General features: G+C 34.3%; 2 protein-coding genes across 3 annotated transcripts; one reads left to right on the forward strand and one right to left on the reverse strand.

The window, feature by feature from the left end:
* Positions 1-8,697: 8,697 nt before the first annotated feature.
* On the forward strand, positions 8,698-59,174 carry TRAPPC3L (trafficking protein particle complex 3 like). Of its 2 annotated transcripts, XM_023503183.2 has the most exons (6): positions 8,699-9,061; positions 11,548-11,595; positions 13,667-13,764; positions 16,825-16,924; positions 56,912-57,097; positions 58,601-59,174. In XM_023503183.2, the coding sequence occupies exons 1-6, from the start codon at positions 9,020-9,022 to the stop codon at positions 58,718-58,720; spliced, it is 594 nt and encodes a 197-aa protein (XP_023358951.1). In that variant the 5' UTR covers positions 8,699-9,019; the 3' UTR covers positions 58,721-59,174. The 2 variants fall into 2 exon arrangements, with proteins under 2 accessions (XP_012404758.1, XP_023358951.1); XM_012549304.2 differs by lacking the exon at positions 11,548-11,595 and having other exon boundaries at positions 8,698-9,061.
* On the reverse strand, positions 41,794-52,247 carry CALHM5 (calcium homeostasis modulator family member 5). Its single transcript, XM_012549303.3, has 2 exons — positions 51,574-52,247; positions 41,794-42,970 (listed from the first exon to the last, which is right to left on the reverse strand). Exons 1-2 carry the CDS (start codon positions 52,111-52,113, stop codon positions 42,581-42,583), a joined length of 930 nt encoding a protein of 309 aa, XP_012404757.1. The 5' UTR covers positions 52,114-52,247; the 3' UTR covers positions 41,794-42,580.
* Positions 59,175-60,948: the final 1,774 nt, after the last annotated feature.

Consider the following 60,948-nt stretch of genomic DNA (forward strand, 5'->3'; position numbering starts at 1 on the left):
ATAAAAATTGCTAGAATATTGGAAACTAATATGGCAGAAACTAGGCATTGATCCACACTTCACTACACCAAGATAAAGGTCAAAATGGGTTCATGACCTAGGCATAAAGAATGAAATTATTAATAAATTAAGGAACACGGATAGTTTACCTCCTCAGACCTGTAAGGGGAAGGACTTTTATGACCAAAGAGAACTAGAGATCATTACTGATCACAAAATAGAAAATTTCGATTATACAAACTGAAAAGTTTTGTACAAACAAAACTAATGCAGACAAAGATTAGAAGGAAGCAATAAACTGGGAAAAATATTTTTACAGTCAAAGGTTCTGATAAAGGCCTCATTTAAATATATAGAGAAATTAACTCTAATTTATAAAAATAAGCCCATTCTCCAATTGAAAAATGGTCAAAGGATATAAAAGACAATTCTCAGATGAAGAAATTGAAACTATTTCTAGTCATATGAAAAGATGCTCCAAGTCATTATTAATCAGAAATGCAAATTAAGACAACTCTAAGATACCACTACACACCTGTCAGATTGCTGAGATGACAGGAAAAAATTGATGATTGTTGGAGGGATGGGAAAACTGGGACATTGATGCATTGTTGGTGGAGTTGTGAAACGAATCCAACCATTCTGGAGAGTAGTTTGGAACTATGTTCAAAAAGTTATCAAACTGTGTATACCCCTTTGATCCACAGTGTTACTACTGGGATTATATCCCAAAGAGATTATAAAGAAGGGAAAGGGACCTGTATGTGACACGAATGTTTGTGGCAGCCTTTTTGTAGTGGCTAGAAACTGGAAACTGAATGATGTCCATCAGTTGGAGAATTGAATAAATTTGGTATATGAATTTATGGAATATTACTGTTCGTGAAATGACCAACAGGATGATTTCAGAAAGGCCTGGAGAGACTTACACGAACTGATGCTGAGTGAAATAGAGGGACCAGGAGATCATTATATACTTCAACAAAATACTATATGATGACCAGTTCTGATGGACCTGGCCATCCTCAGCAACAGATCAACCAAATCATTTCCAATGGAGCAGTAATAACTGAACCAATGCCCAGAGAAAGAACTCTGGGAGATGACTAAAACCATTACATTGAATTCCAATCCCTATATTTATCCCACCTGCATTTTGATTTCCTTCACAAGCTTAATTGTACAAATATTTCAAGTCTGATTCTTTTATACAGCAAAATAATGTTTTGGTCATGTATACTTATTGTGTATCTAATTTATATTTTAATGTATTTAACATCTACTGGTCATCCTGCCATCTAGGGAGGGGTGGGGGTAAGAGGTGAAAATTGGAACAAGAGGTTTGGAATCTACACCTGTAAGTTACCATGCATATAACCTGTAAATAAAAGGCTATTAAATTAAAAAAAAAAAGAAAAAGAAAACCTCTTTTCTTGATCTTGATGCATTACCTTGATGCAAATCTTCATTATCTCAGGCCTGGGCTACTTCAGTAGTCTGGGAGTTGGTCTCAAGTCTTTTTCCATTTCAATTTTTCCTCTACTTATTTGTCAGACTGATCTTTTTTTTTTTTTTTTTTTAATAATAGCTTTTTATTTTCAAAATATATGCAGTGATAGTTTTCACCCTAGGAAAAACCTTGTGTACCAATTTTTTCTTCCTCCCTTACCTTTTCCCCTCTTCTAGATAGCAAGTAATTCAATGTAGGTTAAACATGTGGAATTATTTTAAATATATTCCCACGTTTATCATGATGCACAAGAAAAATCAAATCAAAAAGGAAAAAAATGAGAAAGAAAAAAAGGCAAGCAAACAACAACAAAAAGATAAAAGTACTATGCTGTGATTCACATTTAGTTCCCTCTCTGGATACAGATAGCTCTTTCCATCACAAATTATTAGAATTGGCCTGAGTCATCATTGGTGAAAAGAGCCAAGTCCATCACAGTTGATCATCACATAATCTTGTTGCTTTGTTACAATGTTCTCTTAGTTCTATTTACTTCACTTAGCTTCAATTCATGAAAGTCTCTCCAGGTTTTTCTGAAATCATTCTGCTGATCGTTTCTTATAGAACAAAGTGAGATTGTATAGTGGATAGGGTACTGGGCCTGGAGTCAGGAAGACCTGAATTTAAATCTGGAATCAGACTCTATTAGCTGTGTGACCCTGAGCAAATCATTTAATCCTATTTGCATCAGTTTCCTCATTTGTAGGATGAGTTGGAGAAGGAAATAGCAAACCATTTTAGTTTAGTATCTTTGCCAAGAAAACACCAAAAAGCGGTCATAAATAATCAAACATGACTGAAAATGACTCAACAACAATTTTTACTGAAAAAATTCATTTTTCCATTAAAAGTTATGTTGGAAATTAAAAGTTGTTTAGAGATGTGAAAAGGCATAAGGTCCAATGCATGTCAATAAACTTAATTATTTTACTTTGTCCCAAATAATTTATACAATAATATACATTCTGACTTACATTTCAACACCACTTTATCTTCTGAAAATATTGAAAATATTGCCAAGCTACCTCATTTCCTTATGAAAGATGAGGAGAATTGGAGGGTGGCATAGTAAGCCATCAAAACAGTGGGAATGAAATCCTGCCAAATGTACATGTATAATGAGCAAATAACATGGTTGCCTAACCTTCCTACTTTTACACAAACACAAAATCAATGGGTTCTGGGCAACCTGAGAAATAATAGCATTTATGGAAAGACAAGAACTTTCAATCCTGAGTAGACAAAGTAGATTCTACAATTGCCTGGTCAAACTTTTAACCTCTGTGTTTCTTTCATAGATGTGTGGCACTCATGGATGTATTTCTAAAATGAATACGAAAGAGACAAAGAATGGCAGAGGTGGTTCACATGACTTCTTAACCATGGATTCAGGGGTTAGAACCTGCAGCTGTCCAACTACATTCAATATCACCATTCTACCATCTTTTATCATACAGTTGCCCTTTTCTTCCTGGTTTCCTGATTGTTTTTGCTATTGTAAAAGACCTACAGAATGCAGAATTATTCCCAAACTGAGTGCAGGCTATGATGTCACCTTGCTTTGGTTTTTCTTTTTTTTTTTTATTTGCCTCCTAAGAATTATTGCTTCCTTTCTTTATCCCTGGAGAGTCCCTTAACACCCACTCACATTTATTTCTCTAGGTCAACAAATCTTCTGAGACTATAGAAAATGATGGTTATACATTAATTACTCTAAAATTCTATATGTTGCTGTCTTTTGGCTTTTAAATCTCATCTATAATAAAATCTCTGGTAATGGGACTTTGAAGTGGTCACTAATTTCTTACTTTAGAGTTAGATATTTGCCAAATTGAACAGGGCTAATGGACTTAAGCAATGAAGAGTCTGGAGTTACTTTCAAACTGAACTTTAGGTTGCTATTTCTGGAAAAGCTTTGATCATATGAACCTTAAAGTTGTTGGGATAACAGGGTTTGTTGTTTGAACTTTAAATGTCTGTAATGTTGCATGAATAATCTTTGATATCTGAGAATTTTGGGGACTAATTAAAAGAAAGTTAAGAGCCTTTGCCTTTCCATCAGCATCATTATAGATTATTAAACTCAGAGCATCCATTTGCCTATCAGTCTGATTATCCAATGTCATCAAAGATCTACTACTCATTATAATATCAGGGACTGTCTTGATTGTTTTTCTCTCTGTGAGTCAGCTAGCCACCACAGACATTATCCAGGGAAACAATTTCAATGGGAAAGGTTATAACTCTCTTCTCCAACTACCATCCAATTTCCATACATACAACAGGAACCCAACCTAGCTGACAGCAAAATACCTTGAGTAAGAGAAAGGAGGCAGTATATATGATTCAAATTAAACCACCATCACTTCCTCTGTTACCACTGCCACTACCACTGCCAATTTGACCATTCTTTCTCCTCAGTCTTGATAGAAAATAGCCTCAGATTCTGAACATAAGAGCCTTAGAAACAGCAGCATTGCCATTTCCCCTCCATCCCCCCCAACCATCAAGTTGCTTTCATCCCAGTCTCTACAGTGGAGAAATTATTGTGCAGGGGAAGTATATCTTTCTCAACACCATTAGTATTGATTGTTGACCAAATGATACCAAGAGATAGACAAACACAAGAGCCCTAAAAGTGGTAGTGCTTCTAGTTCTTGCTTCTAGCCCAGTTATCATAGCCATCATCTAAGAAGAAAATCCTATGGAGAAGGTTCCAGGCATCTTCACCATAGTGTGGCAGGTCAGGAACTTGTCACTCAGAGGGTGAGCAAATAGATATGAAGCAGCAAGGCATTGAGTGAGGAGATGGGAGTGCAGAGAGAGGAGGGAGGAAGGGAAAGAGGAAGAGGGAGGGAGAAGAAAGGAAAGGAAAGAAGAGAGGGGAGGGAGAGAGGGAGGGAAGGAGAGAAAGGAAAGGGAGAGGGAAGAAATGGAGGAGAGGGGGAGGAAGAGTGAGAAGCAAGGGGGAGTAGAGGAAAAAAGAGGGAGAGAGAGGGAAAGGAAGAGAGAGTGAGATATACAGAAAGAGAAACAAAAACAGAGGGAGGAGGGGAAAATAGGAAGGGAGGGAGGGAGAGGTTGGCAGCATATGGCAAACACATGAAATCACCATCTTGACTACCATCTCTCCTTAGACCAGAGATCTACTGAGATAGATCAGGTCTCTGAGTCTTAGAATAATAACAATGTTTCCAGTGCTCTCAATCATTATTTTGGGAAGCAACTCTCAGAGTTACATTTTGACTACTGTTTCTGTAAAAGCTATGATTGTAGCTGTTTTAAGATCCTGAAAAGAAAGTTTTTGCCACCATAATTCTTGGCAGTATGAAAATGACTTTTACAAAAAGATGTCACTATCTGCTTTGCCTCTCTATCCCAAGGACAATGAGACTTTTTCATTTGACTCGAAGTCAAAATCTTCCACATCTTGTCTCTTCCTTTAGAATTTGAACTGCTGGAGAGTAGGAATTGCCTTATTATTCTCATTGTATTTCCCCTGTTTTACACTTAGGAAATGGTTAGTAAATGCTAATTTTCAATAAGGGAATTTATTCTTTTATAACATTATATTGTGAAAGGAATTCATCTCATCCCAAAACATTTCTTTTTGAAAACACATTGGGGAAGCTAAGTGACATTATAGATAGAATACCAGTGTCAGGAGAACCTGAATTCATATCCAGCCTTAAACACTTACTAGATATGTGATCTTGGGCAAATCACTTAACCCTGATTGCTTTCCCCCAAAATGAAAGCACATTATATTTGTGGACAAATTAATTTTTTGTCTTTTATTCAATATCTTTCACAACTCCACTAGCTTTACTAGTCAACTAGATGGAACTGGCCTCTAACTTGTGAGTTGTTGGAACTGAACAGCAAGTTAGAGACAGGAGACTCAGAAATTCAACAAGTTTAATTTCAAAGTGAGAGAAATGACTTTCAAACAAGGAGGCAGATTAAATAGGTGTTGGAGCCCTACCCCCTAATGAAGGTACCCAAACAATTGTGGAGAAATCTCAAAACTTATACCAATGGCTATGCAGTGAGATGTAGCTTTAACAATGAGGAGTAACAGCAACAATGAAACAAGATTGATTCATTTTCATAACTGAAATATGGCTACTTTTCTGAGGTTGTCCAAACTTAGAGAACAACTGGTGCTGGTCAAAGCAATACAATAATTATGTAATTTTTTTAGACTGTGAGACCATCTAGAAGGTCAGTGCAAAGGAATTTTATGTCAGGCTCAATACAAAGCTTCTTACTGAGCTTTCACTGTAAAAAACAGGGTATTTCCTGGTTGCATTGGTTTTGTTTGTACAAAATCTTTGTAATTTAAAATAATCAAAATTACCTATTTTGCATTTTGTAATATTCTCAATCTCTTGTTTGATCATGAATTTTCCCCTTTTCCCAGTAGGGAAAAAAATAAACTATTCTGATAAGTAGACTATTGTTTGTCTTCCAATTTGCTAGTTCTTTGAGGGGACTTAATGGGGAAATGTGTTCCAGGTATCATTGCTAATCATTGTTTGCTTGCAAGTAGAAAAGGGGAGGAGAAAGAATGTAGGAGGAGAAAATGCCAACACACACTTGAATCAGGGCCTTGGTGGTTGAACACATAACACAAAGAAAGAGGAAAATAGGATACTCAGTCTTTTTCCAGAATCTTGGGATAGCTGTCTCATCTGGATATTTGCTGTTTCCTGGGTCCATTCTAGACAAAACTTGGGGTCTCTGGAAGATTCTGCCATCTACTCAGAAGTAAGGGCTTTCTTTAGATGATCCAGGAGTATATACCCACATGTTTGACAGATGTGGGAATATTTAGAAGGATCTGGTAGGGGTTCTTAGAAACAATGATTAATTGATCAGCCAATTTTCATATAATTCATACAGGTAGAAAATCCCATGTGTCAAATCTTTAGATTTGTGTTTTTGGTTAGCATAACATAGGTCCTTCGTTAAAAGTCTTTAAATAGCATACCATTTTTTCACTATAAAACTCAATGAAGAGTTTTTATTTAAAACTTTACATGGAGAGAAAGCTTAGAATGAAGATGGACACTTTCACATTGAGTGTATGTTATTTAACAACTTTTCCCTAGTTTACCTTGACTTTGAGGAAATAAAATGAAAATTGCAGAATTCTTAATTGGAAAAGACCCCCAATATGAAAAGAACTGTGGCTCTTTTGGGAAGGCCTCCTCAGGACCATAAATCAAGTCCAGATTATCTGAAAGATTGGTATCCAACTCAGTAGATTTGGGGATGGGGGAAAAGAGGGGAAATAGGGAAAGAAGTCATTGAAACTTATGGAAGTTTCAGGGAAACAGGGAAGAAGCACAAATTTTTAAAGTCATCCATTCCTACCCTCATGAGAGAACCTGGGGATTTAAATGTTCATGTATTCTGTGTGGGCATGCACACGTCTGTATATCTCTCTTAGTATTCAAGAGACATTCTCTCAAAAACCAGGGAAGAAATCCCCACCCATTTCAATCCAGCTTCTGAGACATCTATCTGTAACATTTGCCCCATTACTTTCAAACAATAACAAAGCATTCTGTGTGCTAACAACATAACTTAAAAAAAACAAAAAAACAAAACAAAATTCTGCATTCTTATAAGACTTGTTAAAATAGTATTTCAAATTGTATAGTCACTTAGACACACAATTATTAAGAATTCACACAATTCACTTGGCATCTTCAGTACTTTCAGGTTTCTATGCCTATTTTGGCATTTCGGTTCTCAGCAGTGTTATTCCCATTCTCAACAGAATCAGCCTTTCCCTTCCCCCCTCCCTTTGGGTAACTTCTTTTCCTTCTTGTCAGGTGCCTTCTTGGGTTTCATTTCTGGTTTTGGAGGGAAAGGTTTAGAAGATAATTGTGTTGGTCTCTATAGTTTATCCTTAAGCTTGGTCTTGTCTTCCTTAGAATCTCCTTCAGGCTAGGACAGGGAAAGGATATTAATGGAAGGGCCTTCCAGAGATTTCACTGCAGGGAGGACAGGGGAGGCTGCTTCCTTCCTTGCTCTTCCATTTCAAAAGAAATTTTTTTACATCGTTGTATTATTACTTTATTTCATCATTTCCCCATTAGGATGATATCATCCCTATATTATAATTTCACCATCAATAAAAGTTTAAATTGTACTTGTGTTCTATTATCACAACTCAGAGATATTCTAATATCAATTTATTATTTAATATGTTTAATATTATATTTACAAAACTTCTTGATTACAGAAATTTGCTACAAAAGGAAAAATCGGGGCATAGTTATATTAATGTTATATATAATAACAGGAGAAAAAACTCTTTTAGCTCTGTTGGTTCCTGGCATAATTCATATTGACAGCCACTTATATAATCACAGGGTCACCCCACTAAGGGTGGGGCTCTGGCACATATGTTCTTGCTTGCAAGCTATTTTCCTCACTTTGAAATTAAACTTTTGATTTATTCTTGACTCTCCTGTTTCTAGCTTTCTCTGTTTGGCTCTGGCCGTCCACAGATTAGAGGCCAGTTTAGTCTGGTTGACCAGGGCAGGCCTTTTCCTCCAAATATCCTTCGGACATGATTTGACCAACTGATTCTTTCCTTCACTTCGGGCTAAACTCAGATTAAGGGAAGAATTAGAAGTTAAAGAAAAAGGTGCTTTATCCTTCCCAACCAGTCAATATTTATTCCCCATTATTAAAGAGAGATGCTAGCTTGAAATATTTATTTATTTTTTAAGTAAGCATTTCTCAACCAAATTTCCTCAGGGAGGAGAGACAGAACCTTCCAGGTAATTAAAATTCTTCAAAAGTTTAAGACAGAGAGAAGTGACCAGAATGTAAAAAATGACTACAAACTCTAATGGGCCATTATCAGATTTCTTAGCCCTCCCTCTTTATCCCCTAATTGAAAATATTTTAAGGATGTCTGTTTTATATTCTGAAATTATGAATTAAAAATATCTTTATTATAAAAACAGCATTTTTTTCAGTTTTAAAACCAGGACCTGGAACCTATAAATTGATGATAGTGTCTATCTAATTTATAGAATAATCAATGCAAGGAGTTTATAATGCCAGCCCTGAGATTTCTTTTGGACTGTGAAAGTTTATTTGTGATTAAAAAAAAAAATCTTGGCTTGAGAACAGAACACCACTCACATATTCCCTAGGGCAAAAGAATTCTCAGTAACTCTGAGCTGAGCTGCACAGCTGGTTCTAACTTCACACAGAGATATTCAGCTATTATGTCTGTAGATCTATGCTTGTGGGTGGAGCAGTTATTTGATCTGTATTAAGTTATTGGGGCTAGAAGTTGATTCTCTTAGCTGCAAAAATTCACCTCCACAACTGAACAAAGAGCAACAAGAGTGTGGAGAGTTTGGAAGCAGCCTTTTTTGAATGCTGAAACACTTTAGAGTGAGGGAAGACTGAAAGGCCTCTGACTCTGTAGGTAAAAGAAAAGAAATTGATCATCCCATTCTTCATTGTTCAAGTACCATGTCTCGTCCAGGAAACAGAAGACCAGAATATCATAAAATAGTAAGAATTTTTAAACATATCAATATTTTTAACTTAATGTTTTCTATTTCTAAGAATAAGGTTTCTTGAACTCTACATCAGTTTGCAGGGATGATTAAAAAAAAGTTGCTTCATGGAGTAGTAGTAATTGAAATTGCTTATCTATCAACAGATAGCTTAGTGAAACCTATATGTATGACATCTCTGGGGATATTTATAATTGTGATAAAGTATTAAAAGTACTCCAAGGTAATGATAGATTTCATAAAACATTTTGAGGATGTATATTTCTGTCAAATTAGAGCCTTTCTAAGAGGGACTATGAAATTAACACTAAGGCAAGTTTATTTTACTTGTAACTCTATAATATGATTAATGACTTGTTTGATAATGCTATATGAATGAAGTAATAAATATGTGTGTATATTATATATACATAATCTATAATGTTATATGGAATGTACATTACATATATATTCAGTTGTGCTAAATTCAACTAGAGATGGCATAAAAAAGCCAAGCATTGAAATCCATGAATTAGGAATATTAATATACTTCAATTTAGTGATCATTTCTATAATTCAGCTTGTGGTGAATTCAGTCACTTAAAAAAAATCGTAGGCTTTTTTAATGGGGTGTGGTGGTGTTGGTAGAAGAGTTCACATTCTTACTCTGGTACTACAATTTTAGGCATAGGAAAACCAGAGATTTGAAAACTTATTTTAGATTAATAATCCTCAAACTCACACTGCTAGGGACCACTGGACATTGAATCAGATGGTAGCACTTGAATTAGTTTTAACAGGTGGCACTTAAGATTGCTGTTGAAAAGATGGTTGTTGAAAATATTTGAAGAGCCTCTTGTAACACTAAATGATGCTCATAGCTCTATTTTGTAGCATTCTAAAGTTTTTTTTTAATAAAATGATACTTATAGTTATTAATATTATTAAGTTCCTTAAGGATATTTATTAATTGAATTTAACTTAAAATAATTTTTCCTAAGATGCCCAAAGCATCAGAGAACCATCAATAATGATGATGATATGTAGTCTTCTTTTTGTGAAGATAATAACCATCATTTATATGGTTTACAAACTGCTTTATAAATATTTTCTCATTTTATCCTCACAACAATCTGGAGAGTTAGGTGCTAATATTATTCCCCATTTTACATATGAGACAGAAAGAAGTTAAATGACTTCCCCTGTGTCACACAGCTGATGACTGAAGGTCAGTTTGAATTCAGGTTTTCCTGAATTCAAGTCCAACTCTCTTATTCAGTATGCCACACAACTGCTGAAGACAGAGCTACTGTCCAGTGGGAATGGTTTTGAGATATTTACGAAGTAATATTTGAATTTGTTGTTTACCAGTCCACATGTCTCTCTTCTGATTTCTGTTATGTCCAACAGTGTTCATTTGTCAAAAAAGGCCATAACTCAGGATGTAGTCATGATCAAGGAACAGAATGAAAACCAAGAAAATTTAGATATCATTGCTATTATTTTCTAATCAACTGATAATTTAAAACTGCTTATAAAATATAGTTACATTCTACTTCAGACTGATCTAATTTACTGAATTTGTTCCTTATTACTGGTTCTTTCTTTTTGACTGCATTTGAAATAAAATGAGAATTACCAGTCTAGAATCACTGTCATTCATTCTTTATATGAAGCATTAGTTCCGAGCTAAATTGAAGCTATCTATCCTTGAACTCTGCTCATCACAAGTTAACCTCCACAAATTTTTATAAGGAGCTTCCTTTCTTCAACTCACTGTCTCTTAAATACCCTTAGAAGGTATCCATTTATGGTTCCCAAGCCCTGCATGGGCTATTTAGGCAGTAGTGACGTTATAAGAAATAGCAGAGAAAAAGCCAGTATAACAGCTAAGTAGAGTATGGAACTCTGTCTACATCAGGTAACAAAGCTATTTCTAAAGATCTTCTCTAAAAGATGAAAAGTTTGATTAAAATATAGTTAGCTCACTAGTTTGGTTCCATAAACAATCTTTCCTTTTGCCAGAAAGAGTTAAAACCCAACTTTGTGCTTTTATTTATTCATTTTTAAAAAGTAATGCATAGCTAAAAGGTCAAACTATATTTGTATATGTGCACACACATATGTATACAATATAATGTGTATACATATGCATATAATACTTATATAAAATATATTTGCATTTATTTTATATATTCACATATATGTATATATTTTATATACATATACACACACACATATATATATATATATGTACATATAATTAGCCACAATAAAACCAAACTCTAATTGTTAATTAAGATTTGAGAAAATGTTTCAACGATATAAATTATATATTGACAAAAAGCTAAAGCCAGGGTATGTTGGTGTGAAATGAATATTTGTCCAACCCCTTTCCTTGCATATTGTTATCATTTTTCCTTGGCTGTTAGCAGCAACAAAAAGCTATGCAGCACTTGGTCATTTTTTACTCCTTCACTTTTGCTTCTTTTTATGTTGTAGGATTGGCATTTACCAGCAATTTCATCCTCTGCTTCAGCACATTCCATGGTAGGCAGAACATTTTGTTTCCAGTTTAAAACCATTTCTTGTCTTATGATGGGTTGAATTGCAGGCCTTAGTGGCCAGAACCCACTCCCTGTTATGGCTTGGCAGAACCTCAGGCTCACCCATTTGTTTTAGTTGGAATTTCTTGATTATTACATCTTGATCAAGGCTACTCTGCATGTTAAGTATTTAAGCATATTCATTGTAATGAATTGCCTCATTAATGAGGAAGCATAATGTAGTGAGTAGAGGGCTGACCTCAAATCCAGGAAAACTTGGGTTCCTAGTCCTGCCTCTGACATCTGCTAACTGTTTGACCCTGGATAAGTCATTTAAAATTCAATGTGCTCAAGGTAGTTCTTTAAAATGATGAGATGCAGACAAAAAGTAGATTTACATGAGCAGAAGGGGATTTCCTCACACGGGAATTTTGTTCAATCTTAACTCTGTGTCATAGAAGAAAATAATAACAACTCATCATTTATATGGTGTTAGATGGTTTACAAAGTACTCTTCCTCACAACTGGGTTAGAACTCTAGTTGTTATTAGTAGTATTCCTATTTTATGAAGAAGGAAATTGAGGCTCAGAGAGGCTAGGTGCTTTGCCTCATTTAGTAGCTGATCCATATGGCTTCTTTCCCTTTATATCATGCCAATGGCAGAACCAAAACAGAGAAATGATTTTTTTTTTTTGGCTGGGGCAATTGGGGTTAAGTGATTTGCCCAGAGTTACATAACTAGGAAGTGTTAAATGTTTGAGGTCAGATTTGAACCCAGGTGCTCTCGACTTTAGGGCTGGTGCTCTATCCATTTCACCAACTAGCGGCCCCAAGAAATTACTTTTGATGGTGGATTGAGCTTCCATATCATATATTCTGAGCATTGTCTCTACTAATAGTAGTTCACATTTGCACAATATTTGGAGGTTTACAAAATTCTTCCCTCAATCAATTTTGTGAGGTTATTATGTTAATACATTAAAAAATCTGTGATTTTACCAGTTTGGGAATTTCCTCTACCAATACAGATAGCAGTTCTTAGAAGGATTCTAATTTGGAACAATGTAGAAGCCTTAGGAAGTTTTCCAAGGCTCAGAGAAATTAAGTGACTTGCCTATAGTCATATGACTATTTACTGGCAGAGATGGAATTTGAAACCAGGTGTTCTTGCCTACAGGGTCATTAAAAATTCTGATACCTGGGGTAAATTCACTAGAGATAAAGGAGTTCTAAAATTGAATTCTTATTGTGTGTCTGGATAAGGTCAATTGGAAACAAGTTATGGGAGATAAGGAAATTGAGGAAAGGTAAGATTATGATATTTAAAGGCAAATAGGGATTGAGGTGGAAAAAACAGTGAGTTAATTACAACTTACTCCAGAGGTGAGAATGTATTTAAGGTTCATAGATAACTGTAATGAAAATCTGAATAAGGAGTAAATAATAAAGGAAATATAGTTGTTGAGTGATAATGGCAGAGGGAAAATCTGAAAGATGTCATAAAAATCAAGGAACATGATAATTCCTCCTCCTGATTGTTTGTTAGGGATATGGAAAAAGGAGCAGCCATCTCTGGAGAGGGAACAAAGTGATGTGGCATCCTGGGGAGAAAGCTAGATTTTGGTAGGCACTGGAAAATGGAAAAAAAAATCTAGAATTAGTTAACAATAGGAAAAGATTCCAGAGAGCACAGTGGAAAAGGAAGGAGAAAGGAGTGAGCCTATGGCTCAATGGAGATTTAGTGCTGAATTTATGATGTTGAAAGAGGCAGGCAGCTTTGGATATCTGATAATCCCATGCTAAATTCAGATCTCCCATATGGCATTAGTGCCCAAGCTAACTAGCTCTACAGGGATAATTAATCCATGTGGGAGTTGCTCATAACTAGTAAATGTCAGAAGTGAGATTTAAACACAAGCCTGCTTGACTTTAAGCCCAGACCTCTATGAACTACACCACATTGATTCTGAAAATTAAACAATTTTGCATTGCTAAGTCGGAAACAGGGCAAATTTTAAAATATTTTGTTCTTAGTTTTTCATTATAACATAAATGTCATTTCTTTTTCTGACAGAACAGAGATCTCTTTGTTCTAACTTATGGAGCTTTGGTGGCCCAGTTGTGCAAAGACTATGAAAAGGATGAAGATGTGAATAACTATCTAGATAAAATGTAAGTAGAAGACTCTTCTGCATTGTATATCAATTATCAGTTTTTCTTTCCTTTAAAAATTAATTTTCTGGTTCTTTTATAAGACTTTCATTTCTATAATCCTTTTCTTAAAGTAGGAAAAGCAAGATTTCTAAAGCCTTCATTTGCCTTGCTGGCATACATCATTAATGGGGATGATTGTTTGCAAATTTAATGCAAAAAAAAAAAACAAAGCATGAAACACTTTTCCCCATTGAGTAGAAATCAAATAAATCTCTTTGTCATTCGGTTCTAATCAAAAGTGATATGGTTATATTAGAGATATGTGGATTCATCATATATTCTTATTTACAGAAAGCTCCTTGTTTTTCAGCTAGTTTTGCATAGTGGGTAAAGAGCTAAGAAGACTTGAGTTCAAATACTGCCTCTCTTACATATTGGTTGTGTGATCCTAAATAAGTCAAAAGTCTCAATGCTGTAGCAGCTCTTTATAACTGTAAGTTATAGGAGAAGTGGTGATAAATATTGGTAGAAATTTTCTTACCAGGAACATCCCTATATCAGTAAAATCACAGTTCCAAGCTTTGTGCTTAATTCTTGTTTTCGTATAATTTTCTACAATTGTATTAAAGCTCTCTTAAAAACAAGGGTCATCATACAAGGTTTTGCAAGAATTGTCACAGAATTATCCACACATATGTTTCAAAAAATAAAAAGCTTTAATAAAAATAATAAAAAATATGATAGAGAGTTACCGTTTCTCAGAAGATATCATCAAAGATACAGGATAGAGAATACAGGAAAGAGATAATGATCATAATGATATATCTGGAGTTCAAAGACTTAGATTCACATCCTACCATCCTACCTCTTCCGTGTTACCTGAAATGCTCTCAATAAAGTTTTTCTGTCATTGACTTACAAAAAAAACCCCAACAACAAACCTCATTCACAAGAAAGTTCTTTCACAGTATTTATTTTCCCTAAATCATTTCATTAGTAGTTAAATGGAACTCATATAAAGATTGTTGTTGTATGCCTTTTGTTCTTGAAAACAATTATGACTTCAGGGAAGTGATGCCATGATATGCAAGTGAAGTGGATTTAAATGAGAGAGGGCTATTCGAGGTTACCTGTCTCACTTTCTCTGGGAGAAAGCCACCTGGGTTTAGAGGCAAGATTTAAATCAGAATATTGATATGGCCCTGGATGCAGTGGAAGATCTAGACTTTTTAAAGCTAAGGTCTTTAATAGATTGCTCAATGTGACTAAGGCAGTGCCCAATCAGTGATTAAACTTAAGTAAGAAATGAGACAGAGAATTTTACCTAATAAAAACATCAATTTAGGAGGGGAAGAATCTCAGGGTTTTTGACCAGGGCCCAAGCAATGACTAAGTTTGGCTTAACCTGAGACCTATTGTTGGTCAATAAATGAGAGCCAGAATGATCTGGTTTTAAGGCTGAAAAAAGAAATTTATCACATAAACCCCAAGATATCTTGAGAAGTTTCAGTGGTCAAAATTTACCTACCTTTGGGCAGAGCATCCTCAGGTGAGGGTATGATATCCTGTGTGAACAAAGGGAAGGAAACATTGGTTTTGAACAGTCACAAGTAATCAGGGAATGAAATAGCAGTCAATGGGTTTTGAACTTCTTATGTGTAGAACAATATCAAGAAGATTAACAGATTAGGAGAGCTTGGTGTTAGACCAAGGTAAGTTCTTAGGTAAGTTAAGTGGCCTAGAATTTTAGCAATTCAATAGACTGCTGGGATACTTTGAATCCAAAAGTAGATTTATCTATATAAGGGTGTATATCTTTTTTTTTTTTGCTGAGGTAATTGGGGTTAAGTGACTTATCCAGGGTCATACAGCAAGGAAGTGTTAAGTGTCTGAAACCAGATTTGAACTCAGGTCCTCCTGACTTCAGAGCTGGTCCTCTATCTACTGCACCAACTAGCTGCCCCGAGTATATATCTATTTAAGAACTGAGAGTGAAAAGGGCTCAAAATGATATCACTATATTAGAGTTGCTAATCAGACCAATAAGAGCCTGGAATGCTCTGCCACAGGGCAGACACAAATAGTCCCTATGAACATTTGGGGTAGCTTCTCAAATTTTGCACATCTCACATTTCTTTTGAGTTAATTCAATTCTACTTTGTTCATAGAGCACAGCACCTTCTCTGATGAGGGCACACCATGCTGGGCAGTTCTATGGCCTATGTGTCCCATGTCGTACAATCAATTCTAAAGTTGTTTAGAGAAATTTTGAGAGTCCTTGTATTGTTTTTTTTTTTTTTTTTTGATCACCTTGTGAGGGCTTGCCCTGTATGAGTTCTCCATAAAATAATTTTTTTTTTTTGGCAAGTGTACAATTGGCATTTAAATATTGTGGTCAGCCCAACAGAGTTGTGCTCTCTGCAGTAGAGTTAGAAGGCTTAGCAGTTTAGCTCAAGAAAGTACCTCAGTATGCATTTGACATGCAAACAATTCATATGAGGAGAGGATTTTTTTACTTTTTGTTTTCTTTATTTGTCTTGTAATACTTCCTCCTTTTATACATTTGTTAGGCAATAGGGTAGTAATAATACTGAGATTATTCTATTTCTGGACTTCCTGATGAATTCATGCAGTCTTGCTCTTGAAATACAAATATTTGTTATGTGCTTTGAATTAACTTAATCCAGGAAAGGGCCAGTTAGGTGATGCAATGGGTTGAGTATTCAGTTTGGAATCAAAAAGATACTCCTGAGTTCAAATTCAGCCTCAATACTTACTTCCTATATGACTAAAGTCAAGTTACCTAACTCTGGCACACTCTCCCCATCTGTAAAATGAGCTGGAGAAGAAAATGGCCAACCACTCAAGTGCCAACAAAATCCCAAATAGGACTATAAAGAGTCGGATACGTGTGAAACAACTAAGCAATAGCAATCTAGGAAAATGTGCATTTGCACAATATGTAATACAGCAGGCACAACTAGATGACCACATTTCTCAGACACAAATTTACCAACATTCTAAATGACTAGATACTGCTTTTGATATTCATCCATTTTTCTTTCATCTCATCTCCAGGGGTTATGGCATTGGAATACGGCTAGTGGAAGACTTTTTGGCTCGTTCTTGCGTGAAAAAATGCCATAGCTACTCAGAAATTGCTGACCTAATTGCACAGGTAAATACTCTTTAGTTCCCTCACATCTATTTTCATAGTTTTTAATTCTGTGATTACATTTGGTTGCTTTGAAAAATCACATAAATGGTGTTTGGAAGGGACTATTCCAACTATATTTCTTTAAGCATCCTAGTCATCCAACTTTCATGTGAAAATTTCCATTGATGAAGAATGGTACTTTCTTAGAAGTTGCCTTATGAAAAAAAAATAAGCTTATTATAATTACATGTGCTTAGAAAAATTTATACTAACTGAAAAGGTCTCCCAATCTGAATTGCCTTTAAATTAAACACTTGTAATAACCCTTTAAGTGTGGAATGTTTATAAACAAGCCAGAAATGATGATTGTCCAAAAAAGCCATGATATTGAGGTTCTGGCTGTTAACAAGATAAATCAATTTATTTTCTAAATACTCCATCTCTACAGCCCTGTACCATTACTACCTTGATTCAAGATATTAACATCATAAACAAATACATTTTGTATATGGTTGGAAAAAGTAGAAGTAATTTTATTCCTTTTCCCTGGTATCTCTGTGCCATAGTTAAAAAACAAACAAAGCCAATTGTTTTAGAAATAACACATTTATACAATTATATGTACATACAGTATGCCAAAAGTCTTAGTGTCATTTTAATCTATTAAAATTTATTGATATAGATAAGTGTGTGCATAATACCTGATGTTTATAACATTGCGAAATTTGCAAAGTGCTTTGTATTATCTCAGATTCACAATAATCCTCTGAGGTAAATTATATGGCTATTATCTCTTTTACAGATAAGGAAAATGAGTTTCAAGTTAATAAGTTTCATATTGTTACATAATTATCATCAAAAGTAGGTATTCCTGACTATGGGCTAAGTACACTATTCACTATCTTGATATTGACTGAACATTTTATTCCAGAATTGGAAGCATAGTGAGTCTTGCATAAGATTAAAAAAAAGAAAATTTTTATGATATAATGGACCAGAAATTGCTGATTACTGATGTAGCAATCATTTCCAAATCAGCTGCTATGTACATTCTGTTCAAAAACTTGTTAGAGAAATCAAAGCCAATTTAAAAGAAAGGATAAAAGTGAGGAGATACAGTATGCAACTGAAGTAATTCCAACCTAACTTATTTAAACTAGGTGTTGTTGCTAGAAAAAAGGGAAATGTATAAAAGAAAAAATTTCGATAGATTACTGCTATTTTCTAAGGAAGTTTAACCAAAGTAAATCAATTGTTACAACAGGAAGTCTAGAAACTGCCTCAGACAGCAAACATTTGATTTAATTTAGCCGGAAATGTAAGCTTATCAGAGGAGTTAGTACTCTCACTGAGTATGTCCAGGACAGAGTTCAAGTGAAGGAGGAATTTCCTACAGATGATGAGGTTCTCTAGTTGCCTTTTCTTGCAGATCACATTGTGCTTATCATAAAGACTACAAAGATCCATAATTACTCAAAAAAGTTCAACTAGTAAAAATGTAAAGCAAAACAAAAAGATGAAGAATGATTGTTATCAGACTATGATATTTTAGTTTATAATATGATAGTTTATGATATTATATAAATATATATTTAGTTTATAGTACATTGGCATTTCTACCTTGGACAGACATTTACCATGGACATTAAATTAGGAATCCACTGGGCTGGATTGCATTTAGAAAATTGTGCAATACTTTTAATTACCCCAAGCATCTCCCTGAAGTAAAAGCTGAGAAGTATTCTTCTTCTGCTACTATATAACCATGAGTCATAGAATACCACAGTTTGTAAAGAATTCTCTTTGCAGGTCATTCAAAGGGCAATGGGTAGTGTAGGTAAGCCATAAGAAATTAATAAAACATTGCCTCAGAAAAGTAATGTAAAGGCCAAAATTGTTTATGTTGTTACATAAAACAAATGTTGTAATTGAACAAATAAGTGAGGTGGGCAGATCATATAGTGAGAGTGAAGAATAACTTAATTAATCTGCTAAATTAATATTATATATAATATATGTAAATTAATATGAAATCAAAACCAAAGGAAGTCCTCTGATGTATTGGGTAGCCCACCTGTGGTAGATATATAGGAGGACATATATAAGCATTACTCAGGATAAAAAGGTAAGATTGGGATATCTGTCACTTGAGAGAGTACCCACATCTATGGGAGTATAGATCCATCAACTACAAGAGTATAGTGATCATAGCTCAGCTATTTTTCAACGTATATTGAATACAGTAGATATGTTGGCTCTCTTAGTAGATAACATTATTGATATCATCCAGGAAATCATTCTGGTTCATTCCATTTTCAAGTGGTACTCAATGTGTTTGATTTACCACAGAGGCACTCACTGTTATTAGCCATATCCATAAGTCATAAACACTTTGAGCTTAAGAGCCAATCACTCAATGACTGATCAAAATTAAGTTCAAAACAATCCTGTTCATTGTCTTATTTACTGAGTCAGGTAAATAGTAATAGCTAGCATAGCATTAAATTAAAAATAATGCAACTGAAGAACAAAACAGGTTTATAGATCTTTGTGCCAGTGTCATTTTAAATTTCAATTTATAGGTCATAGAATTTAGACCTAAAAGCAATTTTAGAGATCATCTAATGCACTTCTTTCTTTGTTCCAAACTTCAGGAAGGTGAAGTTACCTAACTGAATTAAATCATATAATAAGTAGCAGTGATTTTTATTTTTTGTTATTCCAAATTTGAAAGATATTACCATGAACATTTCTGTATAAAAAAAACAGAAAGAGGGCTACGCACATGAAACCATGAATCTCTTATTTAAACGAACTTTCTTTTAAAAAACATACAATAAATTTAACATATTAGTTTCAAAGCCATCCTGATTGTCCAAACTTCTTTCTGCTTTTTTCAATGTATACTTTTCCCCCAAATGAGTAATAACTTTTTTTCTTATTTTGATATGACAATCAATTTCTCATTTACCAAAGTTAAAATTAGAAACCAAAAAACTTCAAGCATAAAATATTATATGTATATCTCACATATATATGCATACATAGATACACACATATTATACACATATGTGATTGATGAGCATGCAATATAGTATATTTCATCATTTGCAGCTCATACTTTCTTGAAATTTAAGATTCTTAAGGACAATTATTCCGTATACTATCTAACACTCTGGGAACTGAGTGAAATACTACCCAAAGGTTGTTTTTTTTGGGGGGGAGAGGGGAGAAGGGGAGACAAAGGTAACTAGGCTAAACAAGAGAAACCTGATGATGGATTTAGTATTCCTTTTTATGAAGAAATAATTTATAGAAAGTGATCAGAAATTTTTTTTCATTGAGTGCAAGAGAAATGTACTTCAATTTCAGTATGAAGGATACATATAAATTATTCAACAGCAGTTACTAATTTGGTATATCCTGCTTGAATTAAACAAGTCCTTATTAGACACCTACTATTTAACAGGGCACTGTGTCAGGATCTGGCGTTATAAAGACGATCCTTGTCCTCAAGGAGCTTACATACAATTGAATGGAAGTGAGAGTTGAAGAATTGTATATAGAAAGCACTTAATAAATGTTTGCTAATTGATTGATTAATAGATATGTGTGAATACTAACTGCATACAAAATTATTTTTGAGAGTGGAGGAAAATACTTATGATTAAGAGAGAAATGAATCGGGAAAATTCTCTTGTAGGAGAGTGAGGCTTTGTGAGAACTGGGGATTCTAAAAAAAAAAAAAAACAGAAATAGGGATGTAGTTATTTTCCTGCTCTAAGGGACTGACTATGAAAAGACACAGTCAGAACACAGAATATTTTTTACATCCACATTCATTAGATATATAAGACTGAGGTTTTCCTTTTCCTCCTCCACCTCTGGTTTGGACAATAGGACTATATTTGGAAGAAACGTGTAGATTCTCTCTATTGGCAGTTTGTTTCTGGTATTTGTAGGTTCTAGGCAATTTTCCTATATTTTTGCATATTGGTATTCAGGCTCTTTAAATTGCATTTTCATGTTCTTCTGAGAAACTTGTAGTCTTTTTAAGTTGTTTCATTGCATCCTATCTTTGATATTTTATATTTTGCTCATATAATGATCATGTTTTCTTTAAATATAATTGCTTTTTGTTTCTTTCAGTTCTGTGCTGATGTATATTTATATTTACAATTCTCTCTCACACATCTCTGTAGAGACTTAACACTGTGGATTCAAGCTTTCCTCTCCTATTTCCCACCCCTATTCTGCCAGTCATTTCTACAGGACTTAAATTTTGCTTTCATGATTCTTTTTCTCCCTTGAGTGATTAAGGAACATTGTGTTACTATGCCATGACTTTTTTGGAATCTTGGGTACTTTTTGTATCAATATCATTAGCTGTTGAATCAATTTCTTTTGTCCTGCAATATTTATTTAGAGATATTTAGATGAATTGCTCAGCATCTTCTCTTCTGTTTTAATACCTTCTCTGTTGATTTATCTGATTGTGTTTAAGGTTTATAACTGAGTTTTCTTCCTTCAAACATCTCTGGCAAATTTTTCTTTTTTTCCTTCTATTCCTTTATCACTTACTTTTTGACTCTCCTGATCTGATAGTCGATTTCCTAAGGACTATACCTCAGAATTTCCTTTATTGGGAAATTCACTTTTCATTGACTTAAGACCCTTCCCTAAGTGACTTCTGGGGTGGTTATGAGTGGACAGAACTGGTTCCAGGTTAGATGCAAATTTCATTTCCTTTAAACCTGGTCTCTTTGTTTCCTAATTTTCTGGATAAGTGCTGCTGTAGCTTACTGCCACCTCCAGGAAAAGCACATTTTTTCTATACTTCCCTACTTTTCTAAACTTCCCTTTCTCCACTTAAGAAGGAGATAGGCAGAGTTGAGGTCTACTGCTAATTACCACAAAATGATAAAGTGAAGGTAGGGACAGAATATATAGAAACTATAGCCTGTTGTAATAGCAAGGAGATTGCTGAGTAAATCCTAACAAACACAACCATATGGATTACTTTTGGGCTGTTCTGACAGAACAGGGTTTGTGGAAGAAAGGGTGCTGGCTGGATTAGTATTACAAACTAGCTCTCTGATGTTGATTCAGTCTTTATCTTATTAGGATTTGTGGTGTCTTAGGCTGCAAACAGCTCTAATTATTTTATCTCTTGTGTATAATTTTTATTTTAGGAAGTTTGGGGAGTTCCTGAGATTTAGAGAAAATGTTTAGCCCTCTGTCTTGGTTTTCATGCAGTGTATAATAGGACCATTCTTATATATTTCAATTTGTTGAAGTTTTTGTACTCCAGGATACTCCTTAATACTTCTATAGTCTGAAAGAGATATTGCAACTTCAAAAAGTTCCTGAGTTTTAAATAATGAATAATTTGGCCCTATCAGAATATTCAACATTATTCAATGTTAAGTTAGAAATTCCTCAATCTCTGCTTTTAACATGGCTTCATATTTGAAAATTCTGATCACTGGGACATTCTTCCAAATAGCTCATTTATAGCCTTCCAGCTGTATCCATTCGTACTTCATTTTTAGAACAAAACAAAACAATTATTTAGAAATAACATGGAAAAAACACTGACCTTAGAATTAGAAGACTCCAAGTCTGAACAGTGGCTTTGGACTGTCCTTATATGTAACCTTGAACAAATCACTTAATTTTTTTCAGACTTATGATATACCTATATACGTACATGTTGTGTCCCCATGATAGAATTATGAGCTTCTCGGGGACACAGACTGTTTGATTTTTCTCTTTGTATCCCCAGTGGTGAGCACTGTGCATGGCACATAAGAAATGCTTGTTAATGATAGATCAAGAGTCTCAGTGTTCTCATAAATTCATAGATTGAGAGTTGGAAAGGATTTTGAAGGTCATGAAGTCTAACTTCCACATTTTACAAGTGAAGATTGGAGAATTTCAGCCCAAGACAACAAACTGTTGCAATCATAATTTGAATACTTGTTCTCTGACTTCAAATTTAATGCTCTTTCTCTTGAATTATATTGCCTCTGTAAAACAGTTGTGATAATGTTTGCCTTATTTTCCCCAGAATGTTGTTATGAAGAAAAAAATAAAACAATAAAATAATGGTAACTCTGTGCCAGGGGTCCTCAAACTTTTTAAATAGGGGGGCAGTTTACTGTCCTTCAGACTGTTGGAGGGCTGGACTATAGTAAAAACAAAAACTTTGTTTTGTGGGCCTTTAAATAAAGAAACTTCATAGCCCTGGGTGAGGGGGATAAACGTCCTCAGCTGCTGCATCTGGCCCGCGGGCCGTAGTTTGAGGATCCCTGCGATATGTCATGATATTAAAGCTAATATAGTAGTGTCTCTGAACTCATTATTCCAGAAGCAGGCCAGCTATACCTCTATTTCCATCTTGCAGTTTTCAACTCCATGAAGGATTAAGATTATTTTCCTTTAAGTTATCAACTCCAGCCTCCATTCTGTTATGATTCATTCTCTCTCTCTCTCTCTCTCTCTCTCCTGTCTTCTTCCTCCTCCCCATCTCCTTTCTGTCTTTCCTCTCATCCTTTCCTTCTTCCCTTCTCTCTACCTCTCTACCTCTCTTCCTCCTTCCCTCACTATTTCACTATTAACCACCAGAATAAGTACCTTTGTTCCATTTAATCAATTAACATTGATTTGCTTTTACAAAGGGATAATTTACTGGGAAGATATTGCAAGAACAGAAATGCAAAGATTTCTTTATAACACGTAGATGTACACACTCCTATATACCACTTTGGTCCTTACATAGAATGGGTCCAGATTTAACACACTTTCCACCCAGTACTCACTCACCTCACTAAATACTCCAAATACAGTCTAGCCAGTGGCTTTATGATTGCTGGATTAGTCTAGATGCGTGGGGTACACAGGACTTTACTCCTCACCATCTGACTTCCAGAAAATCCTGACACGGAATCTAATTCCAAGACTTTGGGGAGCTCACTCTCCAAATTTTTCAAAGTTCTTAAGGTCATGCCTATTCTGACTCTCTTTCACCTAAGACAGGGAAGGACAAAAGAGAGAGACCCTATTTGTTGGGTTTAGATAAGGAGATTCCTAGGTCTTTTCCTTTACAGCATTCTCTTTCTCTCTAGAAAGCGGTAAAGCAGGAAAGAGCCAGACCAAGAATATGACTGTGAATGCCTAGTTACTATCAACCATTCACTTCTTTGTTATATAGCTAGCTGAATGGAACATCTATTTATGCTCCAAATGAAGGACGACAAGGATATTTCCATTCTACATCATCATGCCTTTCCAGAGACAGGTTCCCCAGCATTTTCCACTGTGGAAGTGATTGCATCAGACCACCTGGAGCACAATATGCTTCTAAATCTCTCTCATAGTCAGAGTGATTAATTCCTATCCTTTTAGCCTTTCTTCAAAGCAAAATTTTTCAAGCCTTTAATCTTTTTACATTCTCATCCTCCAGTGTGATGACACCTGTTGCATAGATCCTTCTTTTGACACTGATAAAAGGTTAGACTTTAGTTACACACCCAATGATTAATACTTTTTTTTAATAGAATGCCTAGCATCAAAATGAACTTAACCAGTAATGTCTCATTAATTCTCATATTGCCCCCTATGAAGTGGGCAGCTACTTGTTTTACAGAAGGGGAGATCAAAGTCAGAGGAAGTTTTCTTGTGACTATAGTTGTATGCTATTAACAGAGTCACTTGCAAGGTCAAGAATAGAGTGATTACCAGACCCATTGTGCATCAGGCCATGCTGATACAAATTGTATTGCACAGAGTCACTAATCAGCTAAAATCTTACCTTCTACAGGAAGCCTTTCCTGATCCCCTCGAATCCCATTGCCTTCCCTCCAATGATTATCTTCACTTTAAGACCCTGTATTTAATTTGCTTATATATACTTGTTTACATGTTGTTTCCCTCATTAGCCTATAAGATTCTTGAGAATATGGACAAACTTTTATTTTTCTTTGTGTTCCTAGCACTTAGCACAGTGCCTGGCACACTGTATGTAGGTGGTTAATCCTTATTGACTGACAGTATTCCAAAATATTAAGAAACTGTCATTCCCTCTGTGTTCCTAATGTTCTAGTAACTAACTGAATGAAAGTTCTCTCTCTACTCAATAACCTAAGAGATTTAAAATAATAATAGTATCTCATAACATAAGATATGGTTTCATGAGGTAATTTATACAAGATGTAGCTTGGAGTCAAAGAGATCAGGCCTCAGAATGTGTATATGGGCAAGATACCTCATCTTTCTGAATCTTAGAAAATGAAGATAATCACACCCATTTTACTTCCCTCACAGGATTATAGAGAGGGAAATGTTTTATATTAAAGCATTATGTATATGAAAGCAATTACTAATATCACAGAATCATAGGATTGAAAAGAACTCAAAAGATCATCTGGTCCAACCAACAGCTGAAAAAAACTTCAATTTACTGATGAGAAAGCTAAAGCTTAGAGACTTAAAGTCACTATGGCTAGTAAGTGCCCAAGGTGAGATCTAAATCCAGATGCTTCTGATTTATTTTTTCTCTAAATATAATATCTTATTTTCCACTCAACTACATGTTAAAACACCTTAAGGTTGAAAAAAAAGTTTTGAGTGCCAAATTCTATCCCTCCCTTCCTTTCCCCCCTCCCTTCACCTGAGATGATAAACAATCATATATAGGTTATATATGTACAATCATGTGGAACATTTCCATATTAATCATTTTGTGCAAGAAGACTTAAATGAAAAAAGAAAAAAGTGAAAAAAAATAGCATGTTTCAGTATATATTCAGAAAATATCACTTTTTTTCTCTGATGGTAGATAGTCCACTTCATCTTTGTCCTTTGGGATTGTCTTGGATCACTGTATTGTTGAGAATAGCTAAGTCATTCCTACTTCTTCATTGTACAATGCTGTTGGTATGGTGTACAACATTCTCTTAGTTCTACTTACTTCACTTTGCATCAGTCTTTCCAGGTTTATCTGAAAATATCCTGCTTGTCATTTCTTATAGCACAATAATATCCCCTCATAATTATATAGCACAGCTTATTTAGTCATTTTTCAATTAGTTGTCATCCCTTCAATTTCCAATTCTTTTTTTTTTAATTTCCAATTTTAACTACCACAAAAAAAGCTGCTATAAATATTTTTGTACAAATAAGTCCCCTACCGATTTGGATGTTTTTGGGATATAAACATTGCAGGGTATTGCTGTATCCAAGGGTATACACAGTTTTATAGCTCTTTGGGCATAGTTCCAAATGGCTTTCCAGAATGATTGGATCCATTTACAATCCTACCATTAGTGTTCCAATTTTCTCACATCTTCTCCAACATTTATCATTTTACCTTTTTTTTTTGTCATATTAGCTAATCTAATAGGTATCTTAGAGTTATTTTAATTTTCATTTCTTTAAAAATTAGGGATTTAGAGCATTTTTTCATATAATAATGGATAAGGTGCTCCTGATTCTACATTATATCTGAATACAACCTGGAGATCATCTGGGTCAACCCCTCCCTCTTCACAAAAGAAGAAATGATGCCCATGGAAATTAAGGGATGATATAAAAGCTGGATCTAGAATACAGAATTGTCTCTATGAGACAAGTCAGGAAATAAGGATAAAGCAATGCTTTTTTTTCTTTCCTTCCCTCCCTCATTGTTCATATTATGTAGATGAGGAATTTGGGAAATAGGGGAAACCTTCTAAGAGTTCATTCTAAGAAGTCTTAAACCCCAAATAAGGACATCTTGTAGCCCAAAAGAAAAATCTAAGACAGAGCTTGGGCTAACAAATGAGTAGGGGGACTACCTTATACTTTTAACAAAGGGAAAATGGCAGAGGAAAAATTTCCATGCCCCTTCTGTGGTCTGCGTTTACTATATAACTTTCTTAATATGTAAGATCATGAGTTAAGTGTATATGTGTTAGTGTGTGTGTGTGTGTGTGTGTGTGTGTGTGTGGTAGTTACCTAAGGGTACTAATTCAAATATTTAATAAGATACACAAATATACCTACATATGTACATATATATATATATAATCAATAGCATTATAATATAATTTTAAAACATTTTAATAGAATAGTCTTTTTTAAGTTTAGAGTGCTTTACTCTATTTATTATCTCATTTGTCCTTACAAATAGGATAGAGAAGTTGTTATTATTATTTCCTTTTTTTTTTTACAAATAGGAAAACTGAGGCTCAGAGGAATTAAGTGCTGTGCTTAAGGTCAGAGAGCAAGTCAGTTATAGAACCAATATAAAATTTTCACATCCAATTTTCTCAAAATTATGTTCTACCAGAGACTCCAATACTTTTTTATAACTGTTCATCTCATTAATGTGGTATTTTCCTCCCAATAATATGGATGACAGACCACCCATGCCTTCTTAACCTCTGTGACTTTACTCTGCATTGTAATATAAAAAATACTGGATGGAAAAGTTCAAATCTTAGCTCTTTCATCTTCCATCTATTACCTTGGATAAATCATTTAATTTCTCTCACCCTCAGTTTTCTCATATGTAAAATGAGCAGGTTAGATCAGATGGTCTCTGAGGTCCTCTCCAAATTTGTATCTATGACACAAAGTTGTAAGGGGGCATGTCCATGCCCTTCTATGGTAGTTGATGACTTATTATCATTTTAATAGTCCAAGCAAAACAAAATAATGGACCATTGGAGATCAGATGAAGGACAATCAAATTTGCTTTATCTGTTTTGTTGGACTCTGTCTCCATACCAGAGACAAGTAGACATAAGGCTTCCAGGACTTATTGTACTAATCAGCTGAACCAACTGACTGAATTTAACAATGTGAACTTAGTCAGCAATGTCTGCATAAACATCTAGTGCTTAGCACAGCACCTGATACATAGTAGGCACTTAAATGCTTGTTGATTGACTGATAGACATGACCACATTCTTGGAAAGATGAAGATTCTGGAAAATACTAAAATGGTTTCATGAAAAAAATCTTACTGACATTTACATTTCTTTATGTTGGTAGTTAAAGACTGTACCTTTAAGTTCTTTCTAAAATAGCCACCACTTAGAATTCCTTTAAATGTTTTGTTTTGGGTGATTTAATTTATATTACAACCTATAAGCATTTGCATTCAATTATATCATTGATTTTTATATCACTCAACAGAAAATCGTTGCTTGCATTATTTAATTAAGGTAAAATTTCAACTTCAAATTCATCATTAGATTTAGAAGGCTTCCTTTTTTGCTTTCAAGAGTAAAGACATGCATGACCCACAGATTCAGTGTATTACATCCCAGTGCTGTATACAAATAGTCTGAGAGTGAGGCACCATTAGACTTCCTGTGCTGGCATTTTCCTCAGTCTTTTCATTCAATCTACTGGGAGTAACAATAATATATGATGCTAACAGAACAAGGCAATCAGTCTCTGTCACTGTGGTCTAAGTAGTCCACATTCAGTATTGATCTCACTCAGGAAAAAGCCCATCCTGCTTTTATGTACTAGTTTATGCAAAGAAAACTGTCATAAATAAGCTGTCAGTTAAAAGACAAGCTGCTCAGAGGGAAGCTTTATGGAAGATTTGCCTATAAAATTTAAACATACCTCCGTGACATTTTAAATCCTGTTCCACATCTTGGGGCTTTCCACATTCACCATGTTCACCAAAATCCTATTATAAAAAATCCTTGTGAATAGGGTTTATTTAATTCTTTGTCTTTTATTCCCTAACATATCCAACATACTACCTCACACATAGTAGATGTGTAGTAGAATGCTTATTGATTGATTGATACCTATATAATTAAATTATGATGTGATTAAGCAATGTCTGATATTCCAAGTCAGTGATTCCATCTCTGGGCAAAGTAAAGCAAATTTATATTTGAAAATGTTTGTGGTGGCACAAACCTATAATCTCTGCTGCTGAGGAGCTGAGGCTGGCGGATCACATGAGTTCTGAGCCATCATAAGCTGATCAGATATATACACTATGTTTGGCACCATTATAGCTAACTTCTAATTGCTAATGGCCACATATTGCTTAAGATGGTATGATTGGATAATGTCAGATATAGAGTAAGTCAAAGCAGTGGGTTCCTTAAGTGGCAGCTGCAAATCCAGCCTGGGTGAGATAGGAAATGATATATAGTGTGACAGGAAGGAAATGAGGAAGGAAAGAAGGAAATAAGGAAGAAAAAAAGAAAGGAAAGAAAGGAGGGAAGGAGGAAAGTATGAAGAGAAGAAGAAGAAAAAGAAGAAGAAGGAGGAGGAGGAGGAGGAGGGAGAGTGGAAGGAAGGAAGAAAAGAAAGGAAAAAAGGAGGAAAGAAACAAAAAGAAAGAAACAAAGAAAGAAAGAAAAAGAAGGAAGGAAGAAAAGAAAAGAAAGAAAGAAGTTTTAATTCCTTTTGAATTTTAAACTGTATTTTTTCTTTTCCTTTTGATTTCCTAGTCTGGCATCTTCCCTACTGTTGACAGCCTATGTCTTCCATTGGTATAGACACAAAGCAAAGAAAAAATCCTCAATGAATTAACAAGATTATATGGATCATAGGGTTAGAGACTGGGCACTGACAAAATCTTGAAGTCAGGCTTTGGTTTCACTGATTGATTACCTCATTATAGAGAAACCATTATTACAAATAAAGGCAAATCTATTTTTCTTGATTTTTTTTTTGTCCAGGCCTATAATTTTATCTGTGAAGTGAGCTTCTGGCATAAAAATACTACTCCTTCCCTACACACCGATCAACAATGCTTCTATATCTTAACCTTAGAAAATTGTCAAATACTCAGAGGTTTTCCTTGTCCTTGATTCATCCAACCAAGATATGTCAAAGACAAGGCATGAATACAAGTCTTCTAGGAACTAGAAGGGAACTTTGCAGTCATTTAATGTAATCCATAGAAATGAGGAAACTAAGGTACAGGAATGGAGAAATTTTGAATTCAGGCCTTCCTGACTCCAGGTCCAGCACCTTGTCTTATACTACCTAAAGGAACCTGATTTTAAGTGAATAGTTTCTAGAATATGAATATAAAACTGGTAAATATCTGGATAACTGTCATAGAAATTTAGGAATTATATCTATTTGTTTATGTAATACATAATAATAGAATAAAAGGCTAATTTTACAAAAAGATATCTGAATAACTAGCTAATTAATAATGCTCATTGGGTTGTAAAGAAGTACCCATTAGAGTAGCTCATAACATGAATCTGGGGAATGTTTCCTCCCAAGATTCTCTAAAGCATACATTTTGGTACCAGAATATTTTTAGATCACTCATCGTGATTTTAACCATGGGAATAAGTTACTGGTGTTTTCTTGAATTAACAAATAACATTACCACAGAAGCCCTTGCCAGTGATTTCTGGGTGCCTGCCCCCTTTCATAACAACCCAGTAATTTTCCTACATGTTTCTAAGTAAAATGGAAGAACCAAGATTGCTTCCTTAAGCAACAATATATCACAGTGCACCTCAGCAGAGACTCATTCTGCAAATCATCTTGTCCTTCTTAAGGCATAAGCTAAAATTCTTAAATGACTCACTCCATCTCTCCTCCCCAGTGAAAATACCAGCATCAGCCTTTGTTCCCAAGATGCTCATTTCTTCATCTATAAAACAAGTTGGATTCAATAACCTCTAAATTTTGTTCTCTTCTAAATTCAAGTCTGGGTCCCACTTCATTCAATCTTAGTTTTATTCCTGAATCTCTAAGATTTGGTGTCAGCCTACTTCCTACTCAGTTCTTTCCTTTTGAGGGAATTAATTTCCATTTAGAGTGTATTTTTCTGATACATACATAGCTGTTTGTATGTTTTCTCCTCTATTAGCAAGTGAACATCTTGATATTGCAAATTGTAATTTTGCTTTTCCATATCCCAAGCACTTAACACACATGGCCTGCCACATAGGCAAGGCTTAATAAAAAGGAAATCATGGAACTGTATCTACTGCACTGACTACACACTGAAACTCTTCAACTTGAATAGGTCCTTAACCACTGTAGAGTGATCATTTATTTATCAATGATTGTATGCCAGTAATATTTCTCCTGACTATTCGAGTCCTCAATGCAACTCTCCCTTCTTTGTCAGTCAGTAGAAAACCTCATCTTCCACTATACTGAAATTAAAATCTCTTGGCATTCTTAACTCCAATTCTTTACTCTTAACAAACCCCTTTTTATTTCTTTATTCGTCCTCTTCTACTTTGTTGCCTTAATTTCCAAAGATGTGTAACATCCTTTGCTGATCAAGCTACTTGTGCCTCTGATATCATTTCCTTTAAGTGTTCAGGACCTTTCTCCATATACTATTATTATTTCTTTTTCTCAACAATGTTAACATTCCCAACATTCCCCTATATGACATTGAATTTGACATGGTCTGATCTAGACCTACCCCTCTTTCCTAGTTCTTTTTTGGCATCCTTATCTCCAGACTTGAAAACTAACAATCAGACTTAGCATTTTCCAGCACACATAAAAAATCAGTTGCCCAAATCTCACAATGTCTCAGTTTCCTTATCTGTAAAATAAAAAAAGATTAAACGTGGCCTGTAAGATCCCTTCCAGTTTGAAATCCACGATTTTATGATTGGGTGAGTTCTTCAAAATACTACAAAAATAATTATCATTGTATTTTCATCTGTGTTGCTCTTTTTTCTACTCCCCTATTCAAAAACTTTATTTGGTTCTGCGTTGCCCATGGAATAAAAAAGTCCTTAGTCTAGTCTGTCATTTTAAGGTTCTGGTTCCAGTTCATGTTTTTCAGCTTTATTTAATTTTATTTCCATGTACCCTACATTTAAACCTCTCATTCTGTGCTTTATTATCTCTGGATTTAGTTTTATACTCTATTCTCTGTGCTTTATTATCTCTGGATTTATGAAGTCTGAACCTTATACCTAAATCTATTCCTCTTTATCTCTATCTTTGTTGAAATCCTCCTCTTCCTTCAAGACTCAGTTCAGATGCTTTTCATCGTCTAACCTCATTTCCCTAACTGAAAGTGATCAATTTTTTTCCTCAATTTCCCCCGGAAGTAACATGTCAAATTCTCTGCTATCAATTTTACCACAAATAGCTAACTAGTATTTATCTATAAATTTGCAAAGATCTTAGCAAACACTGTCTCACATTATTCTTCCAATAATGGTGAGGCACACTCTTTCTAGAAGGAATAGCACTATTTTTATTTGTTTTCTGTGCCTAGACCAAGAGGTAGAAAGTGGGAAATACAAATGGCTGCAAACATCAGGCAAAATGGCTGGGGTGGATAGCTAAATGAGATGTGAAGATAAAATAAGCTCTGGAATCTATGGCCAGCTAGATACTGTGTGCTAGCCTTGGTAGCAGATTGACAGTTTGAAGTCAATCACTTGTCAAGTCAACTAGAATTAACTAAGTGCTTACTATGTGCCAGACATTGTGCTAAGAACTGGGAATACAAATACAAGGAGAAAGAAAGTTTCTCCCCTCAAAGAGCTTACATTCTAATAAGTGAAGACAATACATAAAAAGCTGAAAGGGTTGGGGATAGAAGGTACCCATGCATAGATATGAAAGAAAGTTTAGAAAGTCTAGGAAGTCAGGAATGAAATCTGGAGAGGAATGAAGACATTGGATGGCCTAGGCCATCCTTAAAATGATGGTTTTGGGAAAAACCATAGAAGAAGCAGTAGCAGAATTAGAATATACCACCATCATAAGAAGTTCAAGGATAGAGTAAATTTCCTAAATGAGAAGATTGTTATGGAATGGTAGAAGAAATCTGGAGAAGCAACTGAAACTAGGAGAAGAATATATTCCAAATTTAATTGGCATATTTCTCCAATGACTAGGGTATAGGTTCTGAAGGTCTGGAAGTTTGAAGATCCAGTGTGGAGGGTGCTTGTCCAGGTAGAACAAAGTAGGGTTTCATTAATAGACAGATGATCTGGGGGCATGTTATATGAAGATAGTCTCAAATTCTTCATCTTCTACAACAAGTGCTAATGCCTTAAGCTAGGTGGTATAATGGATAAAATGTGGAACTTAAAATGACTGAAAGACCCGAGTTCAAATCTCTGCCTCACCTATTTAATAGCTATATGACTCTGGACAGGATATTTAACTGTTTTTTGGCTCAATATTTTCATTTGTAAAATGCAGGTGATAATAGCATTTTTCTCCATAGAATTGTTGTGAGGACTAAATGATATGCAAATCACTTTGTGATTATATAGATTCTAACTATTGTTATTTTAATGATTTTATTGCAAGTACTTGTGATGAACACTGCAATAATAAGATGACTAAATAGCCTTGAAATGATGTTTCCTTCTTGACTTTGGGCTTACAGTAACAATGCACCCTTGCCAATTCCTTTATTTGTATTTTCTAGGAAAACCTTCCTTCCACTTAGCTATTATTTACTTCTTTGTTCTGCTTTCATTTATAGTGAGAATGTCAAAATAAATACCAGAAAAAATGGTTCCTCTAGTAAAAAACATATCCATTAGCTGCACGTCTCATTTAAAGTACTAATAGTTGCTAGTTTAAACTATATTATTCTTAGAATTCTATGCCCTTTCTCTATTTGGCATGCAGATATAGGCTGACCATATAAGATTAAGGGTAATTTTGTATTTTTCATTGTTTCATGGTCTTATGTGACCAAATATTTCATATTACCACTTACTGATAATAAACCTCTCCAAAATTAGCTTAGCTACACTGGTCCCAGAAAAAGGAGGCATAGAATGCTTTTTGGACTATACAAAAAACCTTTCTAGACTAATAGAACTTGTGTTTTCCTGCTTCAGCTTTCAAGAACTGCTGGTCAACTTTCCACCATTTCAAGGTTTTGGACTTTGTTGTAGTTCTAGATATTTTGTTTCTATAAAAACAGTAAGATAATTCTCAGTGTTTTGGCTGCCATATCACTTTTGCTGACTCATAGTGAGCTTGTGGTCCAATAAAACTCCTAGTTCTTTTTCACGTGAACCATTGTCTAGACATATTTCCACCATCATCATAACAAGATTTGAGCTGTAATAGAATCCTTGGCAGAACATATACAAATCTAATTCAATAATAAATGGTGAAATCATTCTGATAATTTGATCAGAATTTTTTTCTATTTTTAAAAGAGTGCTATCTTTAAGAAGAATTGATAGGATTTATTCCTCTGATTTTAGAATCAAATGAGAATATTAAATTTGTTATTCCATAGGCTTTAACATAACCAAATCATTATGACATTTTAGAAGACTGTAGACTTCTAAAAATTGCATTTACACTGCAATTTTTTTTATAAAGCTTTGTTCATCCATGGATAATGTGCTTTTTTCATCCTACATGAAAAGAAAGCAAAGTTTCTCTCTTTCCCCTCCTAATGATTATTTCTTTCCTTGCTTTTTTTTTCTTCTTCCAAAGAAACAATAGAGTAGAATTTATGGTGATGAAACCACTATATAGCAGAGTGGGTATTTTTCTGTCATGTGGTTGTCAGAAAGAATGTTGGGGCATAGAGACTTTTGGTTGATATCCAATTCAAAAATTTATGAGATTCTATATTCTTTCATTCCCCTCACCCCTCAAGCATGTTATAGTTAAGTAAAGATATATTTATATATACATATATATGTATATATATATATGTATATATATATATTCATGCCCAACTTATTCATACATATACATATATCTAAATATATAGCCAATATATACTAAGACACACACATATAACATATTTACCCATATGTAAAGATGCATCTATAACAATATTACTATGGCTGATGTATGATATAGATTTCTTTCTTGATTGAACCTTTAAGTTTGACCTTGTCTAAGATTAGTGATTACTAGCACTGCTTTTTTTCTAATAAATTCTACTCCTGTTCCTTGTTGTAGTGTTCATGTATATTTCTTATTTCCTATTCCTGCTAACTCTTCTACTTTAATTCAGCTTCTTAACTTGCCTTTCTATATCACTTCACCTCCCCCCATTCATGGATCCATCCCATATCTTGTTAGACCCTTATTGTGAGTGTGGATACAGCAGTGGAAAGAGTTGTTTGAAGTTAGAGGGCTTACATACAAATCCTGTCCTTTTGCTTATTACCTGTGTGTTGTTGGACAAGTCATTTACCTGCTATAGGGCTCAATTTCTTCAAATGTAAAATGAGATCCAGATCATAGAGTTCCCAGGTTTAATCAAATTATGTATTCAATTAAAAATATGGACCAGTTGTTCTTGAAGACAAACTTTGGGATAAATTCATAAGATCATAGATTTAGAAATAAAAAGATTCTTAGAAATCTTATAGTCTAACCTTTTCATTTTATTTTATTTTAAAAATTTATTTCCATTTATCTTGAACCTAAGAAATAAAACAAAGCACTTCCATAATGTACTAGAATAGAAAAAGAATAATTGCACATGAAACTACAAACTTGTTATGTATAGCTTGCTATTCCTATTAAATATGTAATATAAACCACTTAATACATATTTCTATTTATTAGTTCTTGCTCTGGCTACAGATAGTTTCTTCTGTGATGTCACACAATAGCAGAACCGGAATTTGAACCCAGATCCTTTGACTGCAAATCTAGCATCTTTTTACCTGCACTATGTATCTTCTCTTTCTCAAAACCTTTTGTTATTTCCATGGAAACTCTATATGTAATGACTACAACAATATAAGTGGAAAAACTACAACAAAAGAACTGAAACAAATCTATGGAATTATAATGACTAGACTTGGCCCTAAAAAATAAATTCTTCCATTTGGAGTGAGAAATGGGGATTGTGTATGAAAGTGTGCATACAAATGTTAAGTTGTTTTGATATATTAGTTACAGTTATTCTTGTTTAATTGTTTATTCTTTAAAAAATTTTTTCTAAATTTATTTTTGTTGTTATATTTTTAAGCTTCAAACTGTGCCTCGTTTCCCTTGTGGTATCACAGTACAGAATACTACTCTCTTTCTCTCTTTCTCTCTCTCTCTCTCTCTCTCTCTCTCTCTCTCTCTCTATCTCTCGATTTTTCTCTCAAACATACACACACATATACAATATATACATATTCATATACATCTACAATATTTGTAAAACCGTATTATGTATAATTCTGTTTATTAGTTCTTTCTCTGGAGTTGATAGCATCTTTCATAGGTACTTTGTAATTTATTTGAATATTGATAATACTCAGAACAGCTTAGTCATTTCCTGTTATTCTTTGAACAATATTTCCATTACAAGCTGGGCCTGAACTCATTAAAGAAGGATGTCCTGGAACTTCATAGATGAGAGCCACCCAAATCTCTGCTCTATTCGGACAGCTAAGTGGAGCAGTGAATAGAGCACACTTACTAGCTGTGTGACACTGGGAAAGGCACTTAACCCTATTTGCTTCAGTTTCCTCATCTGCAAAATAAGCTGGAGAAGGAAATGGGACAATGCTCCAGTATCTTTGCCAAGAAAATCCCAAATGGGTACATATAGAGTTGGTTATGACTGAAAAAGGATTGAACAACTTTGCTCTATCACTTACCACTATTGGTGACCCCAGATCGTTTGTTCTTCAGTTTTTTATCTATAAAATGAGGTGGGATAAGTTTGCTGTTTTTGTTTTATATTCAACTATTCATGACCCACATGGGGTTTTCTTGGCAAAGATATTGGAGTGGCTTGACATTTCTTTCTCTAGTTCATTTTACAGATGAGGAAACTGAGTCAAATGGGATTAAGTGATTTACCCAGGGTCACACAGTTAGTGAGTGTCTGACAATAAATGTTAACTTAGTAAAATGAATTTTCCTGATCTGAGGGCCAGTGATTTATTCACTGAATCTCTAAATAACTTCTAAGGCTTTTCTTCCATCTCTGACATTCTATATCAAAGGAAATATAGTCTCTTACTTTAGAATATTCAGAAAACAGAATGTTATTATATCGTAAATAGTTATAGATACAACCTACTGGTTTTTAATTCATAGGCCATTTAACAAAGAAAGTATTTGGAAGCTTTGCTCTTTAGCACAATTTTTAAAATTTGATCAAATCCCCTTTTGGTTTAGTTATTTTTGAACTGTTCTGTCTTTAACTTTTGCCATGGTGAAAACATTGAAAGCTTTTTTTTTTTTTCATAATTTCCATCTGTGTGCCTCTGGGCTGCAGAAATCTGAAAAGAATTTGGAAAGTTACCATAAGAATATAATGTAAAAAACAGATCATTTTGGACAATAAGCTTTTGGTTCAATAATAGAAGTATAGAAGATATATGAATGTATATACATAAAAAGCCACATACAAATTGATTTTCTTTGATAAGGAATAATAAATTAATCTTTTCAATAAAAAGGAAAGAACACTGGATAATGAGTGAGAAGAGATCAGAATTCAAAGTGCTTTGAAAAATCATATATCAACTGGGTGATGATTTAACAAGTTATATAGGAATATATTGTATATTATTCTACTGTAGGAATCAGGACTATGAAGAATATAGAAAAGTGTGGGGAGATTTGAAAACTTATGCAAAGTAAACAGAAATAGAAAATATTATATACATAAACACTGCAATAACTAAATATAGTGAATTAATATGAATCAAGCTTGGCCCCAGAGGAGAAATATGAAAATATACCTTCCATGGTGAGGCATTTTCTGATCTCCTTAGTTATTAGTGTTCCTTTCCTCCTGAATTTACTTTGGAAGAACAAGGAAGAGGAGGAGGGGTAGAAAAAGGACAAAGAGGAGGAGAAGAATAAAGAGAGGGAGATGAAGGAGGAGGAAAGGGAAGGAGAGGGAAAGAGGAATAAGAAAAGAAACAAGAGGAAAAAGAAGGAACATATTAACTAATGGCTAACTAATAATAATTAGAATTGGCATTAACTAATAGCTAGTAATTACACATAGTGCTTTAAAGGTATCAGAGTATTATTTATATATATTTTATGATTTAAACCTCACAATAACCATGGGAGATAGATGCTGTAATTATCCCCACTTTACAGTTGAGGAGAGTAAGGCAAATAGAGGATAAATGATTCAACCAGGATCACACAGTTTGGCAGTCTGATGCCACATTTGAAATCAGGTCTTTTTGACAAGTCCAGAAATCTAACCAGTAGACCCTCATTTATCTGTATACATGCTGTATACCCCCTTCCCCCAGTAGATGTAAGCTCTTAGAAGACAAGTCTAATTTCATTTTTATCTTATACAAAATGGTTACCTATATTTGTGAAACTTTAGATATGAATTATATTGTGATATTCCCAAGGAATCCTAAAATGAGCCAAAGAGATAAGGGGCTGGGGAGAACTACCCAAGAACTAGCAAATAGGTCAGATCTGTAACTAAAGAATATTTAAAATATCTAAATTTGCTTGGCCTCCATGTATAAACCATGGGCTATTAATCAAGATTGTCCCTCTCATGCTTTCCCTGACTTTTGTCATTTCCCTCAAGGCAAGAGATCATGAACAGAAGGCAAGAGATTTGAACAGAAAAGGGAGAGATCTAAAAAAAAATTTCCAGAGGAACTGAACAGTGAAAATATTAAATACAGCACTTATCTAAGAGTTCAAGTCTAAGTGGAAGAAACAGACATCTTGCAAACATGATGTTTTCTGTGTACCTAATTCTCTCTCCCCCAAAAGAAGCTGACAGTTCTTCACTACCCTATGACTACTTGTTTGTTCCACAGACATTCTGTGAAATGTTAGGGCTTGGAATTTTCAGAATGTCCAGATGGAGCCAGTTCTTTCCCTCGTGTAATTATATCAGAGAGTACATATTTCTTGATTCTGTGGTTGTATAAAGGAGTAAAACACATTTTTAACACATAACCTTTGGCATTTGTTTTATTAAAATATGATACTAGACAGTTTGTCACATGATTCAAGGCAATTTAAATAGACTTGTGATGGAAAGTTCCATCCACATCCAGAAAGAGAATTATAGAGACTGAATATGGATTAAAATATAGAATTTTCACCTTTTTTGTTGTTTGTTTTTTCTTTCTCATGTTTTTTTTTCCTCTTTTGATCCAATTTTTCTTGCATAGCATGACAAATATGGAACTATGTTTAGAATTGTACATCTTTAACTTATATTGGATTACTTGGCTGTCTATGAGAGGGAAGAGAAAAATTTGGAACACAAAGTTTTGCAAAGGTAAATTTAAAAACTATTTTTGCATATATTTTGAAAAATAAAATACTATTTAAAAGTTAAAAAAGAAAGTACTTCACACATTTATGTGATGTAATGACCAGGGAATAACTTTAAAAGTATTTTTCTTTTTTTCCCCTATAAAAAAGTCATAAGGGAGAAGAAATATAAATGATAATAATGATGATAATAATGGTTTTTTAGAATAGATTTGCTATTTCCCAAATGGATGGAACTCCTGATAAGGAAACTTTCTCTACCAAAGTTGATTGATACCTGTTCTGCACAGGGTTTTAACCTATGGCCCCAAACTTCATCCATGGTCACATAGCCAGAGTAATCCAGCTCTTTCTGATTTGAAATCAGATCTCTATGATCCTTACACTATCTCTCAATAGTAATAGTAATAACAATGACACTTTCATCAACAACTGATATCTCCATAGATTTTTTTAATGAAAGCTTTTTATTTACAAGACATATGAATGAGTAATTTTTCAACATTGACCCTTGCAAAACCTTTTGTTCCAAAATTTTCCCCTCCTTTCATTCCCTAGATGGCAGGTAGTCCAATACATGTTAAAAATGTTAAAATATATGTTAAATCCAATATGTGCATCCATACTTATACAGTTATCTTGCTGCATAAGAAAAATTGGATCAAGAAGGGAAAAAAAAAACCTGAGAAAGAAAACAAAATGCAAGCAAACAACAACAGAAAGAGTGAAAATGGTATGTTGTGGTTCATACTTAGTTCTACAGTCCTCTCTCTAAGTATAGATAGCTCTCTTCATCACTGAACAATTGGAACTGGTTTGAATCATCTCATTGTTGACAATTGGAACTGGTTTGAATCATCTCATTGTTGAAGAGAGCCATGTCCGTCAGAATTGATCATTGTATAGTCTTGTTGTTGCTGTGTATAATGATCTCCTAGTTCTGCTCATTTCACTTAGCTTCAGTTCATGTAAATCTCTCCATGCCTCTCTGAAATCATCCTGTTGATCTTTTCTTACAGAACAATAATATTCCATAATATTAATATATCATAATTTATTCAATCATTCTCCAATTGATGGGTATCCATTCAGTTTCCAGTTTTACTCCACTACAAAAAGGACTGTCACGAATATTTTTGCACATGTGGGTCCCTTTCCCTCCTTTAAGATCTCTTTGGGATATAAGCCCAGTAGAAACACTGCTGGGTCAAAGGGTATGCCCAATTTGATAACTTTTTGAGCATAATTCCAAATTGCTCTCACAGAATGGTTGTATCTATTTACAACTCCACCAACAATGTATCAGTGCTCCAGTTTTCCCACACCCGCTCCAACATTTGTCATTATCTTTTCCTGTCATCTTAACCAATCTGACAGGTGTATTAATGGTATCTCAGAGTTGTCTTAATTTGCATTTCTCTGATCAATAGTGATTTGGAGCACCTTTTCATATGATTAAAAATAGTTTCAATTTCTTCATCTGAAAATTGTATATTCATATCCTTTGACCATTTATCAATTGGAGAATAGCTTGATTTCTTATAAATCTGAGTCAATTCTCTATATATTTTAGAAATGAGGCATTTATCAGAATCTTTGAATAGAAAAATGTTTTCCCAGCTTATTGCTTTCCTTCTAATCTTGTCCGCATTAGTTTTGTTTGTACAAAAACTTTTTAACTTAATATAATCAAAGTTATCTATTTTGTGATCAATAATGATCTCTGGCTCTTCTTTGGTCACAAATTCCTTCTTCCTCCATAGGTCTGAGAGGTAAACTATCCTATGTTCTTCTAATTTCTTTGTAATATCATTCTTTATGTCTTATTCATGAACCCATTTCAACCTTATCTTGGTTATACAGTGTTATGTGTGGGTCAGTGCCTAATTTCTACCATACTAATTTCCAATTTTCCCAGCAATTTTTGTCAAATAATGAATTCTTATCCCAAAAGTTGGGATCTTTGGGTTTGTCAACCACTAGATTGCTACAGTTATTGCCTATTTTGTCCTGTGAACCTAACCTATTTCACTGATCAACTAGTCTATTTCTTAGTCAGTACCAAATGGTTTTGATGACTGTTGTTTATTATATAGTTTTAGATCTGGTACAGCTAGGCCACTTTCATTTACTTTTTGCCCCCCATTAATTCCCTTGAAATTCTTGACCTTTTGTTCTTCCAGATGAATTTTGCTGTTATTTTTTTCTAGTTCAGTAAAATAGTTTCTTGGGAGTTTGATTGATATATTACTAAGTAAGTAGATTATTTTAGATAGTATTGTCATCTTTATTATTATGTTCACACCTCCATAGACATTTAAGGTTTGTAAATACACATTTTTTCATACAGATGAGGTGGGTATTACAGGTTTTATTTTCATTTTACATATTAAATGATTTGCCCATGGTTAGAAAGCCACTATGGCAGCATCAAATCAATCAATTAGCACTTATTTTGTTGTTGTCATTAGCTATTTTAATTGTGCCTGATTCTTTATGATCTCATTTGGGGTTTTCTTGGCAAAGATACTAGCATGGTTTGCTACTCCAGCTCATTTTAGATGAGGAAATTGAAGCAAACAGAGTTAAGTGATTTTCTCAGGGTAATACAGCTAGTAAGTAACTGAGGTTAGATTTGAACTCAGGTCTTTTTGACTCCAGGTTCAGTGCTCACTGTGCCATCTAGCTATTCCCTACATTATATAATAATAATAATAATAATAATAATAATAATAGTAATAACAACATTGATACTAACAACTGATTCCCACATAATTTTTTATATTTTACAAATATATACACTTATTGTGATAGTAATACAAGTTCTATTATTTTCATTTTGCAGATAAGGAAACTGAGGTTCAAAGTGATAAATGAATTGTCCATGCTCAGAAAGCTACTATAGCAAGTGCTAAGTCAATCAATTAGCACATATTTGTTTCATGACAATGATTTATGTGTCAGGCACTCTGCTAGGGTCTAAGGAACATAAAAAGACAAAAATAAAATGGTCTCTGCTCTCACAGAGCTTGCATTCTATTAGGGAGAAACATATACATATAAGCAAATACTAAATATATGCAAAGTAAATACAAGGTATTTTGGGAGGATGGAAAGTTCTAGCAATAAGACCTTCTTGAAAAGGTAGCATTTCAACTGAGCTTTGAAGGATATAAAGATTCTAAGATATGGCCATATGGAATATGGATATATTCCAAGATAAACATTTTGGGAAGGAGGGACAGCCTATATAGATGTGGGAGATGGGATGAAATCCACACAGGACATCAAGCAGGCCATTTTGGAGGCAGGAGTTCAACCCAGATCTTTCTAATCACAAGCTGATCTTTGTGCCGCTCTAACCATTATACAAAACTGCTTTAAGAGCCTTTTTGGTTAATGAAATGTGAAGATTTCCCCAAATGTAGGATATAGAGCATTTAAAAAAATGTCAGAAGGGTAGACATGATCCTTTTCTACATGCTAGACAACAGCTCGGTTGTCTACAAAGTCCAAAGATGTCTCTGTATCTTCAGAATTGATTCCTTGTCCATCTTCCACCACCCGGTGCAGGGTGCTATAGTGTTGTTGAGTTCGGTTGAAGGAGTACAGCTCTGAAGCAGCCTCCCAGGCTTCAAAGGTGGGCATGGGGAAAGCATCTGGCTTTTTGTTTTCAAAAAAACATTTTAGGTTCCTTTCACTCAGCCTGGCTGCATACTGCTGGAAGGTTTGCTCAAACTGCTCTTTCTCCTGCTCGGCATAGGTCTTCCAGAACTTCATTTGAAGGTGGCTGATCTTAGAACGGCACCTGACATAGCAGGTGGTGATCAGAGAGAAGAAGGCAGCCATGGAAATCACACACCACCCTAGAATCTTGGAAAGAAAATGGAGAAACAATGAATTTTCAATTATTCAAAATGACGAATCAGCACATCAGAGATTTAGAACTAGAAAGAATCTCCAAAGTTGTTTTGTCCAACTCTATCCCTTTGGAATGTGTGGCTAAATCACACAGAGTAAGCCCTTAATAAATGCTTATTGATTAAACAAATGATTGAAAATGATTTATCACCAGAGACTACAATAATATAATTTCTTATTTCTCATCAGAATTGCTATTTTATATTCTAGACTCAAAGTTCTTACCTTTTTTGGTAACATAGACCCTTGTCAGACAGATGAAGCTTCTAGATCCCTTCTCAGAACCATATTTTTAAGCAGTGGCAGGTATTTCCAAATGGGAATTCTCCATACTAATGAAACCTCATTTGCAGAATTCTGCCTCACTTAAATCCAATTCAGGATAGAGTGTTATCACTTGGATGCCCTTGGTCCTCTTTGAAAATGAGGAACTCATTCAGAATACACAAGAAAAACCTCAAAAGTCATCTAGCACATCTTGAACATTTTACGGACAAGGAAACTGAATCCTAGAGAAATTAAATAACTTGTTCCACAGGTATTGAGTATAATAAAGCCAACAACTGAACATAGACCCTACTGACTCGTTACACTACCAAGAATAGGCAATCTGAGGAGAAAGGAACTTCATACTCATAACCTGAAACCTGAATATTCACTCAGATCTTGGATAATTAATAGTTGACTACTTAGAGAATCAGCCACAAGTGAAAGAAACCAAGATGAAATTTATTTTGGGGAAGGCAACACTCCTTCTCACTGATACCAAAACAAGTCATTGTACAGGTACAGATGTTGCTGAAAAGAAGACTGTGTACCACTACCATCAAGCAGTTCAATTTTGCTGATAAAAATATATATTGTTGCATTAACAGAACATAGAAAAGGCTATGTACAGCCCACAACTGACCTAATTATCAGTTGAAATGCTCATTGCATACTATTACTATGTAGCAGTTGTGGTTTAAGGTTGTTCAGACAATGTAATAATGTTTTCTTTAAAAAAAACTGTTATTTTCACATAGACAAAGGGGCTTTGATTCAGTGATTACTCAAGAAAGGTTTTATTGAAACTGATACCTTTAATCTTCATAGCATATAAACTCTGTATATACTTTGTGTTTAATTTTCATTAAAAGTATAGTATTAAGAGGTAGTCAGATAGCACAGTAGATAGAGTATTTAGCTTAAAATCAGGAAGACTCATCTTTATGAGTTCAAATCTGTCCTCAGATACTAATTGCTTGTGATTCTGGGCAAGTCACTTAACCCTGTTTGCTTCAGTTCCGTATCTGCAAAATAAGCTGGAGCAAACCACTCCAATATGTTTGCTAAGAAAAACCTCAAATGGAATCATAAAGAATCAGATATGATTTAACAACAAAAACTAGGAATGAGATGGGTGTTATTTTCATATATATATATATATAAAACTTTTTTTTATATGGTCAATATTTTGAAGTCAATAAATTACATATATGTTGCCTGACATTACACAATCTGCAACCCCTTCACTGCCTCCCATTCACTTACCAAGCATAAAGAATACAGTGTTTTTTTCTTTGGTAGAGACTGGCATGTGGTAATGACCTTTTTCAGTAAATCCAATTACATTTTAGTCTCTTGATTATCTTTTAGCATGCAGTTCTCTTGGATCTCTGCATAAGATACACATGATAGACAGATATGATGACTACTAGAATGGTTCATAGTTGATTTTTTTTTAATATTCTTATGAATCACTGATTGTTGTGCAAAAATATTTTAAAGGCACATCTAGAACTTCTGAGTATAGATTTTAATGTATCAAAAAAAAAACCCTCACTTCTAATTAATGTACATAGCTTCTCCCTCTTTATCCCCTTCATAGTATGTCAGCAGAGTAGCCTTTTGGAATGATAATTTTGAATGTGAATGACCGACTATCTTGTTTTTGTCTTAAAAGTTTGTTTTAAGCACAGTGCCTCACAAAAAGTAGGCCCTTAATAAATTCTTCTTGATTGAACAAATAATTAAAAAGTAAACATAAAGAAAGTACAATAATATAATTTCTAGTTTCTCATCAGAATTTCTATTTTATATTCTAGACTCAAGATTTTTTTGGGGGGGGTAGATAAAATTCTTAACATTTTTTTTTTCAATATATACTCTATTGGTCTGGTGAAGCCTCTAGATACTTGGATATTTTTAAATATAAAAAGTACATAGAATTTCCACGAAAACCAGATATTGGTGAAAAAAAATGTAATTTTCCCCATCTAAGTTCACAAGATTCCCTAAAATTTATTCATAGACTTCAGATTAAGAATCTGCATGTAGACCAACTCATTGCCTCTCCTACATGTATTGGTATATGTGATCCTTAGTAGTGTATTTTAGGTAATGGGCTGGGGGCAGTCCTATAATCAAGAAGTTCTGAATTTAAGTCTTATTTCTAATCTATACTAGCTATAGGTATATTAGGGAAAGTGATATTTTCATTGTGCCAAGTAATTTTCCAGGACTTTTAAGTTACAAATGTGTGAATAATTATCATTGGAAGACATTTCCACAAGGGAATTTTACCTATCAATGAAACCACATTTGCAGAGTTCCACCTCACTTAAATCCAATTCATGATCAAATCATGATATCACCTGGATATTATTGATCCTCTTTGAAAATGAAAAACTTACAACAACAACTAAACCCTACCATTTCCACTGTCCTTCAAAAATGAATCTTAAGGTGAGGAGGCATCAGGTATTGATGAATTTTCTTAGTAATAATTTTATTTCCTAAAAATATCTTATTTCCCATATTATTCTCACTTAAGAAATAACTTAAAAATCAACCTTTAAAATGTCATTATATGCTTCTTATTCTGTGAAGAAATAGGTAATAATAATAATATGTGCAAAATATAGTATTCCAAGAGTTAGGAAATTAGAGCAACTTTTCAACAATGCTCTGATTCAGACCAATTCCAATAGACTTGTGATGGAGAGAATTATCTGCATCCAGAAAGAAAACTATGGAAACTGAATATGGCTCACAACAGTATTTTCATCTTTGTTTGCTTGTTTTTTTTTTCTGATTTTTTTCCCTTTTTTAATCTGATTTTTCTTGTGCAGCATGATAAATTTGCTTGTTTTTTTTTTCTGATTTTTTTCCCTTTTATTCTTTTTCTTAAAAAAAGAAAGAAATTAGAGCAATTATGTGGTACAGTGGATAGAATGCTGGGCCTGGAGTCAGGAATACTCATCTTGCTGAGATCAAATCTAACTCAGATTTGTGACTCTACCTGTGTGATCCTGGGCAAGTCACTTAACTCTGCCTCAGTTTCTCATCTATAAAATGAGCTGGAGAAGGAAATGGGAAATGATTTCAATGTTTTTATCAAGAAAACTCCAAATGGAGTTATAGAGTCAGATACAACTGAAAAATGGCTGAATAACAACAAAGGAGCTAAGGAAATCTGGGCAGAGAAAACAGTTTTTAAGCAGATTTCTTCTGATATTGGTGACTTTTTAGTTGTTTCCCAGATAATGTGCATGTCTTGCTAAGGGACTGAAATCTCTATAATGCTATTACGGTTCTAATGCTGGTATGGAATGATCATAGGATCTTGACAACTATTCTAATGGAGCACAAGGAGATGATCAAGTAAAAATAAGAGATTTAGAAAGTGCTTTATGTTCTGTTTTACCTCTGTTATCTCATTTGAATTTCATAACAACTCTGTGGAATAGGTTCTATTATTATGCTCATCTTATAGATGAAGAAAGTGATCCTCAAAGCAATTATGTGACTTATCCAAACTCATGTAGGTAGCAAGTACCTGAGGTAGAATTTGAACCTGGACTTTTCTGGCTTGAGCCCAATGCTTTATCTACTAAACAATTTTGCCTCCTTAAATATAGTCTTAGTAACAGACTATATTTGTCTTATGAAATCTAGAGTTTCTAGAGACTCATAACCAAAGAGTTGGTCATCAAATGATAAGATAACTAAGGCATAGGGGGATAACAAACTGTGTCAACAGAAGTACACACTCTAATGAAATCATTGGCCCTTGAAGTCCTAAATAAGCACTTTGTAAGTGATCCATTTAAGTAAGTTATTATTAGAAAGAAATAAGATGAGCTCAAACATGTATATATTTACAGATTCTTTGAGGAAAATTGACTCATTTGAAGATAAAGCTTTTAGCTCTTTCTGATTGCTTTAAAATGTTTAAGGTTATTTGGAATCATTTGTGTGCATTATAATTTTGACTTTAGCCAGAAAATTTGGCTTTCTTCCAACTCTTTAGTTTTTGTTTGTTTTTTAATGCTTATCTCAGGAGCTTAATTTATATCTGCTTAGCTAATACACCTCTTTTTTAACATCTCTAATGCTAACTTTAATGCTAATTCTCTATCTAGCAAATCCCTTATTTTAATCCATTTTTCTATCAGACTTGTAACCCCTATCCAGGGGTGGGCATGAGAGAACTGATTCTTAAATTTTTACTATAAGCATCTACACTTTAGAAATTGATTAATGCTATAATTCAAGGCCTGCTATATATATATATTTTTTATTGATTGTCTAAACTTAGAAACATGAGAGAGAAAAGGTTAGTAATATAAATTAAATTTAAAAGTGCCTCCTTCCCACATTTATTTTTGGGTGAAATGTTTGTTAAATATTTATGATTATATCCCTGCCCTGATCTACATCTATTTTGTTTCAGACCTCTTTTGGACTTCAGATGCTAGAAAAGCATATCAATTGAATGATGAGTTCTGTTCCCTAATTCTAATCTGACATTTTAGGTCAGAAGCTATTCATATTTTTAAATTTGAGCAGAGCCCAAAAGGGACCTTTGGAAGATTTGTATAATGATCTCCAGATGAACTGATTTCCTCATAGAAACCATAATATATCTAGAAATAAATAGCACATAGCATCTCAAATACTGGTTTCAACATTCTAACCATAACCGCCATTATTTTTAGCAAGTAACTGATGAAAGAACTTGAGTTTTAACTCCCTGTTCCCTTTGGAAGAGGTATTAACAAGCAGACAATTAGAAATATAAAGAACCAGGGAAATAAAGGAACATTTAAAAAAAGGGGGTGTGTGGATTTTTAATACAAAAATGGAATCATTCATCTTTGACTTATTGAAATGTACTTGGAATTTCCTTATGGCTATTTCAAAAGCAAAAGAAAACAAACAACCCCTTCCATCAACATAATAAATAAATAAAAGATAAATAACTCATCAACAAATAATTAGAAGAGTTTTATACTTGATTGGCAGTTTAGTGTTGTATAGCTATAAGTCATGAGGAAATTGAAAATGGTGTGTGTGTGTAGAATAGTTCTCTTCAGACATTTGAAATATTGTACTGTTGGAAAGAGATGAGAATGGAGGCAGAGTAGTTCAGTGGAAGAAACATGCTGATTTGGAAGTTAAAAGATCTATCTGTCTTTCAATCCCTCTTTTGACATGTGACTTTAGGTAAACCATTTCCTTCCCTGTTTCTTCATCTATGAAGGGAAACAGATTACTCAAATTTGCATCTTCTGCTTTACCTGGTTTCAGCTCCCTAGAATAAGGTATCCTTTTCAAGATAAACTTATCACTCCACAGTAAACTCATCACTTCTATTCTATCATCATTCTGCTAACCCAAATCCTGATTGAAAACTCTCTCAATGTCCTCTCCATTCTGTCTGAAGGGATAACTTGCAGGGGTCCTCAAACTACAGCCCGTGGGCCAGATGCGGCAGCTGAGGACGATTATCCCCCTCACCCAGGGCTATGAAGTTTCTTTCCCTCCAACAATCTGAGGGACAGTGAACTGCCCCCCTATTTAAAAAGTTTGAGGACTCCTGGTAGAGGATGGAGTATCAAACTTCCCACAATGTCCTCCTCTATAGAGGGCAGATAGTGGATTTTTACTCATTGCTGCTCTGGTTTTCAACTCCAGGGAACAAGATACCCTCTTGCTTTAAGATGTCTCTTTGCTTTCTTGCTTACTTTTGTGTTTTTTCTACATCCATTAACTCCTTGAAGTTAGTTACTATCTTTCTTTTATTAATTGTACACACAGAACTTAACACAAAGTCTGACACACAGTAGGCACTTAATTAATGATTAATTAATTGATTAAATTGGATTCCTTTGTATATTCACCCTTCCCCCCCCCTTCAGCATCTGAGCTCTCCCGGCAATTGGGATAAAGTGACTTGCCCAGGGTCATACAGCTAGGACGTCTTAAGTGTCTGAGTTCACATTGAATTCAGGTCCTCCTGACTTCAGGATTGGTGCTCTATCCACTGCGCCACCTAGCTGCCCCATATCTTTTATTTTATTTTATTTATTTTAAGGAGGCAATCAGAATTAAATGATTTGCTCTGGGTTGCAAAACTAGTAAGTGTTTGAGTTCATATTTAAACTCAGATCTTCCTGACTTCAGAATGATCTGCAGTACCATCTAGTTGCCTTTTGTATTTATTGATCATAAGAACTTGTTCCATTTGTCCCCATAGGACAAAGTTCAGGGATAGACTGAAGTTTTCAAAGGAGAAAATGTCACTTTGACATCTGGATTGACTTCTTAATCATTTGAGCTACCCTAGAGTATAATGTACTGCCTCTGAAGTTGATACGGTCCACTTCATGAAACTTTTATAATCAAAAAATGGATGACTACTACTTGGGCACATTATAGTAGGGATTTTTTTTTTTTTTTTTTTTTTTTTTTTGCTATGGGTTAGATCAGATAGTAACTGAGGTTCCTTCCAACTCCCAAATTCTATAATCACAGTGCAATAGGAAGCAGGTTACAACATTTTAAAAAATTATGGAGAAACAGAGGAAAAGATGTCATCAAAGAAATGAGAAAAGATGACTTGATTATATGGTAAGAGCAAAGAACAACAGAGTTGTGGATAGATTGTGTTTTACACTATTGGAAGGAATATCTACATCAATAAAATCACAGATCCATTTGAGTATTTGAATCTACTGGAAGGATGAAGCTAGGAGTAGGTCACAAGTAAATAAATAAGGTAACAACACTTATTAAACATCTATTATGTATTAGACACTTTGTAATTACATAAAATGTTGGCTATGACTTACATCTCCAATTCACAAGCACCTTCAAATAAAGACATTGATTTAAAGGGAAAAGGATTTTTATTATATATTGGATATACTAATGGCAGTTTGTGAAAAGTACTGCAGTTTATAGTTTGAGGTGTTTTAATCTAAGAAAAGACCATGAACATGTTGCCAAACTTTTATAAAGATGTGTTTTTTGTAGCCAACTTTCATGAATACTGATAAATGGGACAAACTCAAGAGGTGTAAAATTACCAACCTTCAATGCATTTACTGTAAAAGCTGACAACAGACCTGATATATTGTTTTTCTACCCCATTGATAATTTTGGCAGAGTTAGCTTCCTGTTTGAGCTTCACAAATAGGAAGTGAAGCTGTACTTATCTGTGATCTGGTGCAGGCTGTGCACATTTGCTTGTTATATATTTTTATACAGATCTCCTATGTGAAGGGAGAAGCCAAAAATCCTAAGATTAACATACTTTCATTTTTCTAGACCATCAGGTAACATTCCAACTTTCTTTTTTCCCATTGTTGCTACCCTGGCATAGAACTTAGAAGTATAGTCAGTCCTGTTCCCTAGAGATCATGATTTCCTTCTCTATTTAAATAGCCCTTGTTTCCTGTATATAAAATAACATGGGGAAATCAGCTCATTCAAGGGACACAGAATAATGGTTCTATGGTTTTCTGTGTTATTGAAATTCATGATTTAGACGAAAAGAGCATTCAGAGTAAGAGATCTGACCCAGCTTTGGAAAGCTGGCCTTTCATTTGTCTCAGTTCCATGACAATAACAGAAGAAACTCCAGATAAGCTTTTTCTGGGAAGTTAGCTTTTAAGAAATAAATGTATAGTTGAAAGCCAGGAGTTTCCAGTTACAAGCTCTGCCATTAGCACTCATTTCTGCCATGTTTTACAGTTATATATTATTGACACTATCAACTCAGAGAGGTTACTATAAAGTACATTTAAGTCTTAATAGCTTAAAACTGTATTGAGATGGGGCAGCTAGGTGGCACAGTGGATAGAGCACCAGCCTTGAAGTCTGGGGGACCTGAGTTCAAATCTGACCTTAGATACTTAACACCTCCTAGCTGTGTGACCCTGGGCAAGTCACTTAACCCCAATCGCTTCAGCAAAAACAAAACAAAACAGAACAAAAAACTGTACTGGGACTTTGGGAAAACCTTATATATGTCGAATAGGATTTCTTTTTTACAGACATGGTAAAGACATAATTCAAACCACAAATAGTAATTACCACTGGGTCATGTGACCCTATAAAAACTTTACGAGAATTTGTCTTTTTGCTGCACCTGTTGACATTTCTATGTAATTCCATGACCCTAAGACTCAACTGAGATCATAAGAAAAACTAAGTATCAGCTGCATGGAATGAATCCATTAAATCAAGGCATTGAGAAGAGAATCAATTTGTTGTCTTAATCTTACCTGAGATTGTGCTTGTAGAGTTAGCTTCAATTCCTGGGTATCTGCAGAGGACATGCTTGTTTTCCCACAAGCTACTTTGTACAGTTCTTGTAGGCACTCAGAAGACTTGTCCTTGCAAATCATCTTCAGGAAATGTGGATTCTTGGTGCCACTCATGGCACATTCATAAAAGGTCCCATTGAGCAAAGCCACAGAAAGCCACATCGTTGGAGCCACCAGGGCACTTAAAGTGATCTGGCCAAAGACATAAAAGAAATGGCAGCTATTCCCCTTGGGGAAGATTTTTCTGGGGTTTACGCAGCATCCTGTGAATAGTCTCCACATCCTGCTATTCAAAAAGTACCCAATGATCAGCAACACCCATGCTGGGGCAAGGAGAAAGACCAATCCATAGGTAGAGTTTTCAGTGCTACATGGACATCTGAAAGCAACAATCGAGAAGAGACGTTCACCTCCTAGTGTCAGCAAAGCCATAAAGCTGTAACCAATGACATTTTTCTGATTAGTGAGGAATTTAAAAACAGTTTGAATCCCATCCATATTTGAATTCACAGAAGGGAGGGAAGAAGCGTTGTTTGTCAGATGAGCAGAAAGATGGTGTCTGGGTTTGCAGTAGGGAGGAGTTTGTCATCAAAAATAGTAGTCTTGTTTCTTTTTCAGATTTGGTACAGCCGCAGATAAGGAAACAATGTCATTCACCAAGAATGAATATATCTAAGTGAGTGTGTTCAGATATTGCCTCCTGCTGGTAGAAATATTGTCTTCTAACTGAAGAGAAAGCCAACTGCAGTCCTGCCAAATCAAAAACTCACAGAAGACTAGAGGTGGAAGAGTTCCAAATATAATGGAATTGCAGCAAAGATTTCAGAAAGAAAAATAGAGAAGTATACACTTACACAATCATCACACAATCATCCCAGGAATTTCCCAGCTGTGTAGGCACTGACACACAGAAATTTTAAACACTTCATCACAAGCCTAAAGCAAAGTCTGGAGTGTTTTAGTCATTTTCCTTTGGTACTTTAAGGTTTGGGGGAGAAGGAAATGTTTCAAACACTCTCAAAATGCATTGGTTTAGATATTTGAACCAAATCCCAGTATTTTGAGGTTTATAATTTATATCTGTAAAAGTCTTAAGAATATATAAATGTATTAAAGGAAGAAACTGTGTATTGGAGTTAAGAAAAGCAGAGTTTAATAATCAGATTTTATGTGTGCAAAACCATCTTGAGTTCAGCTTTTTTGCAAAATGTGCCTAATGTTACTTAAAATGAAATGTTTCAGACTCCAATTTTAGAGAGACAATAGCTATTTGAGCTCAGAATGAAGTTTGTGTACCTTTGAGAATTAACTGAATCAAGAACAAAAGGATCTGATTTCTCACTCCACTGTACAAGTTTTGATTGTTTGGTCAATCTGGGTTTTCACTGGTTAGGATCCGTTTTCCACTGATACAAATCAGAATTCTCTTGGGTCTCCGCACCCTGCATGCTCTTTATTGTGTCTTTCTATATATCTTTCAGAAAAAATTCTTGCTGTATGATAAATCCTCCAGTGCCACTTCTCACATGAAAGTGATCATTGGAAATGTATTCTATATGAACTAACAAATTAAAATGGATAAAAACCCTTAGCAGATGACAATAGATCACAATAAGGAAAAATTCTAAGGTGTATATTAATTATGGCACACTTTATAAGAAGAGCCTTACTTCATATTCTTGGATGACCACTTGTGAATGACTTTGCTATTCTCAGTAGTACAATCATCCATGACTATTCTGAAGAATTTATGATGAAAAATCCTATCCATATCCAGAGAAGGAACTGATTGTATCTAAAGATTGAGGTATATTCATTTCCTCTCTCTCTCTCTGTCTCTGTCTCTCTCTGTGTCTCTGTCTGCTTGTCTCTCTTTCTCCCTTCTCTCTCTTTAACTTAATTTTTCTTTTCTTTTTAAAAATAATAGCTTTTTATTTTCAAAATATATGCAAAGACAGTTTTCAACATCCACCCTTGCAAAATTTTGTGTTCCAATTTTTTTCTCCCTTCCTTCTCATTTCCTCCCTTAGGCAATAACTAATCCAATATAGGTTAAACATTTGCAATTTTATACGTATTTCCACGTTTATCTTGTTGCACAAGAAAAATCAGATCAAAAAGGAAAAAAAAAAAAAACAAGAAAGAAAACACAAAGCAAGCAAACAAAAATGGTGAAAATACTGTTGTGCTCCACAATGAGTCCCCATAGTCCTCTCTCTGGATGCAGATAGCTTTCTCCATATCAAGTCTATTGGAACTGGCCTGAATTACCTCATTGTCGAAAAGCGCCATGTCCATCAGAGTTGATTATTATATAATCTTGTTGTTGCTGTGTACAATGTTCTCTAAATTCTACTCACTTCACTTAGCATCAATTCATGTATTAACTTAATTTTTCTTGAGGGTTTTTATTTTCATTAAGGTGGGAGATCTATATTTCTCTTCCCCTCATTTGACTTTTATGGAAATGTTTTGCATAACTTCACATGAAGTTTCTTAATCATGAAAGTATATAAGGAAAAGAATCCAGAACTCAAAAAATTAAAAAACAAATGTAAAAAATTATTTTGATCATAACTGGGGAAAAATATTAAATAAATAAAAATGAATAAAATGACAAATAAAAAGAGCCTTGCTCTTATAAGGTAAAAACTTGAGTTCAGGTACCCAGCTATAGTATCATAGGAAAAAAGTAAATCTTAGAAACTATCTTTGTTGCTGTTTAGTCATTTTTCAGTTGTGTATGATTCTTCATAACCCCTTTTTGGGATTTTCTTGGCAAAGATATGAGAGTGGTTTGCCATTTCCTTCTCTAACTTATTTAACAGAAGCTAAATTATTTGCCAAGGGTCACATAGCTAGTAAGTATCTGAGGCTGAATTTGAACTCGGGTCTTCCTGACTTTGCACCCAGTGCTCTATCCACAGAATCATCTAACTTCTAGAGACCATGTTGTTCAATTTAATTACTTTATAGATGAGAAAAGTAAGGCTGTGATCTGTCAGCCCTAAGTGTCCAAAATAACATAGATATTAAGAAGCATAGGCAGTATTTAAGACCAAATCATTTGACTTCAAATCCAGCCTATTAACTGATCTACTCTAGGGAAATTCCTTTATATCTCTGTGCTTCAGTTTCATCATTTGTTTTAAAAAAAAGTGTACTATCTACTTTTTAGAGTTGTGCTAAAGACAGTGCTGTGTAAACTTGTAAGCTCTATAGAATTCCTATATATATATATAAATGGAAATAGTTGTTGAATTTCTGTGTGCAGGGCTGGCCCTAAACAACACTTAAAAGGAAAGATTGGTCTTCAGCGTTTCTCTATTGCTCTTTAATCAAGCAGCTGTTCAGAACTTGTACCTAACTAGAGTTTAGTTTCCCTGATTACCCAGTCCCACCATTCTTCCATATATAATCTTCAAGCCTGCTCTCTATAAAAGAGCTTTTCTTTCACCAACTCAAGTTTCATGTGCAACGTCCTAAATCTATTAAGGTGGTGGTGTAGTGAGCCAGTAAATTAATTTATATTTAGATGCTAGTGACTGATAAAGATTTGGTGAATTAGAGTCTTTTAAAAATACAATAAAATAGTGATCTTGGAAACAGAAGGCCTAGGTTCAAGCCAAGCCATCTTGACACAATGATGTGACTCTGGCCAACTCTATTAAATTTCCTGAGCCCTAGTTTGCTTTGCTACAAAATGAATATAATAATATAAGAACCACCAACTTAACAAAGTTATTGTGAGGACTTTTAAACCTTATAAGACCATATCAATATAAGCTTCTATTAGGATTCTAGATTTTGAGCTAGAAGAGATCTTGGAAACCATCTAGTAATCCCCACACTTGCATTAGGAAATTAAGTCTCAGAAAGTTTAAATGCCTTATTTAGAACCACTCCAAGAAAATGGCAGAACTAGGATTCAAACTCAGGTCCTGAATCCAAATCTACAAAATTTTCATCCAATATAATATTTCCATGTGAATAGAAGCTTCCTGGGGATAATGACTTAGACCAAAAAGTAATTATTTATGGTAGGGATTGTCAATATTCTCTCAAGACAGTGAAGAGTATGTTTGGGAGCAGTAGGAATATGAAAGAAGCTTTTAGAATTTCTCAAATCATACTTTGCAGACTCTTCCCTACTCTACTTATACTCAGTGCCAAATATGGTCATCTTCTTTAGGAGGTCCTTTTAATATATATTTTGTTTGAATTTCAAACTATTATATTTCCTTCCTTCCTTCCTTCCTTCCTTCCTTCCTTCCTTCCGGGTTAAATAGCTTGCCCAAGGTCACAAGCTGGTTAGTGTTAAGTGTCTGCAGTCAGATTTGAACTCAGGTTCTCCTGACTCCAGACCACTGCTGTATCCACTGTTGCCCCAAGTTATTATATTTTTAGAAGGAACAGATACTTTTAAGGATTCATCTTTTGGAGACAGCTAGAGGGTGCAGTGGAGTGCTAGCCTTGAAATCAGGAGGAACTGAATTCAAATGTGGCTTCAGATACTTAATACTTATTAGCTGTGTGACCCTGGTTAAGTCACTTAACCCCAATTGTCTTGCAAAAAAAAAATCACCTTTTTTCATATTTAGTTCTATAAAATGCATATGACCTCATTCTTCTCCTCTTTCTCCTGCTCAGTTCTTGGGCATCCAGGGAAGCTGCCCCTTGTGTATTTTTATAAAGAGGTTAAGGTGGCCAACAGAAGAGTATTTCCCAGGATAGGAACACACCCAAAAAATGGTCTTACATCATTTGTATCAATCAATTTGTGCAGAGTTGAAAAGAGTCAACCTCAATCTCTGCTTCAAGGAAAATTCTTTCAGAAAACCATTTGCTTAAATTTTTTTTTAATATATTAAGATTAAGCTATGTATTTAGTCATATGTTTATCATTCACAAAATATGATTCCCATACTTTTAATGTATTCCTAGATTTTTTTTGTGGTCTGGATATAGCATTTTTCATTCTGAAATGCTATTGAATAATTAAAGAGAATTTAAAAATTAGCACATTGAAATAAGCACATTTCATTTTGAAATGCTATTGAATAATTAGAGAGAATTAAAAAATTTGGAAAAATTTAATTCCTTTTCAGAGATCATTCAAAGAATTAATTTTTATCATAAAGCATTTTCTCTAACCCATGAAAAAGTTAAGTTCATTGGTTCCTACTCTAAAGAGTCAATAACATTACTAATAAACCAGTAGAAACCTGAGAAGTAGAATCTAAGACAGTTGTTCTAGCCGAAATGTCAACAACAACTAAATTTCTTCCCTTTTCAGGTTGCTTTCAAGATGTACCTGGGAATCACACCTAGTGTGACACGTAATGAATCAAGTAGAAATGAATTCTCACTAATTCTGGACAAAAATCCTTTGGTGGAGTTTGTAGAGGAGCTTCCAGCTGGACGGTCTTCTCTTTGTTACTGTAATTTGCTGTGTGGAGTCATTAGAGGTGCCCTGGAAATGGTAAAGCACACCATTCATTTTTCTTATTTAGGGATATATTGGTTTATTATACAATAATTATCTATGTGTGCTAATGAGAGGGAGGCACAGAAAGTCATATAAATGATCAAAAAGCATGGACAACCCCAAATTCATTTACTGTCATTCACACAAACATGTTCTTCCATATCCAGAATCTTCCTTGATTGGTCCTAAGATAAATATCTTTGGGATCAGTGAGAAATAACAGGAGGAGGCCAAGAAACTGATGTAACTTATCCCATTTTATATTCCCTTCCCTTTTCTCCTAGTATAATCCTTTTTCTAGCCTTAATTTCTTTTTTTATATCATCACCTAAGCCTCTAACTGCTCTCGACAAAAATACAGTTCTTAAGAGTTACAAGTATCATGTAGGGATGCAAACATTTTAACTTTTAAAAAACATAGTTTTTTTTTTTTCTTTCATTCACATTTTTATGCTTCTCTTGAGTCTTGTATTTGAAGATCAAATTTTCCTTTCAGGTCTGGTCTTCTTATCAGAAATGACTGAAAATCCCCTATATCATTGAATGTCCATCTTTTCCCCTGAAATATAATACTTAATTTTTGCTGGGTAGTTGATTCTTGGTTGTAGTCCAAGCTCCTTTGTCTTCAGGAATATCATATTTCAGATACTACATTCCTTTAATGTGGAAACTTGTAGGTCCTGGATAATCCTGACAGTGGCTCCTCAGTATTCAAATTGTTTCTTTCTGATTGCTTGCAGTATTTTTTCCTTGATCTGATAATTTTGGAATTTAATTATTATATTCCTTGGAGTTTTCACTTTGGGTTCTCTTTCAGGAGATGGCTGGTGGATTCTTTCAATGACTATTTTACGCTCTGGTTCCAGAATATCAGAGCAATTTTCCTTGATAATTTCTTGAAAGATGTTGAGGCTCTTTTTTTTTTTTTTCATCATGGCTTTCAGGTAATTCAATAATTCTCTTCTGGAGCTATTTTCTAAATCAGTTGCTATTCTAATAAGGTATTTTATATTTTCTTCCATTTTCTTCATTTAAAAAAAATTTGTTTGATCCTTGATGTCTCTCATTGAGCCATTCACTTCCATTTGTCCAATTCTAATTTTTAGTAAATTATTTTCTTCAGTTAACTTTTTTTTTTACCTCCTTTTGCATATGGCCAATTGTACTTTTAAAGGAATTATTTAATTCAGTAGATTTTTTCCCATTTCACCAATTCACAGCGCTAAGTTCAATTTTGACTCAGTTTTAGGAATGGATATATTCTAAGACAGAGCCACATTGACACCAGTCATGTTAAGAACTTCTTGACTTCAGAACTTCAGAACCATTCTAGACTTTCCTGTCTCTTCAGACTAAGTAAATAACCAGTTTTCTCACTTGTATTTTCACAGAAGGAAAGACATACTCCTTATTGGGGAAATGAAAACTGAATAAGATGGGTTAGAGGAGGGTTAAAAATAAAATGACTCAAAAATGACCTGGGTCTTTTTCTTCTAGATTCATTTGACTGCTGATGTTACATTCTTACAAGATAGACTTAAAGGCGACAAAGTTACAGAAATAGGAATTACATTCCTGAAGAAGTTGGAAGAGAAAAAATACAGGCGGAAAAAATGAAAAACAATATATGAAAGCCACAGCAAATCATTTTGGGAAGTTGCTAATAGCTAATCATATATAGCCCTGCAGTTTTTATTTTGCTAAAGTCATGCAAGCTTTTAAAAAGCATAATAACTAACTTAGCCAGAAAAAAAAGGAATTGCTTAGTACCAAATATCACAGTATTTTTTTTCCTGTTTATAAACTTACATTTTCTCCTACTCTGCAGAACCACAGATTTTTAAAATAAGTATTTCATTATGTAATACATTGAGCATGAATTTCACAATATTACACAATCCTACCTAGTTGTTCCATAATTGCATGCATGAAGAAAAGGATAAATAGTTAACATATCTCCTTGTATTGAGCCCACAGGATATTACTGGTTTTGTCATTTTTGTATCTCACACTCTTAGCACAGTGCCTGGCACATAGTAAGTGCTTAATAAATGTTTGTTGATTTACTGACTGACACAGTCTACTATTTTGTATTGGTCATCAATCATTATTCATTAAACTAAATGCTGGGGATTTAAATTCAAAGAATTAAACAATGAAACCCATCAGCATGGGAGATATTACACAATTGAGAAGACAAGGAACACGTATATAAATATAAAAAGCCTGGATTAAAAAAAATGAGTTATTACAAAGTAGCTTGGAAAAGAGAGCCTCAGCATTGGGAAAGCAGAAAAGGCTTTCTGCAGAAAGTGTTTGAGTTGCACCTTCAAGAGGAGAGGTACTCTATGAGGAAGAAGGAAGGAGAAGAAGATTCCTGGTCAAAGTTAGAGCACCACTGGTTATTAAGTGTAAAGATACAGAAATGAGAGATGGAGTATCATGTGTAGGAAACAAAGAGAATCAGTGTATCTGGTTCTCTGTGGTAACATTGTCAAAGTTGAAACACTTTTAGGGAGCTGATAAGGGGATTTAATATTTTTCCCTCATATGTTACTCTTCATGTTCCCATCTTGGCAAAGATGCTGGTGCAGTTTACCATTTCCTTCTCTGGCTCATTTTACAGATGAGTAAACTGATACGTATAGGGTTAAGTGACTTAGTCAGCTCACATAGCTAAGAAGTGTTTGAGGCCATATTTGAACTCAGGAAAATGAGTCTTCTAACTCCAGACCTGATATTCTATCCACTGTGTTACCTACCTGTCCCAGAATTATATTCACATAGTAAATAACAAATGTTGGAATTGGAATCTGAATCCAAGTTCCCTGACTCTACTTTCAACATCTTTCCATTGAATTGCATTGCTTTCGTCATAAGAAACAGTCTATGGTAATTTTGGTAATAAATGATATTTAAAAATAATATTCTTAAAATTCTAAAGTACCTGATTTCATTCATTTGTAATGAAAAGGTTTGATTGTGAGATTTGAATGCTAGACTGCTAAGAATGCAAGGGGAAAAATAGTCTGGGATGATTCTTTAAAACATGAAATGAACCGACCAGAAAGTTGAAGATTTTTGAATCATTTACTTTGGGAACACTTTCTTACCTCAAAATTTTCACACCATATTTTGGCTAGAATTTTTAGTATTGTTTTTACCTCTGGAAACCATAGTGGCCAGAACACATCTAAGATAAATTTTTTTTCTTTTTTGAGAAAATTTAAAGAATCTAAAAAAAAAAAAAAAAAGAAATAGATGAAAGCCTATGATGCATTTTTAGAGAATACACACAACCTTCAGTTGTCATTGGGACAGTCTAACTGGCAAGAAGGAGATATTGATTAAAAATTCCCAAAACTTGTGAGGAGTTGGGAATTTAACCATAGAAACAATCAAAAGCTTTTCTTTCTTCCTTCCTTCTTTCCCATTTTTATTTTTAGGAGAGTAGGGGTATGTATGAAGACCAAGTTAGCACCTTGGATACCTTAGAATCAGCCGGAGTCAGGATAAGCAAAAGTCCTTGAATCTTTATTCTTTGTTGAAGTGAGAGGAATGGAATGGACACAAGAATCTCCTCTTTTTTTCTACCACCCAGAGTCACACTCGCTCATCCTACTTCACCCTCTAATCCCTCCTCCAGATCTCTCTATACCCAACAGGTGAAGCCAGCACAGAATAGTGGGGAGGGTTATTTTCCAAGCAAATGCTAATAGAGTATTGTCCAATAAGTAATTAGCCTTAATTGCTCAGCTGTCCAAGTGCATCTGTTCCGTTTCAGCCCATTACATCCTCGCTTTCTTTTCTTTTAGAACACAGGTGGTCACACCATCCCTGACTTC

The sequence above is a fragment of the Sarcophilus harrisii genome, chromosome 4 (genome assembly GCF_902635505.1).
Source record: "Sarcophilus harrisii chromosome 4, mSarHar1.11, whole genome shotgun sequence".
In the NCBI taxonomy this organism is placed as follows: Eukaryota; Metazoa; Chordata; class Mammalia; order Dasyuromorphia; family Dasyuridae; genus Sarcophilus; species Sarcophilus harrisii.

What these genes read in the sequence shown, in the direction of transcription:
- TRAPPC3L (XM_023503183.2), top strand. Translation starts at nt 9,020, where the DNA reads ATGTCTCGTCCAGGAAACAGAAGACCAGAATATCATAAAATA. An exon ending in CTGCTTCAGCACATTCCATG is followed by an intron (nt 11,596 to 13,666) that starts GTAGGCAGAACA and finishes TTTTTCTGACAG; the next exon opens with AACAGAGATCTCTTTGTTCT. An exon ending in TTAGAGGTGCCCTGGAAATG is followed by an intron (nt 57,098 to 58,600) that starts GTAAAGCACACC and finishes TTTTTCTTCTAG; the next exon opens with ATTCATTTGACTGCTGATGT.
- CALHM5 (XM_012549303.3), bottom strand. Translation starts at nt 52,113, where the DNA reads ATGGATGGGATTCAAACTGTTTTTAAATTCCTCACTAATCAGAAAAAT. An exon ending in CTCTACAAGCACAATCTCAG is followed by an intron (nt 42,971 to 51,573) that starts GTAAGATTAAGA and finishes TTTCTTTCCAAG; the next exon opens with ATTCTAGGGTGGTGTGTGAT.